Genomic DNA, 72,089 nt, shown 5'->3' on the forward strand with positions numbered 1-72,089 from the left:
GATAATTTTTGTTCATCTATTACTATTCTTCTCACTTCTGCAAGTGACCTTAACACACTCACGTGGACCTACGCCCATTTGGAGAAAGACTCTCATGCCACAGAACACATTATGAATCATCCTCTCTATTGGGAAAATTTTACATTTAAAAACAAACAAACAAGTCAAAACAAGCAAAAAGAAATCAATTTAAAAAAAAATCCTTTGAACTGTTCAGACTGCAGGAAAGTTTATTTGCAGCCACATTTATTTCTTTGTGTTGAGGTAGCTCTGTGTGCAGCTGCAGAGCAGGGTGCAGACTGAGCTCTGGGAGCGGGAGCCCAAGACAGGAGGCTGTTACCTGGTACTGACCCTTCACCTCACAAAGGGCACAGGGACTGGTGGCACCAGCCAGGTGACTGGACACTTAAACACAGCTAGAGCTGAGGACTCAGCTGGAAGAGCAAGACATTTGCACACACAAACTGTGACGGTGTAAAAACCCAGGGGTTCCTTTGATGGGGATCCTGCCCAGGAGGTACCAGCTAGAGCTGTTTCTATGTAACTGCACTGTGAATAAACTGTTTTATAGAACTGGACATCTGGGACTCTGCTATGCAAAAACTGGGATCAAACTGGTAGGAAATCTGGTCTGACTGTGTGAGAGTGGTGCTTGTATGAAGTCAAATCGGGCACTGTTGGGCCACAGGAGCCACCCGCTGAGAATGGGTCTTATTCCCAGCAGTACAAGTCTGGTGGTGGGAATGTGATTGACAGAGTGGCTCCTGAATGGGCAAAGAGGAAAGTTTCCTTAACATTTGTTTTTATAAACCAAGAAATCCAAATGAGTTAAATTTGAATCATTTCTGTGTAGGTTGAAAACTACTTGTGCTGAGCTAGTGTTAAAAAAAAATTAAAAATATACAAACGGCTATTAATCAATATTCATTAAAAAATAATAAAAGAAAATATAAAAGCACTACAGTGTGAGTCCTTCAAGTTATAGAGTAACATGAGTAGGTGACCAAGGAAATGGAATAGATGAATGTGGATGTTCATCGTCATGATAAACCCAAGAATGGAATAAGCAATTTCGAGATAAATTTCTTTTATTAAGAACCATAAGGGGAGAATTACTAATTATTTAGAAAAATAAATAAATAAATACTGGGAAAAATGGCCAGAAACTGTACATATTCACCATTGAAGTGAATTGTAGGTATTGTGGATGGGTTTTCAAACACATTTAATGTATCCAAAACAGCGCTCTCATGAAAACTAGCAAGAAGCTTAATAGGAAAATATGTTAAAATTATGGAATTGAGCCAAAATTCGTCTTTTTTTTAGTCTTTACAAGTCTTTTATCTCTATTGTGCAGAGAAGGTTTATTTTAACTCGGAACAGAGACATATCTAAAGAGATTCCTGTTACTCAACAGGAATGTGTAAACTGAGCTGTTCACATCCTAAACTCCAGCTAGGAATAAAATAAGCTACCAATTTTCCTGAGGAGAAAAAGTGAAGCTTTCAGAGCAACCAGGTAAAGATGTGTTCAAAATCAGCAGGAGGAAAAAAATAATTTTCATGCCAAACATAGGCAGATAAGCAAATAGCAAATTCTAGAGAGAAGAAAGGAAAAAAAAAAAAAGGCATTCTACTGGCAGAAAGTACCAGATCTACAAAAACAGATAATAATAAAGAAGATTAACAAGCATGATAGAAATTATTAAAAATACTGTCATTGTATTTTCCAACACCTGTTGAATAAGCAAGATGAGTTTTAAAACAAAGCCAAGCACCCGACACAAATGTTTTGTCAGCTTCCTCCTAGGCATTTGGAAGCTAGCCAACCCAGGAAAATAAAATATTCAAGACACAAATGTTTCCATTGCCTACCCTGAATCAAATAGCAAAACCACATGACTAATTGAGCAAGATGTCAATAGTTGTCTGACCAGATAATACACTGGCAAGAGAATGCTGGTTTGTTTTTCATAGATGACAGAAAGGAGACTGCAGGACATTTTCATACATCTCATTAAATCCTTTTGACATAGCACCCTCAATACACCTGCTGCAGTTTTACTCAATCAATTAAATTATTAGGATATGGACACAACTGCTATCATCAGCTGGTGTATTGCAGAGCTGGAAACAAGAGGCTGCTTGGACTGGAATTGCTCGGACAATAGGAAATGACAAGAAAGCTTACTGAATATAGAAGCCTTAAATTATAAATACACGCAAGTAAGCTAGTTAAGTCCAAGTTCATTACATAATGCTGAAATATAGTGCCACTCCCATCCCCAAATCACTCCATAACAGTCTCCTTATTTGCAGTAATGCAATGCTCCTGATTGGGGAAAGTTTGCTCACATTATACTTGCTCAATATTATACTTGCAAATATGAATAAAGAATTCAGTTCACAGACACCATTTTGTTAAGCTGTTGCAGTAGAAACAGGGGTTATAGCTTGGTTAATGCAAGGAGAGAAATCTAAATTAGATTTGACAGATCTTGCATTGTAAGTTCCTTCTTAGCTGCCATTTTTTTGAGTTTTTTTCTCTTTCTAAGTGTACATAGAGGGATGTAGAGCATACATGCTTGGAAGAAAAAAATCTGCATTTAGAAGCCATGCAAGAGACGGCCAGAAGGCAAGATTTTTGATAGAATGTGGAAATGGAAATATGCCTGAATAGAATTTCCACATGGGTCACTGCACTTATAACTTACCAGGTACAAGAAAACGGTACCATCTTTTTCTGCTGGTCATACATGTTTACACAAATGTTCTAAAAAGCAGATGTCAATTGGCATTTCTCTGCTGCCTATCCAGTCCCATAGGACACATTTCTCTGTTTTCCAGGCTCATTGCAGACCACAGAGGGAAAGTTAAGTCCCTAAGAAAATTATTTTCAGAACATATTGAAATGAGCAATGGTATGAATAAATTCCTTAAAATTGTCACAGAGAGTCTTACATCTTTCTTATGTTCTTATGTTCTTGTGACTCTGGAAGAGACTGCAACAGGAGTAAGTAACCTCATTAGTGCAAGTTCCACAGTGTCAGGAAGGATGCCCATTGATGGTAGCAGCAGGTCATAACTGGATATTTGACTTTTATGGTATACTATATGACAGTTTTGATTCCAAAAGGCAGTTAGCTTGGACACGTGCATCTCTGCTACCTTACTGCTTGAATAGACCACGGCATAGTCTGTTACTGAGCCCTCTGGATAATTTGAATGAGTAATGAACTACAGTTAGTGTATGCCTTTGAGATGGGAAAGACTCAAATGTGTCAGCAGGTGAGGTGAACTATTGAATAAAAATGCAGGGTGGGTAAAGAAACACTGTCATAAGGGCACATTCAAATCAGTAAATGGAGCGGAGGTATGAACTGAGGTTTAGACCCCCTGAAGACCAAAACAGTTCCTTCAAATAATACCTCATCAGTGCTTGCTGATCTTGTTTATGTATATACTTGTCTTGCTCGAGGAAAAATCTTATAAAAGAAAAAAAATGGAGGAAGAAGTCAGACAGTCATGTCTCCATGTGTTCAGCTCTTTTACAAAAGATAAAATTCTCAAGAAAAACAAACATTTAGGAGCTCCCACTGAGAACAATTTACACTTATGAATCTGAACATTTACAGAGGCTGTTGGATGCTTAACTCACTGGAAAATCCAGTCCATGAAGAATCTGTCTTTCTTTGAAAAAAAAAAAACAAAACCAAAGGTTGCTGTTTAACGTAGTGCAAGTCTGAGAAATTGGCATATCCAATCTTCATTGCCTAAATGCTCCATTTGATTTGATTTTTCAAGTATCTTCATTAAAAAATATGAAATTGAGTTTTTTAAATTTCATTGTTGTGATATGCTGAGTTTAATTACTTTATGTTTTGATTAAAATAAATTTATTAAAATTTATTTCACATCAGGCATGTGTCACTATTTTTATGCTTGTAAGAAATAAGTATAAATATACTTCTATAAACAAGTGTTGCAAGGATGGGTAAGATCTGAAGATTTCTGCATCTATTTCTTTCTAGTTTAAACTTTACCAAGCAGAATTTGAAAATATTTTATTATTGTGAGCTGAATCAATTTTCCAATGGTAATCTGATTTTAAAAAATAGTGAATCACAGAACTGGTGGTTTTGTCCAAAGGACATTTTTCAGTATGTACATCACGGCAATATATAAAGAAGTTTGTTTATGATCCATATGATATTTAAGTTTTATAAATAGGGTCATAGAATCCTAAATGTGTAGATTTAAAATTTGGTTTACAAAATATCATTAGAAGTTTTAACTAACTAAAAAAGGTATTCAACAATAAACTGCTAATAAGTGTCTAAAGAAATCTCAAAATCACTCAAGCATGTACTTCCATTTAAAAATCTATGTTCATGTTAAGCATTTTTTCAACCCTTACCTAGCATTAGGTTGTATTTTAAATTCCTATTCTGGGTGCAGAAGATTTTACAGTGCCTGACAACTGCATGGGAAGAAATGCCACAACTGGTATGTCATGTTCTCTGCTCTTTTCTATGCACTCACCAGATTGGGGTGCATGGCTGTACCAGGTGAATTTGTGATTCCCTGAATCACAGAATGGGTCAGCTTGAAAGACATCACAGTGGGTCATCTGACCCAACTTCACTGCTGAAGCAGGGTTATCCCAGAGCATATTGTACAGGATCATATCCAGATGGTTCTTGACTATCTCCAGTAGAGAAGACTTCACAGTCTCTCTGGGCAACCTGTTCCAGTGCACAGTCACTCACAGTAAAGTTCTTCCTCATGTCCAGGAGGAACTTCCTGTGCACTAGTTTCTCCTTGTTTCTTCTTCTCCTATTGCTCAGCATCACCGAGAAGAGCCTGGCTCCATCCTCTTGGCACCCTCTCTTCGTATACGTGTATACCTTGATAAAGTCCCCTCTCAGTTGTCTCTTCTCGAGTCTGAACAGGCCCAACTCTCTCAGCCTTTCCTTGTAAGAGAGGTACTCCAGTTCCCTAATCATGTTTGTTGCCCTCCACTGGACCCATTTCAGGAGCTCCAAGTCTCTCTTGTACTGAGGAGCCCAGAACTGGACAGAGAACCCCTGATGTGGCCCCACTACAGCTGAGTAAAGGGGTAGGATTACCTCCCTCGACCTGCTGGTAACGCTCTTACTAATGGACTCCAGGATACCATTGGCCTTCTTGGCCACAAGGGCACGCTGCTGGCTCAGGGACAGATTGTTGTCCACCAATATCCTGTCCTAGTCCAGCTGCATGGCAATCTTGTAAAATATAGGAGGACTATGTTAAAATACTGGACCTAGATTCATTATCTTCTCTAAGGGGAGTCCAAAATGCTGAAACACATTGGGAAACACTACAGAAAACTTCAAGTAAACAAGTAGATTCCAATTCCAGTTTTTAGAACCACACATTCAAACATCAGTTTCATATTCCTTTATTAGTGTATGTTAGGATTCACTTATTCTTCTACATAGTAAGGGAGAACATATATATTTAAGAGTTTCATCTGGTAGAGATAATTTAAATATTCAGTTTGTTACTTGATAAAGTATCCATGATTAAATAAAACCCCCTGCATTCTAAAAAAACTGCAGACTTTTATATGATGTAAAACATCTCTGACTCTGAACACATTTTTATGAATCATTTCAGGGTTGAAATTACAGCTTATTTGCCCTGTGTCAAGCTCTTGCTTCTGCTAGTGTGGATACTGAAAATAATCTATTTGTTTATGGTTAAAGATGTTAATAAGTACACTTACTGTACTTATATAAAATGCTACTGTTGGTGTCCATGTCTAAAAAAGGTCAGAGTTCAGCTCCTACTGGACAGCAGCCCTCATTAGTAAACTTGTATCTATAACTCAGTTCAATTGGCTGATGTTTCCTGCTCATATTTTTTCTCTGCCATCCAGCTCTTCTTTAGTGTTATTTCAGCATTACAAGTAATTTAGTACTGTGCAATTTTTCATTTTGGGATGCTTTTTCAAGTAAAATCATAACTTAGAACCTGCTTACACGTTGTTTAAGACTCACAATGTTTTAACTCATAGTTAAAAATTTGGGACATTCCTACATAAAAGTTCAGACAATGTACTTAAGAAAGTATTTGACTAACTAGGATTTAATTTTACTTCCTTTTTATAGAAAGTGACATTAACATGTAATTTTAAATTTCCCAGGGTGAACAAAAAGACTACATTCAATACACAGCCTTTGCTGTACTCACTATCAAGTGGAGATACTGCAGAGATGTGGAGGTATAAAGATGGTTGATGAAGATCAACCATGTCACAGGAACCATAATCTTCTGACATAATACAAAACACCAAAATATATGTGTATTTAATCCCTGCTTCAAGAAAGTCACTGCAGAATCTGATCTACACTATCTTCTATCAAAAGCCTTTGAAGAGATGCATATGGAATATAAGTACTGCATTCTACCTATTCTACCTATTCAGGTAATTTTAGTCAAAACTGTTAAATCTTGCTATAAATCCCATTTAAAGAATCAAAAAATAAAAAAATCGGGATTCTCATAGATTCCTGGATTATTGTGGGGTTTTTAACTAAAAAATGAAAAATTGATTTCTCATCTCTAACGTTAAAACATTCGTATAAGATAAAGGAATTTTGAGTTAGAATCTCAAGCGATAATCACTTCACTTGAGAAATTAATTAAATCCATTTAAACCTATGAAGCTAAGTAGATTAAATGTTCTAGAAATTTGGGGTTCAATTCCTCAAAAATCTTGGGTTTCTCTCTCTTTGTTTTTCTTTTTTTTTCTTTCAGTTAAATGGACTTGCATATTCCTGTACCTCTTACCATAGGTAAGAGTATCTGCAAAGGATTAAGCAAAGGGATAAGTTTAAATCTTCTAAAACCAAACATTTATTAAGACTTTTCAGAATTAGTGAGAACTCTTGAGTGCTTCAATAGATTGAAGCAACTGGATTTCTCAGAACTAGATATCTACATGTGTTATTTAACAGCAAAATGATAAATATTTGTGAGAGATTTTTCTGTCAGTTTGAATTCCTAAAGAGCACGTTTTCAGTAATTCACACGGAAACACAATATTTTCTGTCAACATATACAACTACATAGTTTTCATCACGTGGACCTCTACCCTCTGGCTAAAAATCCCCCCCTCTCCAACATGCACCTCCTCCTGCTCCTTCTTCTCCTTCCCACTCTTCACAAGACAACAGTAACCTCTCTCCTGACACACTCCATTTATCTCCTGGTTTGTATTCACACTGATGATGGCATCTGACCACTCCTCTGCGTCTCTGAAGTCCATTCTTGATTTCAGCTGTTTCCCCCGCACTTTGGAAAACAGCTACTGTTGTCTAAGAGAGCCTCAGTCAACCATGACCACATCTTCAGCTGCTGATTTCTAAGGATCCCTAAATCCCTTCCTCTGACAGAAAACACTGTACCACTGAGTCAGAGAAATTGAACAGGTTGGCTTATTTAGAATTTTCACCATGTAGCTCTTCAGATAAAATAAGAATAAAACCCCCTTTGATAACATGAAATAAGAAGAACTCTACTGGAGAAATGTGATAATACTATATGGGTACAAAGTGTGTACACTTGACTTTTTAGCTAATATAAAAAAGTACTTGTAATTGTTCCATCAGTGAATATGTGAGATAGATTATTTTGGTGGCTTTCCATTATTTTGTAAGGTGACAGTAGTTCAATTTCACATGCATTTAAAAAATTAGGATTTAACAAGCCAGCTTTCTTACTTCAAAACAAGCTATAGAATTACTACTGCTTTTAAACTACACTCCACATAAACATTTTAAATTTTAGTGGCAGCAATATAGGCATCTCAATCACTATACATTTCACACATCACTAAATGGACATATTATCATAGTACAATGAAACAGGTTCATTACAATTTCTTTATTCTACTTTTCACTGCAGTTTTGTGAAGCTAATTGATTATTGCAAAGTTTCAACAAGATATTTTTCCTGTACTTCATATTTTTATGCACATAAAAATACTACCACTTTGAATCTAATTAACCTATAAAATCTGTGAATGATAAAGGAAATATTACCTTTTTGTTCTAAAGAAAAGATTATCAGATAGATTTCCTTTAATAAAAAGCAGCTTTTATATGATTGTAAATTATAGCCATAATTAAATATCAGGAATATAGAGATTTCACAGAATACAAGAGATTACTGAAAGGGCTACCTTTAAAATCGACATTTCCTACATTGTACCTTATAGAAAAATATCATAGTATGATGCATCGGTGAAGATTTGGTTGCTTGTAGTAGTGCTATGATATTGAATAATACCCTACTACTGTTATTTATTTCTAGACAAGAAGAAGCTGCAAATAATATTGCAAATAAATTTGTTGTCTTTTACATTTTTACTTCCAGTTCTTGCATCTATTTTTCTGGATTTTTTACCTAGTTATGATAAAGGTTGTGGGTTTGAAAAAATACTGGAAATAAAAAATGCCATGACGCCGACATGGCAAGCACGGCATAAATATGTCATGGATAAATATTGCAATGGATATATTTCTGAAAAACTTGATTTTTTATAGAATCATAAGATCATAGAATCAGGGAATCAGAGAATCATAGCATAGTTTGGGTTGGAAGGGACCTTTAAAGGTCTAGTCCAACCCCTTGCCACGGGCAGGGACATCTTTAAATAGATCAGGATTTTTAGAGCTCCAACTAACCTAACCGTGAATGTTTCTACCACCTCTCTGGGCAACTTGTGTCAGTGTTTTACCACCCTTATTGTAAAAAACTTCTTCCTTATATCTATTCTAAATCAACCTTTTTTACTTTAAAAACATTACTTGTTGTCCTGTAGCCTGCTAAGGAGTTTGTTCCCATCTTTCTTAGAGGTCCCCTTTAAGTATTGGAAGGTCACAGTAACGTTCCCCAGTGCTTTCTCTTCTTACGGTGTTTTCTCTTTTTCCAGCTGAACAACCCAAATTCTCTCAGCTGTTCCTTGCAGGAGAGAAGTTCCATCCCTCTTATCAGTTTTGCAGTGCTACGCTGGACCAGGTCCAAGAGGTCCATGTCTTTCTTTCACTGAGAATCCCAGAGCTGGATGCAGTAGTCCAGATGGGGTTTCACCAGAGAGAAGTAGAGCAGGAGAATCCCCTCCCTTGACCTACTGGCCATGCTTCCTTTCATGCAGCCCAAGATGAGAGTACACATTATTGGCTTATGTCCAGTTTTTAATTTACCAGTCCCCTCCAAGTCCTTCTTGGTAGGTCTGCTGTCAATCCCTTCATCCCCTAGCCTGTATTGATACCAAATGTTTCCCCCATCCAGGGGCAGGACTTTGCACTTGGCCTTCTTGAACCTTATAATGTTCCCATGGATCCACTTTTCAAGCTTGTCTGAGTCGCCCTGGATGGTATCCCATCCTTCAGGTGTGTCAACCGCACTACAGTTTTGTGGAGTCTGCAAAAATTGCTGAGGGTGCACTTGATCCCACTGTCTATGCCACTAGTGAAGATATTAAACAGTACTGGCCTCAGCCCCTGTGCTGAGCACCCCATGTTCCCCCCGGGGGCAAAGTAAAAGGAAAAGAAACCTGTTGGTCTTGATGATGGCCGCAGTAACTAGGACACACCTTAGAAAGAGTTGACAACGGTAATACCGGGGTTTTGCCAATTGGTGTGAAGTTTACCACTTGGATGCCAAAAACAAATATCAAAGACAATTAATTTAGTTCTGCATTTGAAATGCTCAGAAATTAATGTCAAATTGATTTAGGATGCTAGTACCTCCAGCCATGACAAAAATGTATTTATCAAGGTCCAGTTTTCTAAAAAATACGTAATTTCCAATTGCACTCATAAGTAGCTCTTGTTCTAAATGTAAATTGCAGAAAACAGCATGGAAAGTCAGAACTCCTCAGATCTTGTATTTGATCCTCATACTGATCTCAGTAAAGAATAGGTCCCGTTATACCCTTTGCAAATCTTGCACCACACTGAAATGTTTTAAAACCTGAGTTAAACGGAAATACACTCATGAACTCTGTAGACCCTCAGAAGAGCACTATGAATCATCCCCATGAACATTTCAATAAAGAAAATACCTGATGATTTTCAAAGATAGCTGATATACCCTTGGTTTAAATCAGACATGTGGAAAGAAAAGGATATGAGAACTTATCTTTGAGAATACCTTTCTGTTTTAAAAGTGCTTATTTATTCCAAGTGGAAAGTCAGCCTCTTTCCTAGCTTTCCATTTAGTTACCAACAATTTAAGGCACCAAAAACATTTTATCAGTTGATTGTTAGAGCCTAATCACTAGCAGCTGTAATACTAGTGATCACAATTCATTAATTTCTGAGTTCACTCAGTGAATTGTGATTCTTAATCATAGACTGGTTCTGCAAATAGCAGGAATTCTGGACTTTATGCTGTCTAAATATGACAGGCGTGATTTGGTGCCTGGACCAATGCAGTTTATGTCCGATTATTTTAGTGAAATTGTTTGTGACCATGAGAGATGTAAAAAAAGAGGTTAATACTCTCCAAAGAGGAAGTCTCCACATTTTCAAAGGTGTGGATTCTGGACAGTGAGATGACACTTTTCAGAGAAGAATTATGAATTAAGAAGTAACATTATAAAATGCTGCCATCTGTCATTTAGATGAACATTTTTCCTCACAGTTCCTAGTGAAGGGTGAATCTGGAAAACAGGACAAGAGAAAGCAGACTTAAGTTGCACCAGGGAAGATGAAGACTGATTATCAGAAAAAAGTTATTTGTTGAAATAGTGGCCAGGCATTGCAACAGTGGCTGTCCTGGAGTTGTTAAAAAAATGTGTAGATATGGCATTTGAGTACAAGATTTAGTAGTGAACATGACAGTGCTGGGTTAACAGCTGGACTTCATTATGTCAGAGTCTCAATGAGTCTATGATTCGAAAAAAGATTTCTACATCACACATCCCAGTAAAGACCAATTCTTGTGCCAAGCTCATGAGCTCACTGACAGCCTACATGAGAGTACAGTATTACTAAAATGGAAAGAGGAAGACACATACAAAGTGTTTAGCTGTATGGAGCCAGAAAACAATAACAAAATACCAAAAATTATTCCGCTATTTATTAAGAAGCATGCTTTAGGAGACAAATTTCACATGCATGAGCTGAATGGTGATTACCACTCCCAGTAATCACAATGAGCCACTGTGTGAAACTACTGGCATTATCACAGAATCATAGAGCAGTTGAGATTGGAATTAACCTCTGAAGGTCATTTGGTCTAACACCTCTGCTCAAATAGGGCCACTCAGAGCCAGTTGCGCAGGCCCATGTCAAGATGACTTTTGAACATTTCCAAGGTAAGAGACTTTATAACCTCTCTGAGCAACCTATGTCAGTGCTCAGTCACCCTCACTGTGTTTGTTTGTGCCAATTGCCTCTTATCCTGTCAGTGGGCACCGCTGAAAACAGTCTGGCTTTACAGCCTCCCTTTAGGTATTTATATACGTTAATAAGATCTCACTTAAGCCATCTCTTCTCCAGGCTAATCAGTTCTAGTTCTCTCAGCCTTCCTTCACGGTAAAGGTACTCCTGTCCAACATATTTCTGGCCCTTCACTGGCCTGTGTTCAGTAGCTCTCTACCTCTTTTGTTCTGGGCAGCGCAGAACTCATCACATTTCTCCAAGTATGGCCTAAACAGGGGATCCCCTTCCTTAATCTGCTCTCAGTACTTTCCCTAATGCATCTCAAGACGTCATTAGCCTTCTTTTTGTCAAAGTCACATTATTGATTCATATTCAACTTGGTGTCCACCAGGACCCTGAGGGCCTGTTCTGCTAAGCTGCTTTCCAGATCAGTGGCCCCCAGAAGGTCCTCTGAGTTTCAAGATTCCATCCTTAGTGCTGAACTTTCTACTTCTCTTCGTTAAGTGTCTTGAAGTTCCTGGTAGCACATCTCTCCAGCTCATTGAAGTCCCTCTAGATATCAGCATGACCCTATCAGTCACTCCTCTCAGTTTTGTATCATCAGCAAACTTACTCAGAGTACAGTGTGCCCCATCATGGAGATTATTAGTGAAGCTGTTAAATAATAGTAGACTTAGTATTGACCTCTGAGTTACTGACCTCCAACTAAACTTTGTTCCACTTAGTAGAACTCTTCAGGCCCAACCATTCAGTAAGTTTTCATCTCACCTCACTGACTGTCCAGCCCATACATTGCCAGCTCATCTATGAGGGTCTTATGTGTCAAAGGCCTTACTAAAGCACAGGTAGGCAATATCCCCTACTCTCTTTCCTTGTCTACCAGACCAGTCATTTAATCCTAGTTGTTTATCAGGTTCGTCAAGCACGACTTCCCCTTAAATCCATGCTGACTACTCTTGGTCATCATCTTGTTTTTCACCTGCCTAAAAATTTTTCTCATGTTTAGTTGTTCCATCACCTTCCCACAGACTGAGGTGAAATTGATTGGTGTGTTATTCCCTGAGTCCTCCTTCTTGCACTTTTTGAAGGCACCAGTGACATTTGCATTCCTCCAGTCTTCAGGCACTTCCTCTTTGTGCCGTGGTTGCCATGACCGATTAAAGATTATCAAGAGTGGCCTCTCAATTCTGGACAACTCCCTCAGTGTTCATGGGTGCATCCCACCATGACTCGTGGAATTATATATATCCATTTTACTTAACTATTTCCAGACCTGAACTGGGTCCACCAAGGGTGCATCTTCCTCCAGGCTTTCCTCCAGAGAGGAAAGATTGACAAAAATAAGACATTCAGTACCTCAGACATTTTCATGTCATGTGTAACCAAGTCCCCTCTATCACTGAGTGATGGGCCCATATTTTTGCCAGTCTTTGCCTTTGACCTTGTAGAAGCCATTGTTGTTATCTTTGGCATACGTGGCCAGATAAAATTTTATTTAGACACTAGCTTTCCTGACTTCATCCCTGGCTTCTTGGACAGTGCTCCTGCCAGTTCACCCAACTTTGCACCCATCCCTGGATTCTTTCTTTTTGCGTCTGGGTTTGTCTGGGAACTCTTTGTTCATCCATTGTATCCTCCTGGTATTTTTGCCTAACTTCATGTTCATGGGTACAGAAGTCTCTTGACTTCCTTCTTGAGGGAACTGATCCTTGAATACTAACTAGCTTTCTTGGACCACTCTTCTCTCCATGGCCTTATCCCATGAGATTTTCTGAAGTTCAGAGATGTGAACTTGCTTTTCACCTTTCCCACTGCCCTAAGAATCCTGAATTCTACCATCTCATGGTCACTGCAGCAAAGGCATTCTTTGATCTTCACATCCCCAGTGAGTCCATTGCTATTGGCGATCATGAGGTGCAACAGACCACCCCTTCTCATGTGTCATTCAGAGGATGTTATTCTCAAATTTCCTGGGTTGCTTGTCTCCTACTGTGTTGTCCCTCCAGCAGATACAAGACTGTTTAAAGGCCCCCATGAGTACCAGAGACTGTAAACTTGAGCCTGCTCTTATATGTCCACAGAGGACCTCATTCATCTGTTCTTCTTGGCCATGTATCCTATAGAAGACACTCACTATAATGCCACCCCTACCTGTCCTGTCTTTAATCCTAACCCATAAACTCTCATTTGGCTCCTCATCCATCCCAGAGCTCCATACACTCCAGCTGCTCTCTCACATAAAGTGCATCTCCCCTTCCCCATCTTCCCATTCTGTCCTTCCTAAATAGACTCTACTTCTCCATTGCAACACTCCATTCATTATCCTCAATCCATTTCAAGACTGACACTGAAAGAGATATCACAAACAGCCCAAAGCTGTTTCCAGCCATGACTAGTTTGTCTTCAATGTCAGCAACTGACAAAACACCACTGAAACCAGAGCAGAGTTCCATGCATACTACTGGAACGATGCATGAACAGTTGCAGTGCCGGAAGAAGTCTGCACCAGAAGATTTTATAAAATCAGTCTTCGGTGGTCTGAAAAAAAAAACAAAACAAAACAAACCATAAACCCCTAAACAAATAAAGAACAACGACAACAAAATTAGAAGTTCGGTGTGGTCTAATTGAAGGCAGCCTAAGCTAAGCCTAAAGATAAGAAAAGAATAAATAACCCTGCAATAAACCCTGTAAATAACCTTATAAATTACTCTGCTTATTTACACAGAGCAGAGTGAATCCTTAGGAAGACTAATTTACCTAGGACATGGGAAAATGTGGATCTGTGAAGACAGCTGCTCATTTCAGTGCTATACCACTGATACTGGTATTCTTCCTGGCAGAATTACAGATGGGACATATGGAGAATGGACAGCCCTGACGGCATCCTAGTCCTGGACTGTCATCTCGGTATGATAACTGTTCTAGGCCTGTTTGTACCGTATATGGCTAACAAGTCACTATTTTTGCGTGTGTTTACACAAGAGAACTGTGTGCAATGAAACTAGTTCAAAAGAAAACATTAAAGTGTCTTCTTTCTTTCACCTTCAGTTCAGGCATTTTCATTTCAGTGAAACCAACAATTGTCTTGGGCAATATGTCATTATATAGTCTGGGAATTGTCCTGATCAAATAGAAGAATAACAAGGTGAAATGTGTAGAAAAATGTTATAAGAGAACACTTATGTGTGTCAACGGTTTCTAGACTCCATTAACAACAGAGACTGGTTGAAAGACTTTCTTGTCAAAGTCCCTCATTGTACAAGTACCAAATCAAAAGTTTTGTATGTCAGGATACTCTTAACATCTTTCACGTACCTAAATGATCTGTCAAGACACCTACTGCTCTGGAGACATGACCAAGAGCTAAGGAAATGGTGCTTTAATCTGCAGCTTCTGGGGTGAGAATGCTGTATGTCCCCTGAAAATCAGCTTTCAGGGAACTGGCATGAGTAGGAAGGTGGTTGGACTAGATGATCACCAGAGTTCCCTTCCAGCCCTAACTATTCTGCAGTTCTGACTCTGTGAGGTGAATGAGGGGTTCAGTGCTGGCAGCTGCTGTGGCACTGCAAATACGTCTGCCTGGTGCTGGCTACTTGGAAGGGTCCCACTGTCTGCATCTTCTCCAAATGTGTCCATGTCTATTCTCTGACAAACTTCAAGTTGAATAGCTGGAGGTCTGGAGAGTCTCAGGTTTGGGACAGGGTATTGGGCTGATTGATGTCTAAGAACTAAATTTTGAAATGACCACTCAAAGTTTCTCCTTTCCAGAAGAAGTTTTACAGAGGTTTGTGAAAATGTACATGCATGTTGAGTGTCTGAAACTAGATTTTGAAGTAAGTTCACTGTTAAATGCTTAATTTATTCAGCTAAGGATATTTATTAAATAAATTTAAAACATACAATAATAATTTTAATTTAAAGAACTCTAAAAATAATTATTTTACCTTTCAAAAAATTTACAATATATGCATCTTTTTGTGAGTTTGATTTTGCTTTTTGAAAAAGATAAGGACATGCATATATGCTGAACCTTGACATTCTTTGTGTATTTACAGAATCTTAGCATTAGATTGTATGTATTTTAGGTGGTTTGGGTGTTTGTGGCAGGGGTTTTGGTAGTAAGTATACATATGAGGCTGCAGGGATGACTTTGTGAGAAGAAGCTACCCTCACGTCAGAGCCAGTTCCAGCTGACTCTGGAACCAACTTGTGGTAAAAGCTGCTCCAATCAGCAGTGTTGGTAATGCCTCTGTAACAACATTATTAACTGTATGAAAAAAACTGTGCAGCAGCAGCTGCAAGAGAGTGGAGTGTGAGTAAGGGAGAGCAACAGTTCTGCAGTCACCAAGGTCAGTGAAGAAGGAGGGGGAGCCACGAACCAGAGCTGAGATTCCCCTGGAGCTTGTCAGGAAGACCATGGCAAGGCAGCTGTGCCCCTGAAGGCCATGTAGGTTCATGGTGAAGCAGAAATCCACCTGCAGTCTGTACAGGATTCCACAGCAGAGCAGATGTGTATGACTTGAAGGAAGCTGCAGCCTGTGGAGAACTCAAGCTGGAGCATGATCTTGACAGGAAGTACATCCCATGGAGAGGAACCCATGTAGAAACAAGTTTTCTGGCAGGACCTGTGGTCCCATAAAGGACTCACACTAAAGCAGTCCAATCTTCAATGACCCATGCTGGAGCAGTTCTTGAGGAATTGGAGCCTGTGAGAAGGACATATTGGAGAAATTCATGAAAAACTTGTTTCCCATAGGTGGAGCCCCAAACTGCAGCAGAGGAAGAGAAGCAGAGAGGATGTGCTATAAGCTGACAACAACCCCACCACTCTGCATTCTCCTGTGCCACTTGGGGTGGCACAGCGTTTTCAGACTGTACTTATTTCTCATTATTCTACCCTGTTTCATTTTCAAAAAGCTCATTACCCCAAGTCGAGTCTGTTTCATTTATGATAGCAATTGTTGAATTTTGTCTCTGTCTCATCTTGAACCACAAACTTTTCATTGTATTTTCTTCCCCTATCTTATTGAGGAGGGGAAGAGATAGAGCAACTTTGTGGGTACCTGGCAAATAGTCAGGGTCAACCTACCCCACTGCTATTGCTGGGGCTGGAAGAGACCTCTGGAAATCCCCAGTCCAACACTCTGGTCATGGAGATTGCATCATTCTCTGGAGTGATGTGTCAGATTCTGTGTATCTCCAAGAATTAAGACTCTCCACACTCTTTGGATGAACTGTTCCAGAACTTGTCCACTGGGAGGAAAAAAAACAAACTTTTTTTTCTGTGTAGCTACAATTTCCTGTGTTTCAGCTTGTGTCCATTGCTTTTTGTGCTATCACTGGCTACCTATGAGAAGTGGGTCCCTCTTCAGTCCCTCCTATCAAATATTTATACACATAGATAAGTACCTGAGTCTTCTCTACTCCACCTTGAGCACTTCCAGCTCTCTCATCCTCTGGTCATGCTTCAAGCCCTTAATAGCATATATGGCACTTTGCTGAAGACCTTCATTACGTCCCTGTCTCTTTTGGAATGGGAAGCTCGGTGATGGACATATCACACAGATGTGTCTTAGCACTGAGTGGAGAGGACAGGAACACCTGCCTTAACCTGCTGTCAATATTTTTCCGAATGGAGCTCAGGAGGTTATTTACCTTCTCTGCCATAGAATACACTGTTAGCTTATGGTCAGTTTGCTTCCCATGGTCTGCATTTGGGGCCCCTGTTTCTCTCTTATAAGATTAATTTTTAAGCTGTATTTGCTAAGTACCCACAAATATCTGACAGCAAGTTCTCTCAGGTTAGAAAGCCAGAAAAGACCCTTATATTATTTCTTCACGTAATAGATTAAGCACTGAAAAAAAAATTCTATAATTGAACATGGCTAAATGCATGAAGTGTACTCTCTTTCCCTTGCAGAACAGAACAAGAAGCCATTCACAATTACCACCCATAAGGAACCAATTTTATGGTAAGAAGTATTTAAAAAAAAAAAAAAAAGAAAAAAAGAAAAAATAGTATCAGAAAAATAACTTTCCGCACGAATGAATGATTAAAGCTTGACAGAGGTCAAACTGTTTGCAACCTGCCAGAACAAATTTAACAGTCCCACTCTTTTCTTCGTGACTTAATGGAAATTGACAGATACAGATGTGTCTGGGGTTTGATTCTCATGTCATTTACACCAGAATATTCAGTAGTGGCTCTGCTTTAACCAAGGATTTTAGAGTGTGACAATCTGAACACAGTCAAGATGCTACTCTTTCTCAGGAAAGTAAAAAGGAGCAAAAAGAGATTTTTTTCTTCCTGTACTTTCTGAGGGAAAAAGGAGACAGTCTGTCAAGGAACATGAATCAGCTTAGAGGGCTACAGAAACTGAAGGGATTGCTCCTTTTGGCCAGACATCTGTCTTTTAAGGATTCATCACTTACTGAGAATGCGATGTGGCTGAGTGAGTTTAGGAAGAAGAGTTAATATATGGCAAAACTGCCTAGGTAAGGCTATAGTTCATATAATATTCTGCTACTTTCCCTTCACCCAGACAGAAACCTGAAGAAATAAAATGTTCAATATATTTCAGATCACCTCTTCAGAACATCATACAAAGGATCACTGTGATGGAATAGAAGCAGAGGCCAAATTTGAGGGCAATTTTTGCTCCTGGAGTTGGTGAAAGTATGCGAGAGACATACAAGCACTCTGTTGTTATCTTTTGTATCACTTTCTCATCACAAATACCATCCCACAGGATCTTTCTTTCAGGATGTTAATTGCCCCAAGAACATACCTTTAGCTAATGAGCTTTCATTTCCGGTCTAAATATTTTAAGCACAGGCCACCTGATTTGGAAATGAAAAATATCCTTCCTATCTTTCCATATGCATCCAAAATGTTTTAGCTGCTTCCTTAACCATGTGCAAACTGAAATTAAGCAAAATCTGAACCCCAGTCTTGGTCCGCACAGTACTTCCGCTTCTGCAGCACTTTAGCTGTGCAGTGATTTCCCACTATTTGCAGTAACCACTGTCATGATTTGAGAGCCTCAAAATTCAATTCCCTAGTCTAAGCCCCCTCCCACATCTCAACCTAATGCAAGATGGTTTTCCAGACAACCACACGAGACTCAAAGTGAGGGAAAGGGAATATATTACAATTACTGTAAAAATAAATACTACAATACATTATATACAATCTTAGCTATCTCTACCATGACATAAGTATTTACAATGGATCAAATCTCTTCTCCCCTCTAAAAGTCCAGGAGGGAAGAAGATCTTTTTCCACTTTCAGAGCAGTAGTCTCTAAGGTAGCAGGCTTTCTTCCTCTCATGCATGCAGCAGCTGTGGCTGGATCTCTGCCAGTACTCACGAGGGGGTATCCAAGTCCCCTCGGCCACTCGTTTCCAAGCGAGGGTCTTCTTCCGTAGGCTGAGGACAAGGGTCACTTCACTACATCATGTCACGAAGCTCAGGGGTCTTCGTGACAGTCCTTATCTTCAGGGGATTCAAGTTCCCTACAGAGCTCTGTGCTCTGTCTCAAGCAGCAGGGGGGCCAAGGTCACCCTCCGCATTCTTCTCGGAGCTTTTCAGCTCCTCTCTGTAAGTGCTGTAGCACTTTAAGACTCTTTCAAGTAAGAGTCCATCATCTTCCTCCTTTCTCGGAGGTCTCAGAGGGGTATGGGGATTTATTTCAGTTCTTACCCCAGCTTCCTCTCTCTCTCTGCTGCTGCAGGTTCTCATTCTCTTTTTCTCTCTCCTTCCAGGAGTTCTCTCTGTGTGCTGCCTGCCTGTTGTTGCTGCTTGGTCTTATCTCTCCTGGCTCTCTGCCACCACTCTGTCCACTGCTGTTCTGCCACTGCTTTTCAGTATCTTTTGCTGTGGCTCACAGTGGAGAAACATCCCCCGGCTCAGCTACGGACACTTAGTCCAGTCTAACACTGTTCCAAGTCTCTGCAGCCCCCAGCCGGGGCTGGGGGGCCAGAGCCCCCCCAGGGGGGGCTCCTGCTCTCACTCCTCGTGGCTCTCATAACATGGCTACCTCTTCTACCGCCAACTACAACTACTTTCTCTTCCGTTCTGCTTGTGATATGTTTATATTTTGCAGAAGTGCTCATTGAGTAAAACCTCAAAACTTCAAGGGTCACCACCCCCTGGGGTTTTACCATTTTATAACTGCAGGGGGAAAACTGTTTCCCCCCACCACACCACTCAATAACTTACTGATGTAAATAGACGATAAATTCTTTATTGTCATGTTAAAGGAGTATATGATTGCATAAGTATGATATTTCTAGGTGTCACTGTTGCAGTGGTGCTGCGTGTAAGGTCAATTTTCTCTTTTTGTAAATATGACAAGAACAGACACAGCAGTTCAAAAAAGATTTTAATATGACAGTTCTTTTGTCTTTTTTTGCAGGAAGAAACGGTAAATTTGTTTATTACATACTGTTGAAAATTTTTATTTTATTGATAAGCATAATGTAAAACAAGCTGCGTGAAATTACAGACCAGAATCTGTAGATTGAACACAAAATATTTAAATTCAATGGTATGAACTGAAGAGGGAAGCTAGAGATTTTCAAAGTCTGTCTGCAAAGTGTCACCTTTATATCCATGACCAAATAACATAGGCAGAGAGAAAAACATTAAAGGAATTGTATAAGTGTTGAATGCTGAACCTCATGACTACCTGTTGCATAATGGTGTAGCCTGAAAGGAGGGTCAATATAGAAAGAGAACTGAATTAGAGAAAAAACAATACAACTATTAGATATGGATTTTTTTTTTCTAGAGGATGACTACTTTTGGAAACAAGAAAGTGCCATTATTACATTAAAAACTTTCAAATTTCTCACACTTGTTCTTATTTACCTCTTGCAGTTCTTTAAATTCTTTTTTGATTTTCTAACATGCAGCTGTAAGTGGATGGACAGTTGCATCAGGGTTGTTCTTGTTTTCTCAAAGTATTCTTCATTCTATAGTTCTGTTTAATAACAGAAAATTCTGCCAAGTTAATGGTGGATGACTTGTGCACATCATTCTCTGATCTCTCTTTCCAACACTGTGCTAAGGATGCTAAGAAATCTTTTTTTCTTTATGTTGCATACTTTAAAGTATATTTAGACTTTTGGTATCTTATACAAATTGTGTCACTCCAACTGGAATATTTAGTTTTTCTTCTATGCCTCTGAAGTTCTTCTGAATCTCTTTTACCCAGTGCTCTGTATTAATGATTTCTTCACCCACCTTATTTTGCTTCACTCCTGTTACTTCTCATTAAGCACATCAAACTGAACCTTTAATCTTGAGGCCAAAAGGCTATCTTTTATACTGCATTTTTCATTTTCATTTGACCTGACTTGAAGCTACTTCATAAGAGCCTTCAAATATTTCACCTACTCATATCTCAACACCTCTCTTCAATGACTTCCTCACAGTACTGTAAGGCACTTCACCTGCTCCTTCTAATTACTTTTCTTTAAACTTTCTTCCATTCTTCTTCTTTTATCTCTTTTGACTAAATGCCTAAAGAAAATCAACCTGAATATCCACTTTGCTTACACAGATGCAGCACCTTTAGTACCATAATATCTGACCACCTTCTGACAGCTACTGCTCATTAAAGAGAAGATTAATCTGTAGGATGCTGATGAGAAAATAAAAGGACAGAATTCAGAATTCACCATTTTTCCCATATCCCAGATCTCAGGTCATTTAGCATTTGGATGTGACGTACTGTGTTGTTCTTTTTGCAGATTACTGGCACTAGAACAAATTAATTTTATTTATTGTCCCTGACTCAGAATTCTCGATATTTTTCTTTTAAGAACGCTTAAGAGAAGAATTGAGGATAAGGTTGTAAAGATCTCATTTAAAATATCAAGTGTTGTTACTGAATCCTAAACTATGAATGCAAAGAATAAGTAAAGTATTTAATGGGACTTTAAAGAATAAAATTTTAAGCTGTGTCACAATTTTGTCCAATGCCTACCATACATGGGACTGAAAGAGCAATTTTGAGTCCTAGTTTTAGGACATTGGTCTTTGGAAAGCATTTCGACACCTAAATTTTATAATTTTGGGGTTGTATTTTTCTGAGATTGTTCATTAATATGGTGATGCAAGACTTTTCCACAACAATTTGTTTTTTCGTTTGGTTTGCACTGCAGACAGTAACTACTGTGGTTTCATCTTTAAAATGTTTTCTTGGAGGGGGCGGAGGGGCTGTCGCAGGTAGAACAGAAACCTTAGACAAGGTTTGTCAGGGAAACTCTCATGTTGAGTCAAGAGGTCCAGAAAGGGCCCACATGACTTCAAACCTCCTTCTCAAGGAGGAGTCTAAGCGCAGCCGGATCCAATCCTAGTCCCAGACTTGGCCAATGGTTTATGTTTAAAGGATTATACAGGTGTAATTGATCTTTTACAAAACTTTGTCCCACAGGATTTCACTCAGCCTCAAGAAGTAATTCTGAGGGTTATTCCCATTTAAGGGAGGGATCTCCAAGAAGGTCTGTGTTAGAAATCCCCATCATCAAATAGTTGGTCCAGGCTTTTATGGTATAAAGTGATTGATTATAAATCATGTGCTTCTAATCTTGTCGTGTCAGCTCAGCAGCTTTAGGTGACTTATCACTAACATCACTTGTTTCCTCCACAGGTCTGACACAACTCACCAGTTTCTGCCAGGAAATATTCTTACTTAGAATGCTTAACTTTGGGATTGATGAGTCGATCTGGTTTCAGCATTCTTCAAGACCAAAAGCGGTGTGACCCCACTTCTTCATTCGTCACTGATAACTTTTGCAAATAGGGTAAAGGTCACGCTAGTTTACCCCCACTCTAGGCAGAGCATCCTACTACAGGGTGAGTATTGTTCCATAGAATTTGCATTGTGCTCTCAAACATAAAGCTTGGTGTGGAGAACGGTAAAGTAGAGAGGAAGCAGCAACTACTGGACTTAACTGAATCAAATTTAAAGAGACTATGGTAACTTATTACTATTCTACTAATGGTTAGCTTAATGGCCTTGAGGGAGATACTGATTTTCATGCTTTCCTTTCTACTGAAAAGTGTCAGAAAAAGAAGCTGACAATATGAGACAGAAAGAAGGTATAACAAGGTGGAAAATATAGAAACTGTACAGCAAGTATAGAAAATAATATTAAAAGAGACTACAATAAATAAAGCACCAAAAAGTTGATTCCAAACACATACCTAGAAAATATGTCAGTGCTTCAGAGCTGTGAGATTTCTACTTTGCAATTTCCTCTGTTATCTGGCAAACATAAGGGTGGAATAGGGAAGAGATGAGGGGGCTTTCTACTGCACTAAACTTGGGATGGTTTCCCCAGAAAAAATAGTTTTTTGGCTAGCTGCACAGAACAGACACAGAGATATCATATCCTCAAATTTTACAGGTAATTATCCAGACAACTTAAAGATTTTATCATCATTCAGATCAGCACCTACTAAGATCTAGAAGATAAATTGAATTTCAGTAATTAACATTGTATGGAGAAATAACAAAAAGCACGTACAAAAGACAAAACCTGGACTGTATAAACTAAGAAAATGACATTTTAAGCACATAAAATGTACCTAACATTGTATTAAGTAGTCAGAAGAGTTGGTATCAGAAGGCAATAGTGATGCCATAGAAATAGTACCGTGACACATGATTGCAGTGAGACAGCAGTCTCTTCACAAATCATCTTCATGTGCTGTAGAAACAGACTATTTCTCCTTTACTTTTCAAAAATTCTTTCAATTAAAACACTGTTGTTTTGTGGGTTTTTTTCCCAAAAATAAACACATTCACAGAAATGGTCATCTTCTGTAAACTTGTTCAAAGTTTGTCTGAAAAATACTTAAAGACTGATTTTAAATCTATTTTAAAGTCCTGGCTCAGAGCTAAATTTTAATTTGGTTCAGTTATTTAAAAGAAATTTTTATCAGATCTCTTGTCCTAGTTCCTTATATGCAAACTATTTATAATTAAAGTAAAAATAAGATTAATCAATGCACGCGATTTATTCTGGTTTTAGATCTAAGTTTTTAGATTCTGTTAGTAACAAAGGTGTCTTTTTGTCTTATGTAATAGTTGATTTCTAATACACAAAGTAACAAAAAAATTATTAAATGGATGTAAGCTCTCTTCTTCACGATCAGGAATCCTAGTAATTTGTTTAAATTATGCTAAAAATAACTAAAGGTTAATAATGGGGTGAATTCTTAATTGCAATTCTTTCTTGCCTCTTGACATAGACAATATTCATTGTTATACTTTAATTTGCTACATCAAGTTAAATTCTTTGTGTTTGGTCTAGAACAGTCTTTATGTTTGCTTAACATAAAGCCACATCTATCTAGAGATATTTGGCTTACATTAAGAGAAGCTATTATATAATTCACCCTGTACTCCTTTAGTAACTATTTAGGTGCCTGTCAACACGAACACTCTGTACTGAACTGGCAAGTAGGTAAAATAAACCATGAGTCAGAGTCTTTTCTTGCTTACCATGATGCAAATTGGGTGTATATTTGTTGAAATCAGTGAAATTACATTTCTGTAAAAATAAACATCTAAAAGAGGAGAATTACCCTGATATTATTCCAGTAGTATCAAAGTAATTTTTACACACAGAACTAATTATGTATTAGAAGTAGAGCTCTTCCATGATTTCAGCAGCATGACTTTTCTTTTCAAAGGCATGTCTTAAACATATCTGTTTGAGACAAATCCTATGCCTTAGTCATTATATATCTGTACAGTGCATGGTATGACAGAACTCTGTTCTCACCTAGACCTTTCAATAGTACATTAATAGGCTTGCCAACAATAGGTTCAAAGCAATCTATCAAGAATAGAAGAAAAAACACTTTATGACCTTTCAGGAGAGCTTTACCACTACGGAACTCTCAAAACATCTTGTCAATAGACACCTGAAAAAGTTTTCAACTAGTCAGAAATGTTTTGAAAACTTTGCAAAAAATTAAACCAGTATGTTTCTGGACCTAACTCCAGGGAACAAAATTAACTGCAGCTATTTTTATATGTGTTTTCACAGTTCCATTAGAGGATATTAAGCAATAGGAACAGTTCCATGTTTTAACTAAGAAACTGTTTATGCCAATATTATTTTTCAGGTTGGATCAGGGAAAAAAAGAGTTTAGCAAACAGTAAAATTATACTGTCTTGCCCTGAAGCAATTGAATTTGATTAATATTCTCAGCATTATTAATGAAAACAAATGCCTACAGGATCCCAGTAACCTAAGGAAGAGTGGCATATGAAGGATTTTGTCCATCCATAGACAGGTGTCAGACCTAATGCCATCAGAGAAAAAGAGTTGGATTCAATTATTATGCTTGATCTAGATTTGGTGGCAAATCATTAACACTCAGGACTACATATCTCTTAGCATATGACAAAATTGTGGCAATGCTTGATTTGTTTGCTCAAAGTTTACTGTGTGGTTACCAGGATGCATTTACTCTGTTAAAGAGGTTGGCCAGGAAGCACAAACATCTGCTTGACTTGCCCTGGTTGAACACAAGAAATATCTAGTATTTTGGGATGGAGAGAAATCCCTTTCCTCTCACCAACTGAACATAAACAGAAACAACAGCTCTGGAGAGAGACAGCACTCAGATGTCTCACAGAAATGTAGGACATTCTTGAAGTCAGAACTGTGCTGCTTGACAAGCACAAGGTATGAGAGAAAAAAAAGGAAGTTTCCCAGGAACAGAGGGGACTGAGTAAGTGTCAAGCAGGAAACCACCAAAAGAAGCCAAACTGCATCACAGAAGCAGATGGGAGGACAAGCCCTGCAAGAGGAGAACAGAGAGGGAACATGAAACTTCTTAAGCCCCCTGTTCAGATTGTTTCAAGGCAGCAGTTAAGAGTTTTTTATCTTTCAAAGTTATTCTATTTTTATTTAGTATTAAATGATTCAAATAAAGCGGAAATTTAGAAACAGAGGTTTTTTCTGATTAATTTGCTTCAAAAAGGGGAAAAAAAGGAGGATCAGATCCAACTTGAGGATCACAGGGGTCCTATCACAATGTAGATCAGCAAGGATTTTATAAAGAAATAAATGTTATACAGTATTAAACTTAACAGCTGGTTGCAACACAGGAGAGATGTCCTCAGATCTCTGCATCGCTACAGACTTCTTTTATACCTAAGGATAAATCACAAAGTTTCTTTGTGCTTTGGGTCTACACTTCTAAAAGAACATGAAATAGTAGTTTTCCCCTTGTAGAAGTTTGCCTTTGTAAGAGTTCATGGATATGCCAGCAGCAGCGACCACATTTATACCATAAAATGGGCAGGGGAAGAGAGATGTAGGTGAAGCTGAAAAGACTGTGAGGCTCTGGAGCACCAATCAGGAAAATGTAGTGACTAAGAGGTCATAGACTTTTGTAAGTTATCCTGTCTGTGTAATGATGATTAAGTATTGTCAAAGAGTTCAGGGTCAAAATTTATAGAAGTGCAACTTTGCATAGGAAACAGGTTGACTTTACAAATCACTGGGAGAAGCTATTTTAATCAGAAATGGTGTGAACAGCACAAATATGACTATTCTCCTCAGTGCTATCACATCCCACTTGTTAGTACAAACTCTGCCAAAATAAGATGTGTTGTAATGGATAGAAAAGTAACAAGTCCATCTTAAGTTTTTTTAAGAAATAAAGTTCCCGACTGTCCCCTGGCAACGTCTTTGTTCCAAGTACTTAGCTGACAATATTTCCCTCAGTGTTCATTGCCTTTTGTCCATAGTCAAGTCTTATTATTATACACTACTTGTATTACTTCCAGTCATAGACAAGGACCTCATAAAACTAAGCATTACACAAGCATTACCAAAAAGATGATCTCTTCTTGAAGAGGTTCTATTCTAAACATCAAACCTGAAACAAGGGATCTGCCTAAATAGTCAGTTTGCAGACGATTTTAGCTCACTCTGAGAGGATTCTGCTTAAAAGCTGCAGGCAAGGTGAAAGCGAGTCAGTAGGAAAAAAAAGGAGAAGAAAACAGTATGAGTATCCTCTGGGAATTGTTCAAATTATTCCAGCTCTGCCATTTTGGGAGTCATTTAAAAAGATAATTTTAAAGTGCATAGTTAGGAGAAGGTGAATTTTGCAAGTGTTGGAAAATCTTTTATGTGCTTACAATGCACCTTTTATTATGGATATGAAAAATGTTATTAAAGAAGCCTGTCAGGTATAAAGAGATTTAAGAGTAGTTTAAAAAAGACACAGAGACTCACTCACGTCAACACTGAACAAAGAACCATGGAGTGCTCAGCCCCACAGAGAGACGTGGAACAGAGAGACTGATGGAATCTGCAGCCAGCTTGCTCTAACTGATCCTTCAAGAAAACAGGAGGTAATACTGAATATCTCTGCTAGGACTGAGGGAAATACCAAGAGTAAGGAAAGAAATATGCATATGGTCTTTTGCTTTAGGTATTCGTGTCTCTGTTAGTTATTTATATTTTGGCAAAAGAATATATGTGTCTCTGCAGGTCATCACTACACATAACCTCCAAAAGGAAAATCATAGGCAAACAGTCCTTCTGGACAATCACATTAAACACCCAGATTCTGACTGGGATCACAGCTAATCATTCAGCCTCCCTCTTGGACTTTTAATGAAGGGAAATGGGATGACTTGAAGGGTATTTTAAGGGAGCAGCCTATCATGTGTTCTGTTTGGTAAAACATACCTCAAAGAAATGCTGACAAGAGACTGCACAGCAATTCTTACAGGAAGCTGTGATGTATTAGCAGTAAAATTTCATCAACTAACACAGACTCCCTGTCTGAGGTTTGGGAGCCTTTTGAAATCAAAAAAAGATATCACAGGGTCTAAAGTAGAAAATCTATAAGTTCTGCCTTCTGTAACTCAAGTATTAATCACCTGTATCAAACATCCTCATTACTATTCAGCACTACTATTTTAAAGAAACTCTTATAGTTTAGTTTATCAGTCTGTCTACCAGTCCTTCAAATACACCACCCTGCCCCTCACACAGTAAAAACAAAATAAAAATAATTAAAAAAAAAATCCTGCTGCTTGACATAAACTGATGATAGAGTCACTAGAAGATTTTGATACAGTTCCATACTGTGACAGTGATATCATCTGCCACTTGGATTTCTCCTCCATGGATCTTTACTACAAAACACAATTTAGACTGTCTTTCTGTAAAGGTAGGAGAATAACTGAACATAAACTTAAAAAATAAAATCCAACTTGATGTTCCCAGATGGTTGTTTCATCCATATGGACTTGGATGAAACACTGGTTATTCTAGTTATTGCCAAATCTTTTAATAATTACATTTTTTTTCATTTGAAAAGCAGGGAAAATGTTAAAAAAACTTTGAAGAGTTGAGATAAAAATTGAGAATATACTAAATAACTGTTACAAAGTACCTCAACACCACACAAGAACACATAGGGAGGAGAGAATTGACACCAGTCAGAAAAAGGTCTTTCATATTTATTTTTCCTGCATGTTGTAAAAACAAAAAATTACCGAAAATAGTGTTCATAGAGCAACATGTTTTAAATAAATCCTACGAATTCTTAAACAGGATTTGATCTAAGAAAGATGAGCACTGCTCCAGAAAACTTAATCTTAGAATTACACCCAAACCTCTGTGAAAGAAAACATCACCCTGTAATTCATGTGGTGTATCAGAAGGACACAGTAAGACTGAATGCAATACCCATAAAATATGGTTGCTAAAAAAATGACTTAAAGACTACAAATCTAGAATTATCCAAAGAGATATTTTTTCCCTTACAATTTGCTCATGGGTTAGTTGTTCACTGAAAGAGAGTTTAATTTGTCAATTATTTACTTAAGTTCCTCAGGTGGCCATTGCTCTTTTTGTAATCAGTGTAATGCTATCTTAGTCAGATATAAATAAGAGATTATTATTCTAAAATTTTCCCAGTGGAAAAATAAATGGCAAGCTATTTTATTTGAAGGACACAGTTTAGAATGACGTTATTTTCTGGGAAATTATATTATACTGTACAATAAAAAATCAATAAAATTATTTGAAAATATAGAATACTTAAAACTATATGTTTCAAACAAACCTTCTGCACTCATCTGAGGACTCTTATCTAAATATACCTGTAGATAGCACAAAGCATCTGAAATTCAAATACTCATAGGTAGCAGCCTTTCTTATTCTGATTTCCAGAAGATAGAGAAATAAAATTGTATTATGCTGTCTAAATAAACATATCTTAACATAATTATAAAACCATACATTATTTGTCCAAGAAGTAATTAATTGTGTTTGATCTGAATCTGGTAATAGGCAATTGCTCTGTTTGTTTTTTATTGTATTATCTAAAGTGTAAACAGAGAATCTGCATTAGTATTCTGTTTATGAGCAGGTTTTGAAGTGAATTATCTCCATTACCTGTCTTTGGAATAAAATACGTAGTGAGATACTAGATGGCAAACTGAATTCCATCCATATTAAGGGAAATCAGAAGATGTGCTGCGTCCACCAATGAAAATTCAGAACATGAAAGCAATCTAGAACCCATCAGAAGTAAACTCATGAAGACACAAACACTATAGGTGTCAAATTCTCAGCAGGAACTAAGAATGTGGTACATTTTAAAACTCTCTTAACAAATCCATTACTAAATCTTGGTGTTCTCTCCCCATTTATCTCTTGTAGAAAACAGATGTGAGGAAGCATGACTATTTTCAATCATTTTTCTTAAGGTAGTGTTGGACAGTGCTGCACTACATCTGGAAGTAATGGTTGAATAATTCTATTTCTGTATCAGTTTCACCTTTCAATGTGCTAATCAAGCTAACATGATTTCCATGCTGTGGTTACTCAACACTTTCTCCTGCATTCCACACACAAAACTATGTTGACATTGCAAAGTGATTGGCCAAACAGTATTTGAGTGTGTTCCATCACTCTGTCTTTCAACACACAGCTTCAAAATAAGTGAAGAAAGGGCTGCAGGTTTCAAGTCAATATCCATGTAATTTAAGTGAAAGGTTACATAAATTTTAATAAGTATTTATAGCACTTAAGGATCTCTGCCTAATACTTTTTTACTTCCTCTTTCTCTATTTGTTTTCAGGTGTTATTTGTTAATTATGAAACATTTTTCTCTTTTAATAGACCACTTAAATATTTTCCATAAAATGGTTATTATGAACAGATATGCTGTGAGTCAATGATACTGTGCCTAATCAATAGTACTGTATCATAGGCCTCTAGTTTCTAATGCACAAGGAAATTCAGTTACCGTCGCTATAATTATAACAATTTTACATCTATTAATTTTGTCTGTAGCATTCATTTCCATAATCTACATTTTGAAACAAAAACATCATCTCCATTTTGTTTCTGGAAGGAGCAGAATTATTATGAAACTTCTAAATGTGAATTTTTTCCTTTTTTATTGGATCTCTCCAAACACTTTCTTCCTTATTAAAATTCAAACAGCTGTGAAATGGCCAGACAGCAAAAAGACAAAAGCAAATGTGAAGCAACCTTCATCCATGCTGAAAAAATAGTATATTATAAAGAGGTTTTCCAGCCGATGTTACACAAAGAAAATTAAGAAATACCTAAGGCTAAAATTTCCTTTAAAAATGTTTCCTAAATTTCTGAAAGTTTCATTTAGCTGAGTAATTAAATATGCTTGTAGGCATTTCAGTGAAGCAGTCTTACAAGTGCACTATCATTTGGAAAGAAGGTGTACATGATTTTCTGGAGAAATGTGTTTGCTATGATCTATGTCTCCCACTGAACATTTGAACAGTATCAAATAGTGATACTTTATTGAATTAAATGAGAATACTAAGCTTTAGTTAAAGGTCTTTTAAAACCTCTAAAAACTTTAAAAATGCACGATAACAGCTCCATATCAAATGAAACATCAAAATACACGTTGCAAGGAAAGTAAGTGTTTAGGATTTCAAATTGTCATGTAGAGGTGTATTTTCTAGGACTAGTAAAAATAAATTACCAGGCTGCAAACCTAATCGTCAATGACAAAAATCAATGTTCCCACTGAAATAATCCTGTATCACCCAACTGCAATAGCTGACATACATTATAATCAAATTATATAATCACAGTTTATTTTTTCTTTAAATAAAAGTTTAAAATATTTGAAAGTGTGCATTTTTTCAAAGTATACAATTTCATCTATATGGTATACGAGTTCCAAAAATTCTGTAAACACAAGACCTTCAACCAAGAAGACACAGTTCAGATAAAAAAATCCTTTCTTGTGTGCATTGGTTCACACACATAAACACAAGAAGAGAAATAATTTCTAGAATAAACAATGAAACTTATTCTTCCTTCCTACATTTGAGGTTAAACAATATTGACTACCTACATCATTCAACTAAAATCATGAGAGGAACTTCCAAGCACTTTTGCAAGCATGCAATCTTCTACTGCATCAGAGAAATTGTACCATGAACATCCTACAATCTTGTAAAAGTATAACACAGGTTAAATCCTGGATAATGGTCAAAACATTGATTTCTTTACAAACAACTTAGTATCTTGCCATATGAAATAGAAAGCACCTGACAAGTTTTAATAAAGGCTTTCTTTCACTCTAACCATGTTTTGGCTTTAAGGGGAAAAAAAAGTAAATACATTTAAATATAAAATGTTAAGAGCTGCAATTATCTGATTATTTTATAAAACAGTAGTTCCTTATAGGGAATTATTAAATCAGAATTTCTGTGTACACAAGGCAGGTCACAACAAGCTGGAATAAGAACAAATTAAATTTTTTTGAGTGATAAATTTAGAGTTTTGGGGTTTTTCTCCTCGACAACAACAAAATTAAAACTAAAATAGCATAAATTTCTATTCCTGGGCTAGATATTGTGTGCTTTACAGGAAAAAACCAGCAAATATAATTTGTCTATCAACTGAGTTAATCAACTCATTCAAGCAAGATTTCTCTCCAGGAAAATCATTTTAAATCCATTAATTTCAACTAAGGAAGGTAAAACTGACAAATTTTATTTAGCTGTCTAGGTCCATGACTTTGCCAAAATCATTAGTATTCCAGGTTTAGCGCTCAAAAATGTTGTGCAATCTCCTTCCCCAATCCAACATTTGTATACACTATTATGCCACTATTTTGGTAGCCATGACATTTTAAATAATTTGTAATAAAATGTTATAATACTATTTATTCTTCAGTAGCAGCTGCTCAGTTTCAAGCATGCAAGACTGCACATGATATACTTTATTTCTCTTCAGCTGCAGCCCTACGTGAGAAGAAAAAAACTGCTACTATTGCTGCTATTGCTACCACCACAGAAAATAACAAAATATGTTAGCACAGTTTAAGAGGATTGTGCAGAAGGCAGCTCCAAGTCATCTTTGTTTCTCTCCACTCCAAAATTTTTGGGAGTAGACAGTGTTTAGGGTCATTAGCCTTTTGAAGTGATGTACTTAATACGAATCAAATTGACTCTGCTCCCCTGAAATGGTTTATTCAGTAAACATTAAGATCTCTCTCTTTCGTTTTCCAGGGGAAATTAGTCTCTGGCATAGCAGCCTTTGAATATCATCTCAGACATGATTTTTAAATTAATGGCTTAAAGAGGAGGCACTTACTGGCCTGTGATATGCACTAAATCAGATTTGTCTAGAAAGGTTCTTTTGGAATTTCTAATTACAAGTTCGGAAGAACTGAGTAAGACTGGACTAGACTAGAAAAGTTAAGTTGTCTTATTCAACTGCTTGACTACTTCAGTCTGACCAAAAGTTAGAGTGAAGTATTAAAGGCATTGTCCAACTGTCTCTCAAACATTGACAGGCATCAATCATCTCTTCAGAATCCTGCTCCAGTGTTTGACAACTCTTAGTAAAGAAATGTTCCCTGTCAGGTCTAAACCTCCCCTGCTGCATCTGTGAATGCTCCTCATGCGTCCTATCAGGATACCAGGGAGGAGAGATCAGCATCTCCCTCTCCACTTCTCCTCCTCAGGAAGCTTCATAGAGCAAAGTGTTCACTTCCTTAGGCCTCTGTTCTCCAAACTAGACAGACCCAGTGGACGCTGTCAAGGGAAGCTATGCCCTCTGGGACTGACCAATGACTCAATTGCATGTAAACTCCTAATTGCCAGATCCTATAGACTCAAGTTTCATTTAAGGAAAGTTTCATTTTGTTTCTTATCTGAGGGGGTTTTTTGACGGTTTTATGAGGGTTTTTTGAGGGTGGAAGAGGAAGTTAGTTTTTTGGTTTGGTTTTTTGGGCTTGATTTTACTAGGAAGCACAGACTCATTATGTCATTAATTTCGCACAAATTCTATGATTACTGAACTAATGAAGATTTCTACTTCCTCAAAATATTAGCACTGGGAAGGTCTAAACTTCAATGTCTAGTGACCTCAGGATTTTGAAACATCTGCTTGGGTCCAGGAAATTTGACAGGACAGCTAGAGCATGGTGGGATCTGCTAGTGCTGAAGTCTGGGCGAATGCCCATTGCCACATTACCTACGAAGTTCTGAAGATTTACCCATATTGGTTTCCCCTTCACTGTGAGTTATTTGCTCCCCTCACAGATCTGCTGGCAGAGCTGTTTCAAAGCTGACCTTGAAGGAGGCTGTGGAAATCTCTGCTGGTAGACTTAATATTATCTTAAACATCAAGTTATTTAAACATTTACCATGGAGTTCATGACCTCTAAGTGCACAAGGGGACAAAAATAATTGGGCAGTAACTTAAAACTGAAGATGTTACAAACTTTCCAAGTCCCAAGCAGAGCACCCTAGTGAAAATGCAATAGGCATTTGAGAACTTTGAAAATCTGACCCAGATTTGGCTTTAGACAATATCCTTATTGCTAGTGAAATTATTTAAACCATAGATCTACAGGTTGGAACGATACTAAGAGATTACATATGTCAAAAAAACCCAAGTGGGAGTTAAAATATGCTGAGCGCTATCACATAAGGCAACAAAAATCCTGGTTGTGATGCTTTTGAACTTTTTGGATTTTTAGCTTTTTGCAGATTTTAGAAGTAATTGTGTAGTAAATGTAGATTTTAATGTAGCTGTGTAGTTTGTCACACTTTAGTTTACACTCACTAAGTCCTATTTCCTCATTTCATATTGAATTTTCTAAATTCTTTAAGCTTGTTTAGACCTCCTTTCAAGCTAGAGTTGTAGAAAACACCTCTGTTTAAGAACATTTGCACGCAGGCCTAAACAACAAGATACCATCATAGTCAAAGCAACCTTCAAGCCCAGAACCTTGGAGAAACTCCAAAGACAGTATTTGCCGTGAAGAAGAGGAAGATGAGAAAGGATGAGGGTCTTGGGACCACCCCCCACCCCCCCATCCCACCCCCTCCCCAACTGAATTCCAAAGAGGCTGGGGGGGAGGAACCTAGGTGTGGATAGTTCTGGGACTGGATGGACAATACTGTACAATTGTAGAACTGCTGCCAGGGGTGTGGTGCCTTTCTCTGTACTCCCGTGGCCTGAAGGCTGTCATTAAAGAACTGATCTGTTATCTAATCTCTACCAAATTTGCCTGGAGTATTGTTGGCTCCCAGTCTTACGGCAACAAATGTGAAAGATACAAGTAATTCAAAAGGGGGGAAATATTCTGCCTAACAACTCATCATGTTTTCCTTTTCTTAGTCTTTCTCAAAGTAATTTATTAAAGACATAATTCTAGGGCTCAGATTTTTTTGTCTGATCCAGTAGGGTACTTCTTACACATTGTAATAAATCTATCTAGTCCAAAGACAGATGTATCTGCAGTGAGAATGTCTGTGTTTTAATGTACAGCATCTCTATGATCCCTAATTACTAAGGACATTCTATTTATCTCATGGTACTGATCATCTTGTTGTCATCTTGATTTTTTAAATTTCACACACTCCTTTTCCAGAGATTCTTACTGATTTTATTACTGTAACGCCTTATGTTTTGTATTCACTAATGCTAAAATTTGCCTTCATTCCTATTAAAATAAACTTAAATAAGCCATATTTCTGAAATAAATAATAAATTCCTAAAAGGCAAAACAAAACAAAACAGAAAAAAAATCCAAAAATAAAATAACACCACAATTTTTTTATCCCATGTATGAATAGGGCCTGATCAATACTGTTTTCTGGTGAGAATAACTTACAGTAACATTTTGTGTGATCAGTAAAGCAAACATGCAAATACTCATGTTACTATTCATGGTTTTTTCATCTTTTTGTCTTCTTCTTATGTTGTGGATCAAATATTGCAAGTGAAAAATTAAAAGCCTTACATATTTTCAGTCTTGAAACTTATTTGACCAACTAGTTGAATAAAACATGTTTTTAAATTATTTATAGTCTGATATGTTGCTTTAAATTTAGTCTACCTTTCATAAGGAATTTTTCTAGGACAATATCTTTAAAATATATTCTAAAATAATAAAATATATTATTAAAGAGAAAAAGATAAACACTTCAAGATAAGGTTTTCTACAAGAGATGTCTGAAAATTTTCAAAAGAATAGTACAATATAGAAGAATTAAATATGGTAAGGTATTAATTTCTTGATGTAGTTCAGCCATTTTTGAGGAGAGGTTGCAAAAAAAAAAAAAGCAAATCACTTTCCTGTCATTGCAACCAATTTTAGAGAAAAGAAAGGTAAAATATTAGGGCATGTTGTAAATAAATCCACTGACTTCAACAGTTTCCATCACTATTATCTCTTAAAATATGACATTTATTACTGCTTTTCAGTATAGAACTGCTTCTGCTGTACCCTGCCAGCAGAACTGTTGGCCTCCTCAGTTCTTGACCCTGGACAACTGAAACAACTTAGAAGTAACCCCTTTGAAGATGTCCTAGTTAGGAGAGAAAGAAGCAAGTACTGCTAGAAACCACACTCTCTCCTATCTTGGTGACTATATTCATTATAAAAATCTATAGGAAGTAGAATTAGCCCTAACAAAATGCTATGGTCTTAAGAGAATTTTGAAATCTCTCAGAACAGCTAATTGCATGGAGCTGAGATACTGTTATCACTTACTGCATACAAGGGTCAATATGAAATGATGATCAGTCTTGAGGTAAAGTTGGTTACTGGGTTTATGATGCAGAATACATCTTTCAAAAGGAACTGGCATTTGTGCCACATCTGCATATGCTGTGCTGATACTCTTCTGTTTGATCAGATTCCTGTTAGATCTTGATATGGCAAACTTTCTCCTAATTTCTGGTAGTTTCAGCTCCCATTCTCAGTTTACATCATCCAATATAAATAGAACAAAAGGAATTATTTTTGTCTGCTATTTTAAGTTTGATACCCTGTATTTAGTGTATTTCATTTTTTTAAAAAAATCTGTAAACAGACATTAGTTTTCTGAATACAGGTCTTATACTGCATATACTTATAAATAATAATAATATATAAAAATCCAAAAATTTTATATATGTTTGTATACATGCACACACATATAAGCATATTTACGCCCATATATATACATACACAGACATTGTTTTCACATGAACACACAAGCACTGCATTTCTGAGTAAATACTGAAGACTTGCTTTATCTATTTGGGGGTATTTTGTTTGTTTGGTTTTGTGGGGGGGTTGTAGAATTATAGGTAAAATATGTCTCCAGAAATGAGAGTGCTGATAAAAAGAGAGCAGAGGAGTGAGTAAGGTAACTCACCCAAATGTGAGGCTACTCAGGGCAGATATAGAATAGCAGGCCAGGTGAAGGACCTCAGTCTTTCAATGTCTGTTTCAGGTTATTCTGCTCCAGTGCCACAGAGTCAGATAATGAGAATATCACACAATGAGGGAAACCGCATTTTGAACATGTTTTTTATCTACATAATAGGAAAATGGATATTTTGAAGAAAACCATAATTAAGACCACTTTATAAAATATATCAAAGAGATGGTAGGAAGGATACATACTGCGTACATCTCAAGTGAGTTTGAAAAATTATGATCATTTTAACAGTATGAAGATCCCTGTGAATGCAGCTTTTAATATATTTTACCTGCTGCTTATACTTTTCTAGTTCATTCCAAAAGAATAGCAGTCAGTTGCAAAAGCAGTTCAAAACACCAAGTGAGCTGTAGCTAAATTGGCAATGAAGAATGACTTTGAGTCACTTCCACAAATGTCTGAAACTTCCTTTTAAAATTTAGCCACAAATAGAAGGAGGGAACCAACATAAGGCTTCTGACACAAAACAGATGAACCACAGAGATAAGTTTGCCACATAGGCTTTGATCACAATGCTTCATACAAAGCACAGAAAAGTTTCTAAAAGTTCACGATCTCAGAACTCTGGCAAATATACAGACCAACTGGAAAAAAAAAAAAGTTGCCTAAAAGTGGTCTGAAAAGAACTAAAACTGAGTGGGAGAATCCAGGTCACAAGCTTCCATCCTGGCATTCATCCTTCACCAATACATTGGGAAACACCCAGCATACCAGCACTTGCATAGACCCTGTCATGGCTCAAAAGCCAGTAAAACAGAGCCCATGCTTACTCAGCTGCATAATCTCAGTAGACTTCAAGAAGACTTTGCTTGTTGAAGTCCTGTTCCCAAGATCTTTTTCTGATGCAGATAAAACTTTTACACAAGGAGTCTTTGGGGATGCTTCTGAGGATCCAGTTTACAGCCTATCTTGTTTTGAGGGTAAATAGCTCATAAGTGTAATCATAGGCAAATGTACCTAAAGGTACATTTAGGAGAGCTTTCAAGAGAGACTCAATGCCACAGCAGAGATTCTGCTGCAGTCTGTGTAGGACCATGGTGCAGCAGATATTCACCCTGCAGTCTGAGCAGGACTCCATGCTAGAGCAAGCCTTGAAGGAAGCTGCAGCCCAAGCTTGGAGAGCCCAAGCTGAAGTAAGCTTCTGCCAGGAGCTGCAGATCATGGAGAAGCCCACACAGAAGCAGGTTTTCTGGCAGAAACTCTGGTCCATGGGGGACCCACGCTAGGTCAGTCCTTTCCTGAAGGACTGCATACTTGTCCTGGAAAACTGCAATACAAGATCCATGTTGGAGAAGTTTATGAAGGACTGTATTCTGTGGGAGAGATCCAACACTGGAGCAAGGGAAAAGTGTGAGAAGGAAAAAGCAGTTGAGATGAAGTGTTTCACTGCTTATGATTGGAAGGACACAGAAGAGTCGTGCTGAAGCCAAGTTTGGAAAGAAAGGAGGGGTTAGATAAAGGTGGTTTTGCTTTGATTTTAGTTTTCACAATCTTATTCTACTGTTAATTGGCAATGCATTAACTTATTTTTCCCCAAGTCAAGTTTGTTTTGCCTGTGACAGTAATGGGTAGGTGACTTCTTGTCTTTACCTTGACCCATGATCTTTTCCATATTATTTTCACCCTTTGTCCTGCTGAAGAGGGGGACTTAGAGAATGACTTGATGGGCACCTGGTGGCCAACCAAGGTCGATCCACCATAGGCTAAAATGAATTATGCTGTATTGCTCTAAAAAAGTGACACTCAATAGCCCAACAATTGTCTCTATACCAATGTACATAGCATGATGTCCTGATTTTGGCTGGAATAGAGTTTAGTTCTTCTCAGTAGCTGGTGCAGTGTTGTGTTTCAGATTCAGTATGGGAATAACGTTGATAACACACCGATTTTTTGTTTGTTGCTAAGCAGTGTTCACCCTAAGTCAAGGACTTTTTCAGTGTCTCATGCTCTACCAATAAGGAAGTGCACAAAATGCTGGGAGGAAGCATGGTAGGTGACTCAAACTGTCCAAAGAGACATTCCACACTATAGAACATCATGCCCAGTATCTAAACTGGAGGAGTTACCTGGAAGGGGGGCCAATCAGAGTGCAATAAAGGGGTTTGGCATCAGCCAGCAGTAGTGAGCAAGTGTATTGTGCATCATTTGTTTTTCTTGGGTTTTATCTTTTTTTTTCTATTATTATTATTATTAATTTTGTTTCAATTAATAAACTGTTCTTATCTCAACAAACAAATTTTACTTTTGATCCTGCTCCCTGTTCTTCTCAGGTGGGAGAGTCAGTGAGTGATTGCATGGTGCTTTAGTTGCCAGCTGGACTTAAACCACGACACATGGATAACGAAAATGGCCATATACTGTTCAGAGGGGAAAGGCAAGGAAAGAAGGGTGGAGTGGTTACCCTCTTAGTGAAAAATGGATTGACTATACAAACCTGTCTTTGAAAAGCAACAAGGAATGGGTTGAGAACTTATGGGTAGAAATTTGAGGGTAAACAAATAAAGGACATCTTGCAGTTGGTGTTTACTGCAGGCTGCTGAATCAAAGGTAGTATGTTGATGTAGCATTCTTACTTCAGGAAGAAACACTCTCACAGGCTCCGATCCAGTTGGGGTGCTTTACTCACCCTGACATCTGCTGGAAAAGGAGCACAGCAAGATATATGCTATCCTGGAGACTCTTGAAGCATATTGAGGATAATTTTCTAATCCAGTAATACGCAGCCCAAACAGAAAAGAAGTGTTGCTAGAACTAAATCTAACTCCTTTTGGTCGAAGCTATTACCCTTGTCCCATTACTACATGTCCTTGTAAAAAAGTCCTCAACAACTTTCATGTAGGCCCCCTTCAGGCACTGGAATTGTTGGGGTTGTTCAGCCTGGAGAAGAGAAGGCTTAAGGAAGACCTTGTAGCAATCTTTCAATACTTGAAGAGGCCTTATAAGAAAGATGAAGAGAGACTTTTCACAAAGGCCTTTGTGACATGACAAGGGGCAACAGTTTTAAACTGAAAGAGTGTAGATTTAGATTGGGTATAAGACATTTTTTACCACGATAGTGGTGAGACACAAAACCAGACTACCCAGAGAAGCTGTGTATGCCCCATCACTGGCGATGTTCAAGGTCTGGTTGGATGGGGCTTTGAGCAATCTGGTCTAGTGGAAGCTGTCCCTGCCCATGGCAAAGCTGTTGGACTAGGTGACCTTTAAAGATCACTTCCAACCCGAACTGCTCTATGTTTCTGTGATTTTAAGATCAGTATCTTGCACTGGCTAGCCTGAGCCAACATACTCTCTGTTATTTCATGGGGAATCAAAATACATTGAAACATTTTTGCAGCATTAGAAATTGTGTGATAACACCTTCAGATGTGGTATTTGCATGATCAAGGGAGAAGCAACTACACAGGTGCATCTAATTCTGCAGCTGAATTTCACAGTAAGGTTAGGCAAGCCTGAGTACTATCAGTAGCTATTAATCACTCAGAAACACTGTGAAGACAAATAGAGGAATTTAGACCAAAATATAAATTAAGATAAACCACTTTAGATTAAACAAAGATACTACCAGTATGTTACATCAATAATTCTTAATTGAATTCTCTACAGCTATTTGTTCTTTGATCTGAGCACAGAGATAAAGTCATTGTGATTTTTAATTGAATTGTGTTATTGTTATGCTAACCTCACATACAAGACATCAGCACATTTGAAGGCATATAATTTTAATGTACAAGGATGACTCCCTGAGAACTTCTTCTGTTACGTTACATAATATAAGGAACTAGGCTGTTCAAATTGGAATTGCAGGAGAGAATTAATTATTAAATATTTCATCCATGAAAACTATGCAACTGTCAGGCCCTCAGTCTGAAGATTCAAATGATAAGCATTCTTAAGGATGGAATCTAGACTTTTACAGCAAATTTTGGTGGGGATAAGTAGCCAAAAGTAATGTACAAAATTTGATGCTCCTATCAGCGTATTTTTGTTATTTTCTGTACAAATATAGAAAATTTAGTTTTCTGTTATTTATTTCAGTTAGTCTTGCCCAAGACTGAACACATTTTACTTGCATCAAATCAAAACAATTCAAAAATCTTATTTTTAATTAATTGATTTGTCTGTGAGAAGACTATCTATTAATTCTCATCAAAGATGACAATAGCCTTTTCACACTTAACACAACATTGTAGTTTCCATGACGCTTTTGAATTCAGAGTCTCAGGTAAAGGATAACCCTTTTCTTCTCAAAACTTGTCAACAACTTTACAGCTATTTGTACATGCCTCCTTTATGATACCTCATTGTTAAGATGAATTCTGTCACTTATATTTTCACTGAGATGTTCAGAGGTCTTTACAATGTGTCTTTGCACCAGAGGTATACCCCCTCTAAGGTAAAGAAATATACGAATGCTGAAAAAATACTGGTCCAGAAACAGCCCAAAGATCTGCTCCATTGCTTTGAAAATTTAGACTTAAAAAGGGCCTAAACTTTGAGCATTGATGTTTCCTGGTAAGACTGATTTAGAACATTTTGCTTTATCTGCTTTCTAAATACATACTAAGTTTACGCACTGTCCTTCTTTATGAATATGGTTTTTCATATTGTATTATGTTTTTATTCCATCATTTTTGCATTTTAGTTTAGCATGCTTGTATTATCTTAAGTTCAAGCTTGTTTGATCTTGGTTTCATACCAAAACAGTCAAAAACCATTCCTAGCAGTTTTTGAAGACATGCAACTTTTGTAAAGAATTTATCAATTTTTTATAGCAATAAATACCAGCGTGATTGGAATTTTCATAGCAATAAATATCAGCAAATGCTTTATGTACTTAAGCACTTCCTGATATATCCTGTCAGTTCTACAATAGTTCCCACAGTTTCCTTTAATCAATTTTAGCTAATCTTTGATTTCAGTTGAACTTCTAGGCTTAGGTAACTATTCCCTATTGGAATAGACTGATGGCACAAGTCTGAACCTCAGTTCCTCCTGAATTCTGTTTTGTTCCTTACTATGTGCCACAAAATTACTAGAAAAATAAGATCAAGAAAAATGTGACATAAATAGCTCCCTGGAATTAAACGGATCTTAATACTAAGAGATTTGCTTAGGCATAGTTTCCTGTTTCTGCTGTCTCCTTTTCTTTCTTAGTGTTCAGTTTGAGATCTCATTCTTCTCTTCCTTGTGACTATTATTTCCCATTACCAGTGCTGGTTATAAATCAAAAACTCATGGACAAACCACAGGTACCTTGAAGTTAGGAAGCAGGAGATAGACAGAGAGATAGATTACATAAAAAAAACCTGCTAACTACTTAATTAAAAAAGAAAGATGTCTTTTTCTTTGAGGATTTTGTAGTCAGCTGCTTAATAATTCAAATAAATGAAACTTCTTCCAAGACAGATATAATCTGAATGGGGTTGCAAAACTGGATATAGTATTCTACAGGTGATCTAATGGGTGTCAAGGAAAATAAGCAGCTTCCTCGACCTCCTTACTGGCTATGTTTCTGATCAGATCTCCAGAACCTTTCCAACAGAGTTTTTTATCAGTCAGTCACTGTTTAGGCAATGCAAAGGGCTGGTCTTTGTACCATTAAAATGGGTTAGTCCACATCTGACACACATTTACATTTATCCTTGTTTAGTTTAATTAGATTCATTTTAGTCCATTCCTCCGAGTTGTCCATGGTCATTTGAAAGGTAGGTTTTTTCTAATGTGTATCAACCACGCCCCAGTTTGGTGTCACCCACAAGCTTTCTGAAGACACTACAACAGATGAACAAATTGCATGGCATAGGTTCAAGACAGCTTTCTGAGAAATTCCCTATAATGGCCTCTAGGGAGAGTATAACAGCAACCACAGCCCTCTGTCCTCAAAAAAACCCAGTCTTTTCACCCATTTAGTACTCCAACTATCCAAGCCATAGTGTTCCTGACAGAATGATAGAATCAAAGAATCATGGAATTACAGAATGGCTGGGTTGAAGGGACCTCAAAGATCACCTAGTTCCAACCCCCATGCTGTGGGCAAGAACAGCTTTCTCTAGACCAGATTACGCAAAGCCCCATACAACCTGGCCTTGAACACTTTCAGATACGGAGCATCCATAACTTCTCTGGGCAACTTGTTCCAGTGCCTTATAACCCTCTTAGTAACATATTTTTTTCTAATACCTAATCTAAACCTACTCTCAGTGTAAAGACCTTCCCCCTTTTTCTGTTACTGCACGTCCTTGTAAATAGTCCCTCTCTATCTTTCTCGTAGGCTCCCTTCAGGTACCGGAAGGTACTGCCTTTCCCAACTCATCTTCACAACCTCTCAGTAATGACCAAAATCAGTCTAGCAGGGACCTCAGACAGCTTACTCAGCAAGAAGATCAACTTTTGTTTTTCTCGTGGTTTAACAGCAGATGGCAACTAAGCCTCACAGAGGCTCTCATTCACTGCCCTGTAGTGGGATAGGGGAGAGAACTGAAAAAATAAACAGGAGAAAACTCATGGGTTGAGATAAAGACATTTTAATACATAAAGCAAAAGGCACATAGGCAAGCAAAGAAAAGTAATTAATTCATTCACCACTTCCCATGGGTAGGTAGGTGTTCAGCTGTCCCCAGGTGTTTCAGTTTGAGACAATTTGGAGGAGCAGAGACCTCGGATGGAAGTCTCCTTCCTCCAGTTCAATATCCCTGGTTCTCTCCAATAGAGAGAGAGAGAGAGAGCGTATAAGTGAAAAAATAACTAAACAAGCTCCCACCCACCAAACCAAAAGGAGATGGTGGCCGGCCTCCCCCACCTGTTAAAACCTGGCAGGAATGGTTTGGAGGGTCAGTGCTCAAGTGAGGCTGCAGTGTTGGCACAGGCAGCAATGAGACCTGGTCACTGCAACTCTGATGGTGGTTGTAGTCCTGATCTGCTGAGGTGGCGGTGGAGGCCTGGGTGGTACAAGTCCCATGGAGTGAGAGAAGGAGGCCCTTGACCTATCAAGTAAAGTTCGAGTGTGATCTTTTATTGGGCTCAAGGTAGGTGAGAACACCTCTGGTGCTTCCCCTGGGGCAGGGAGTTCTTCACAGGATGATTAATACTGGATTTCAAGAATCTTTGACACCTTCTAAGCACAGGTGGATCCATCATGGCCATCAGCAGACATCTTCAGGCCATGTGAGTGAATTGTCCTGATGTCCCCCCAGGGGGAGTTATCACAGATAAGTCATCTGTGTAAGGACAAAGAAACAATACCTAGTTCACAGCCTGAGGCAGCAGGTGTGCATGCCCTCTAAGTCATCAGCCTTCCACTCTTTTCACACTGGTGGATACATTCTTCTCCTAGGAGAGTACCCGCTTAAGTCCCTCCCCACAGTCTAAATAAAGGAGTAGGCATATTTGGAGAAAAGAGAAAAGAAAAGGAAAAGAAAGACCAAGAGTCTTTGTGTAACCCAGGACACAGGGCTCCATCATGCGTAGTGGTGACTTGGGATGACAAACACCATCACTTCAAATGTCCCCCTCTTTCTTCTCCCTCTAGTTTATATGTTGAGCATAATGCCCTAGGATATGAAATATCTCTTCGGTCAGTTGGGGTCAACTGTCCTCTACCAGCTGCTTGTGTACCTCCAACCTACCTTGTGTAAGCACTACTCAGCTGTAACAAAAACTATCAACACTGTCTTCAGCACAAATCCAAAACAGAGCCCCAAAGCTGCTACCATGAAGAAAAGTAAGTCAATCTCAGCCAAAATCAGCATAATTTTCTTATAGAATTGCTAATTTAGAGTAAAATCATTTTGAGATTAGTATGACCTCATATATCAAAACATGTTAGCATAGGGCTATAGGGCTAAGCACTTAATTAATGCAAATTATTGTAGAGAATTAAAATCCAGGGGAAAAAAAATTATATATAAAAACCACGACCACCACCCTCCCTCAACTAATTATTCTTTTACCTTCCATACACACATATCCTTGTTCGAGGTGTAGAGGAGAAAGATTCTGAGCAGAACTGTTCTGGTTTTTATCATAATTCAGTAAAATCAGGTTTCACAAAGTTCAAAGAGAAATTGGTTTCTATGCATAGATTTGCAAAACTATAGATGCAGTTTTCATTTAATATTCTTATCTAGCCATATTCTTTTAAATCAGGTACAATGACATTTCTAACCTCAGATAAACCTCTCCTGGCAGCTCACTCAAAACAATTAACATTAGCACTGGGAACATAATATCAGTGATTTGATTTCCATTTTATTCTCCTTAAAATTAATACAATCTCATATAAGAAATATATCATGTTAATATTTAAATAAATCTAAAGCTTTTGCACAAACAAATATTATTTATTTCCTTGAGTGTCATTAACCCTACAGATTCCCATTGGTAACCTTGGAATTCATGATTTAGAACATTTCTTTTTTTTTTTTAATTTAGTTGCTCCAGCAATTTTGTCTTTCATTTTAAAATATGCTATATCTCCAAACACATCACAGCCTACACTGATAACAGTTTATAAATAAACATTGTTACTCATTTGCATTTTGCAGCTCCTGTAAAAGATGCATTAGCCTTCATTATTCTGTTCATGAACCTAATGATAATTTCTACATTGTCTTTTTTAATTGCTTTCCAAGTTCATGGTACTTCTTCTACATAATAATCTTACATTTACGCTGAATTCTTTATCCTGAAAGATACCAAAGCCCTTCAAAAACTGTGAGCTGAATTCTGTCCTCAGTTTTATCCAAAAACCCACCAGCTGCAAAGAAGTGGAAAATCTCTGAGGAGATAATTTGATATCTTGAATCAAAAAAAATTGATAATTTCAACAGAAAGTAAAGAACTAGTTCAAACTGGTAAGAAGTGGCTTCTTGTAATTTAATTTGTTTTTCTTCTGGGATTTCTCATTTTTTTCATAAATAGGTTTCCCTAATCAGCTGGCAGTTTGCATTAAGTTCAAAGACAGTCCTTATTAAAAGGTGATTTATCTTCCAATTTCATGCCAGTTTTCACTGAATTGCTATAGCTTTGTGCTTATGTCATATTTTGGGGGCTTTTTTCCCCATCCCTAGTTTTTCTTAAGCTGTTAAGCAGGTCCAAAAATGTCGAAGTTTCAGGTAATTTCCAATCTACCATGTACAAGGGGGATCCATCATATTAGTCATCATATTACAGGTTTTTGTCTGATCTGAATGTTCTGGTAGCTTTCAGTAAAAATATTCTTGTGCTCTCTAACAATAATTTAACATCTAGCATGTATGCTCTAAGTTTCAATTTCCAAACCCCAGTATTTTCATGATATTCAGCCTAAAATATTTGCATGAAAATGAAGCTACTATTACCATCCAAATTACAGATTCTGAACAATGTTTTTTAATAGTCAAGTGAATCAAGTAAAACAAAATAAAAATACTTAAAGAAGTTGTCAGTTTTTGGATAGTATGGAGTCTGGTGAGGAAAACAAATCAGATGTGCATTATCTGGGGATTTTTCAGGATATAGATTTCTTACGGATTTTTTTTCTGTTGTTTTAATTTATAAGACTGTTTTATGAAGGGCTCCTTCAAAATCTATATTTCTTCCTCCATCGTAGAAACAAATTAGCACTCCTTGTATACGTATTTCTCTCTGCACAAGGATGACACTCCAGATTAGGTAAGTGTTGAAGATGGTCTAATGGAGCCATGTTTAGAAAAGTGGTGGTCAAAAATGAATGTCAAATCATATTTTGTAAAGCAATCTGCTTTTTCAGCAAATATTTTTCATCAAATTTTTGTACTGATTCCAGACTACTGCTTTTCCACGCTTGCAGATCTACCATGCAATATAAGTTTCAAAAAATCTTTATAAAGTAGACATGTTTAGAAAGATGTTACTATGATTTTTTTGCATTTTCTTAGTTTTCTTCAGCAAGAATTTTTACAAATTTTCTGAACATTTTTAAAAAATGCACTTTACAACACATACTGAGAACTTGTTTGGTCTGATAACAAAAGATTATGGGCATCAGAAGACAGTGTCACTACAACTTGAATAATGGTAAGGAACAATTTTTTTACCCACAGAAGATCTATATAACTGGGGCAGTGGGGAAGCATATTTTGTCTTAATGTGAAAGTTCTAAGAGAATCAGCTTTTTAATGTCTTACATTGTTAACGGTAATCTTTCTTTATACTCTTCTTTTGATGTGTGAGATTTCTTAATCTCACTGGCCTCCTAAAGCATTTAGAACAAACCCCTTGCTTGTTTTCACAAAGCTAATCATGTCCATGAAACAGGGATAAAAAGAAAAATCACCAGACCAAAATACTCATTCAAGTTTTGTTACAAAACTGACTGGATAGGTTATTAACAAGCATGTTCATAAGTGAATACAAACATGAACATAGCTTCTAGATATTCCCAAGGTGGCTCAGTATGTCCCATCTCCAGATCTGAGTATCTTCTCCCAGATATGTTTATTTTCATTCTAGAAGTCCATTCACTTGAATTTTTTTTTTTTTCTTAGTAAGAGAAACACATAAATCCCAACAACTTTCATGGTATAGATTGTTACTCATGTTTTTTCTTAGATCATTGAATGACAAATTTCCCATTCCCAAAAATCTTTAATAAGTATGAGTTATGAATGTGTACTGGGCAAGTAGGAGTAGGGTGGGTTTTCAATCAAAAAACCAATATTTGTGTTACTAACTAATGCCTCACTCATCTCTGGATATTTGTTTTTTAATTTTTACAGGAAGGATTTCATACAAGAATGATTCTTATACCTTTTTGCATGAGAAATAATTCTGTACCTGAATTTGCAGCTGTTGTTCATCTGGGTGATCTCATTTCTGATGCTCAGGAGAGACTTGCCATAGATCGTCAGCTATGTAAAATCTTGAGAGGCCACACATGCCAAAAAGAGAAAATGTAATTGCAATTCATATGAGACTGTGAAGTGTTAGTATAAAAGGTCATAGCACATTGTCATTTATTCCTCAGTAGCTGAAGTCTGGAAGGAGAATCCTCTGTAGAAATGTATAGATGGTTATACCCCAGAACAGTAAGAGAAGAATAAGAGAGGTCACAGTCACTAGAGGAAGGATCTCAGAGGTGCAGAAAGGAAGAATCTGGAGGAACTCAATTATTATTCATCATCACTGGAGAGGTCTTCAAAAACCTCTGAGGCAAACAAAAGAAAAGTCACCTCAGACACAGATGTCCAAAACATCGACTAATTTTTATTGTGCAATAGGATCCAAAATAATTTCTCTTTTAGGACAGTCCCCATGCCTATTTGTGCTAGGGCAAATGGGCAATTGAGTTGCACATGAAACAGAGGGAAACTTCCACTTATTTCACCCACCTTTTATGATGATAAACCCTTTTATATATCTCCCTTTGTTTCCATTCACCTTGTCAGCAGCTTCTTCCACTTTGTTCCTGCAGATACTGAAAGCAAACCGGTTAGAAAACCATTAAGTTGTTTGTTTTTAACTCTGGGGAGTTGTTATTTCCCCCAGAGGTAAACGCACAACTCTTAAGGGGTCTGTAGTGTCATGAGAGTGTCAGATTTCAGACACAATTTAGCCTGCTTTTCAAGGTAAAAAATCCCTTGCAGATTATGTTTCAGCCACCTAAATTAGATACAGTTAAAACAGACTGGGACTACATATATGCTTTTACCTTTTGTAATGGAAATTAATTAGGTTGTTTTTAATGTGTCAGAGGATGTGTAAAATACCCTGCCAAAAAAAAAAAAAAAGTGAAAGTATGGAGAGGGTAGAAAAAGACATTAGATTAAGCATAAACTCTAAATTTTATCCTATTTTTTAAATTGCATATTGTCAGCAACTGGATTCTAATATATTTTAGAGTATCTGCTTTCTGGGCAATTTGTCTTAAATCTGCATATGTGCATTAGAAGGAGTTACAGGAAGGAGACAATCCTAGAGAGGAGAAAGCAATAAAACTGCTTGCCTCACTGCAATATTTAAAAGATGGAACAGGTCATTTCTCCACTACAAGGCCACTGCTTATAGCCCTGTTGTAAGCAGAACTTCTATTTGCTGTCTTCTTACCTTAGCTTTGGAATGACAAGATAAGTGAGGAATTGGAAACTATAGATGTGTCATTCCCCCTTCCATTTCACAGTGCCTCCTTTGAAGGTACTATGAAGGTTTTCTCCACACTTTTCAAATTACCTTTGACTAGGGTTCTGTCACCATGTTCCTAACTTTTGTAAAGGTGTCAGCTGTAAGAGTCAGGCCTTTCAAAACTTACACGAAAATCTAGACTTCTCTGTTTGGCTGACAAGTTTGTTTTCACATTCATAAGGGCTACAACCTTTTTTTTTCCAAATCAAAACCAAAACCTGTAATACTTATACTTTCACACCAACTTTTAAGTACTAGGTTTTTCATTATAGTTCTTTCCTAACCCTGTTCTGAATCTGACAATGGTAATATTAATTATCAAGAAGATCAAATTTTTAAAGACATACTTATTCCTTGGTGCCTCAATTACCTCAAGTGCAAAAAGGCTGATATTAGGTTCCCCCAAAGCCATCTCTTCTCCAGCCTGCAGGACACACTCAGGCTCCTACTCATTATCTGCCACATCCTACAAGCCTGCTACAGAAGAGCTTCTTGTCAAGCAGTCTCCAGCCTATATTGTTATTAAGGGGATTTATTCTTTCCCAGGTGTATGAGTTTGCATTTATCTTTGTTGAATATAACTAATTTCCGGTCAATCCATTCCTTCAACTTTGCCAGGTCTCCCTGGACAGCAGCCTTTGCCCCTAAGCATATCAACTGGTTCCCTCCTCGTCTGCTGTCTACTGAATACAATATGTGCAAGCACTCCATAAAGTCCTCCAGGTTAACAATCAAGATGCTAAGCAGGGCTGGTCCCTTTGTTACACTGTTTTCTACCAGCAACCAGGTAGAGTACAACTCACTGTCCACCACCTGTTGAGTCTAAATGCCCACTGAGTTTTGTACCCACCTGGTTTTAATCCAATACAGACTGTATCATACTAGCTTGCATACTGTGGAAGACTGCCAGAAGCCTTGCTAAAGCTGAAGTAAATGGCACCCTTTTTTTTCCTGCTGATCAAAAGTCTGGTTATTTATCCGCATAAGGAAATCCACTGGGTCAAGTATGTTTTACCCTTGGTAAATCAAGGTAAACTCATCTGACACCTTTTCTGTCACAGGCACAGAAATAAGCTTCAATATGATCCACTCTATGATTTTCCCTGGTATTGAAGCTGATTGACTAGTTTGTACTTCCCCATATAGTTATTTTGGTACTTTTGGTTAGGAATGTAATACTGGTTTCCCTCCAGTCATCTCAGACATCGTCCAATTTTCAGTTTTTGAAAGAGGTTAAAGAGCAGCCCTATGGGAATTATTCAATTTATTATTACTAATTAGTGACAGCTTCTTGCTCCTTATCTATGCAGATGACTGGCTGGGGAGTTCCTTGACCACTGAACAAACTAATGGCTTAACTGTCCATGCAATAATAGACCTGATCGCTGGATTTCCCTCACTTGTAAGAAAAGCTTGATTTTCATGGTAGTATTGACTTATAAATCAATCCTATAACTCACACCACACCGTAGTCACTCAAATACTATGGAAATATATCTATGCTTACTGAAAAATGTAATTATGTAACTACCATTGTGATGTATTTGATGAAAAATGTGATTTTTATGTGGTCAGCCATGGCACAAATGAAGATTTGCTTTTCTTATTTTTTCACATCCAAACATATTGACAGGCAAATCCTGCAATGTCTTCAGGGTAACAAACAAGGAAACTGTTTCTAAATGCTATTTTACAAAGTCCATCATATTACCAAACAACAAATTTTCTTAATCATTATAAATACACTTACCATCATTCTTAATTCTGTGTTTGTAATCATGAAATTTAAAGTTTCAATTTAGTGATTTGAATTGTTTGAATGCAAACTGAAGTTTTAGATACCTCAAGCATCTGTATATTGAAATGATTAGTTATAATTTTTTTTTTAGTTTATAATTTGAAAATGTAATTATGCATCTTTCTCTATCTTGTTCTCTCAAAAATTTTATAAACCACAATTACTTCTAGACACATACAGGTGTGACAAGTGTAGTAACTCTAATACTAGACTCCAAACCATTATCTTTGTGCAGAATACTCCGTGACAAACAAAGACAAACATATACCCATAGGAAGCTGAAGAAAGAAAAATTCATATACCTTAAGTCACCTGTTCTGTATTGTTGTCAGTAAGGCAAGCAAAATATTAGGCTGCTTAATGATTATAAATATGTGTTACTAGTTCTATACACATAAATATACAATACACTAACTGCGATTATGTATTGCATAAGCCAAAAACAATTGAAAAATCTTCTTTGTAATGCAATTAGCTTAACATTTAGTACTTCTGATATGTTAAGAGGTCTAGTTACATTTTATTTAGAATTATATATTTGTAAGGGACAAGGCTCAAGTGGCTATTCTGTGAGCTCAGACAATGCCTCAAGGGAGAGTTCCAGAGGTAAGACAAAAGAAATCACAGCAGAGGAAGGCAGGGAGAGTGGGTAGGAAGTGGGGGTCACGGGGCTGCTGTCAACTTCCCTTGATTGACTGGTGTCACAATCACTCCTGAAACTGGAATGAGAGAAGGCTCCAGAAGTCAAGTACCGGGGTCAATAAACTTGGGGCGTGTGCAAGCCACATGGCTCCACCCAACAACCCTCTTCCAGGACACCCTCTCTCCCTCGTCTTTACCCTCCTCCACCCACAATGCCCTCTCTCATCTTCCCTCTGCCCCGGCTCTGTAATACAAGGACTACATCACCTTCTCATGAAACCACAAAAATGAAGTGGATATAGTTGTGAGAGAATCAAAGTTTACAGAATACTTGTTCCGGTAAAGTTGGTGTTTATGTAAGGACTTTAAGTGTTGTGTCACCTCAGTCCACACTGAATGGACCTGTGAATCTTAATCACTCTCCCCTTCTCCAGGGTGGGATGTGTCGTATTAATTGGTGTCACAAACAGGATCCCTTCAGTGTTGGAAGGTGCTAAGTGATACGGATGCTCCACCTGGTGAGTGTGTGGGGACAGCTGAGAAGTGACCTCTCAGCAATGAGCTGGGAGAGTTTAAAGCAGTGGCAAGCCAGGTCTGACCTGCAAATGCCAGTGCTTGAGTCTTCTGCTGTTATTGAAAAGCTGAAAGAATATAAGGTGTGCCTTTTCCCATGAGGAATGGCATGAGGCCATACTAGCCAGCACAGTCCAAAATCTGGAGCAGATAGAATTACACTACTTAAGGAACAAAAGGCACAATCAGAGAACGGAAAAGCCCCAGTGTGTGCTGCACTGGGAGCAGTACTAAGGGTGGTGTAGAAGGAGAGGTACCTAACCTGGATGTCACTAACTACAATAGCATATACAAACATCCCTATTTTTGCCAATTTAATTAGAGATATTTAATTGCTATCATATCTAATGATGGCAACAAAAACAACAAAAAGCGATCTTGCTCTTACATATTCTTGTTAGTCCATATTTTTCTGAACCACGCTGAAGGCACTTGATTTCTTAATACCTTCTGACAGTGAGTAATTGACTCTTATAAACCTTTTAGTGATCAGTATTATCAGCATTTATATAAACTTTTTATTTCATATTTTTCACAATTACTTGGATACTATGTATTGTACTGCTGTCCTGCAATAGCTAGACTGTAAAAGAACTAATTACTTGTATAGAGCAGATATTAGTTCTTTACAAAGTGATGGACTCTAACCTCACTGCAAAATTCCAAGTAACTGTTTTGTGAAGAAGAGTGATACCAGCAGTGACACACGAGTGAGCTGCACATTTTTTACAGCATTGTTTATGTTATTATTCCAAACAACATCTGAGCTGTCACAAATTACCTACTTGTTCAAGGTTTTGGGTGTTTTCATTTCATCTCAAGCACCAGTATTGTCTTCAAGACAGCAAAGAAGGAATGAACTTGTGCTTTAGGCACTGGTTCATAGCTAAACACTTCTCAAACTATAAGATGTTTGGGATTGGGAAGAGCTCTTAAAATTTATAGGAAGAGTCTATAAGAAAATCTTCAGTTTATGGCATAAGACCTGCACTAATTTGGAAAACAAATTAGTAGTAGTAGGTCAATCAAGGTCAGAATACAGACACATGTAAACTAACAGATATCAGGTAATGATTGCATGCACAAAATCATTTACAAAAAGTCCTTACTCGCTGATTTGATTTTTCAATTTCCCATCCTCTGATGCTCATCCATGTCTCCAGAAACTACCACTTTAAACACAAAGTAGCCTTCTTTTTTTCAGTACTGTAGTCACCTGCAAATTTGGCTATTTATAATGGTTTTCATTTTGACTAATGTTTCTCATTTTGCTTTAATGCATATGTATTCAGCCCACATTCTAAAATAACAGTGCTTATATCTTCTGTGTAAAGTTTTTATCCGTTTCATCACGTCTTTGTTAGTTTATACGTTATTTACTTATGAACCATAGGCTTCCTTGTTCTAATTTATTAACTGTTGAAAGAATTATGCTAGTGCTAGGTCTGCAAGATTAGGTCCTATGTTTTAATAAATCTCCCTTATAAATTATCCCTCCTTGCAGTTCTTACAGTAGCACTGCAGGTTCTGTGATTTTCTTTATAAATGAAGGCCAACTCCTTGCTCCATTAAAACCACTGGCAAAATTCCTGTTGAATATAGTACGAATATATTTAAACTCTTATGTCTCAGTTGTCAAATAATAGCTAGCACCTACAGTGATAAACACTTCCTCTTTATTTTTTTAACCTTGACAAAATAGGCAGGTTAATGTCAAAGTAAAACCTAGTGGTAGTTTAGTTTGATGACACCACCACATCACTTTGCTTTGTAACTGGCTGCAGATTTCTGTGTTTTGGTTTTGGTGGGTTTTTTTGTTTGTTTGTTTGTTTGTTTTTAATTTTGCTCTTGCCACACATCAGGTATTCCGGAGTTCTGAAATTAACTTATGGAAGATGAATGTTGCACTTCTTTGAAACTCTGCAGTGTTATGCCATTAAAAACCATGGTACCAGGAATTGTTTTACCCTTTGAGAAAAAGAGTTCCTTCTGTGGCAGTGCCTAACACATAATGGTCTGGTCCTGCAAAGTCCCAACTATTGTAAGATTTTCAGCATGTTCACCACCAAGTGAAACCAACCAAATATTTGTTAAATTTAAATCAGATTAAGGAAATCTGCTCTGCACAAGTATTTGGTGTCAAGTCCAAAGAATTTAGAGGTACTGTCCTCCACACAAAATCTTGTTCTATGTCCAAATTTCATAATATAAGCATTCAATAAGCAAAACAGTGATGAACATCTGCTAAGGTGATGAGTGCTGAGGTGGAGAGCAGTGGATATGTTTATCTTGACTTTATCAAGGCTTTCAACACTGGTTTCCATAACATCCTCATAAACAAGCTGATGAAGTATCTGCTAGATAAATGGTAACTGAGGAGGATTTAAAACTGAACTGCCAGGTAAAAAGGGTAGTGATCAGAGGCACAAAGTCCAGCTTGAGGCCAGTCACTAGTGGCGTACCCCAGAGGCTATTGAATCCAAAATGACCTGGGCTATGGACAGAATGAATCCTTAGCAAGTTTGCATATACAACAAACCTGGGAGGAATGACTGATACTCCATGCCTGTGCTGCTATTAAGAGGGCTCTGGACAGACTGGTGAAATGGGTTGGGAAAAACCTCATGAAGTCCAGCAGAAAAAAATGCAAAGTTCTCCCTCTGAAAGGAGATAACTCAATGTACTAGCATGTCCTGGAAGCTGAGTGGTTGGAGAGCAGCTTTGCAAAAAAGGACATGTGGGTCCTGGTAGAGGTCAAACTGACCCTGAGCCACTTATGTGCTCCTTTCAGGCTGGGCTTCCCAGTGCAGGACATAATGGAGTGACTCCAGTAAAGGGCCACAAAGGTGGTTTATAGATTGGAGTGTCTGTTGTATGAGGAGAGGCTGAGAGATCTGGGAGTGTATAGCCAGAAGGCAACTCAGGAGGAACTTGTTCACATCTGTAAGTGCCTGCCTGGGGGAACAGGTGAATAGATGAGATGGAGTCAGTCTCTTCTCAGTGATACCCAGTAACAGGACAAGGGGTAATGGGCGAAACTGAAATACAAGAAATTATCTTTTGAGCCACTCTGGGCATGGGTAACTTTTTCTACTGCAGAAGCAGAATTAGGCCAAGAATGTACAGAGTGACGCACAGGCTAAAGGCAGCTAGTCCCAATAGAACTGTTTAAGAATTATATAATATCCTTTATTCAAAGGCAAAGTCAAATTCCATAAATCTGCAGTTTTTCTTCCTATAACACAAACCAAGGAATGTTACTTAGTTTATATTTACATAGTGGCAAAAATGTGCCTCATGTAGAAACACATTTTTTCCACTTTTCACTATTTTCTGGGGAAAACTCAACTGTTCTGAATTGATGATCTCAGTTTATCCTGTTTGCATCTCTGCCCCTGCCCCTCCTGTAACACTCAAAGCTATCCTCACTGCTTGTGAAAAGTCTCTACTGTAGCTGATGAAAGACTCTCAAATGGTGACATGTGACTAAGGAGAAATGCTATCAGGCAGGACTTCTTTTTTTTTTTTTTTTTTTTTTGAATATGTACAGGAGGACTTAACTCTTGTGGTCTCTCTGGAACATAAGGTTTGATATGATCTCAGTGGTAGGGTACATACCTGAAGCGCCAGATAAAATTCTGGGAATTTGCTATGCTTTGTGCCTATAATAAATAGACCTTACAGATCTCAAGATTACAGCTAAAAAAAGATTTAAAATTTCACACCTAGAAGATATACATCATGAACATGAATTGCAAGATCAAAAGTCTTGCTCAGTAATGGAAACGTTTAAAATCAATCAATCAACCACACACCCCTCTGAAATTAGTTAGTATATTAAGTATTACATTACACTATGTTTCAAAACAGCTTTTTTAATACCATACTTACGATAATTTTATTTGCTCTACAAACACAGACTGTAATTGGATTTTTTTTTACAGGGTAACAGAATAATATAACAGCATCAGGCCTCTAACAAAACAAACTTTACAACAGTGTTCAGTTTAAAACTTTGCATATTTGGGCACTCTTAACAAAATAACACCCCATAGGAACCTATTGTCAGAGATTTCTCTGATTCTAGGCATTTTCCCTGTCATTAGGGTGTCTTAGGTTTTGCCATTTTTCTATTAATAGCTTCTGCTGACAGTTAGTGTCCAGAGCAATAACGTTTCAAGCAGCTAGCAACAATGGTAGCAGTATGGAGTATGTTACATTTGATTCTCTTAGGCATGACCCAGGAGATTTATACTACAGAAAAAGTTTCAATACAGTGGAGAAGGAAGTTGACAAAAAATCATAAATTTCTGCATAGCAATTTTAAAAGAAAGTACCAAGACTTGAATCTAAATTTTCAATTTCATTGTATTTGAGACTTTATTGAGGGCTTATCTGATACAGTTTTTACTAGAAAGAGTGACTTATCAAATATAATTATTTCCAAGCTTTGAAAAACATAATAAACAAACAAAACCCCAAATTACTTACCAGACATTATGGTAGACTGCAAATGTTACTAAAAATTTCAGCCTTGAACAAAGATAAAAGAAACCCTTGCATTTTTATCACTGTCAAACCCAGATACTTTTTCCTGAAATCTTGCGCTGGCAAATAACAGTTTTGACCAGTAATTTTATCTCCAGTATATAATGTTCATAATTTAAAAACAGGGTTTTTCAAAAATAAACTTTCTTAAAGCCCCTTCAAAATTTCAGGCATATGATTGGAGTATCTCCAGTGCTGAGATGTGTGAAACATGGCTGTGTGAAAACTGCTCAATTCTTCCCCTCTTTCCACCTTCCCCAGACCCTCCCTTGAAGGATTCTTCCTTGAAAGAAGGGGTTTTGCACTGACTGAAGCAGTACACCTCTCACTATACCCATGAAAATTTACTGGGCTAGTTTAAAAAAAAAAATCAACTTAGGATTTACATTTTCCTACACCTAAACATTTCACATTGCTACGAAGCTTTGGGAAATAAATGAATTAATGTTCATTGAAAAGTTAGGAAGTAATTTTAGTATTTTGGTAATACTTGAACAAGGTAAAATTGTCTCTGACCTCCACTTGGCTACATCATCTAAGCAGATTGGATGATAGGGTTTACTAAAAAATCCTGGTTTTGTCTTTGTGAAGCACCATTTCTGCAAGTTCTCCATTCCTGATTTTGTTCAGAAAAGTGAAACGTCAGACACAAATTATGTATATACGACTCACATAAGGGCATATATAACAGTGTAATAAAGTGTCTTCTTTTATCAGGTAGATTTTATTTATTTATTTACTTACTTACGTACATACTTTGCTGTGTGATGGTAGAGTGGCTAAGGAACCAGAACAACATTTTAGCAGCCCAGCACTGTCAAATCATGAAATGTGAACTGCAGTCAAACTGTTAAGGCAATCAATGCCCTAAATCCTTCCCCTAAAGTGTTGAAAATCTAAAAAGAAAAACAAGAGTGTCAGCATGATCTAAAGTTAATTTTTCAGCTGCATAGTCCAGAAGTAAATGCTTTGAAACCAAAATAAACTAGAAATCTCTGTTTAAGTGGAAACACATCTGAGACAACACAAACTAACACCAGCAGCTCATAGGTGAAACTCACAGCCAGTCAGACACATTGACAGTTGTTCAGACAAGAACACTAGGTGTAGTGTACCTGGTAGCAAGACTACTGAAAAAGTACCCAGAGCCCCATTTGGCTTCTCTTTAAAAACTACAAGAGAACAGATCAAAAATTTTCATACACAAATGTTATGCTTTGCAATTTCTGTCTGTTTATGTAGGGCAATGTTAATCATTTTGCTTACAAATTCTACTTTTGCTTTTGTAGCCTGCTTTCTATTTTATTCTATTTATATTTATTGGGGCTTAAAGTAATCAACAAAACAAGTTAAAACAATTTAAAACAGCAACCATAGGAGCAACAGAAACAGAAAGTTTCTAGTTCATTTGTCTATCAAAATAAGCAACAGCCTATGAAACAAATCAACAAACTCCTATGAGATAAGCCTACATGACTTTGCCCAATACAGATCCAGTTTTATTCTGTGGGTTTGACTGGTGTAATCCTTAAGAGAATCTTATACTTCTTGGTACAGGGAAAAATGACAAACACTGTCTTTCTGAGGTGTGTTTATAAAAAGTGATATAAAACTGCATGCATCACATTATCTTCAGGAAATAGTTGCACCACTGTATTAAGTTTTACAGACATATATTTAGAATGGGATTACTTACTTAAAATATTCTTCAACTCTCAGTCTTCTGCACCACATCTTTGACATACATCAGCCATTGTAGGTCTGCTCTAAACACCTTTCTATTGAAAAGAATACTGAGACCACAAAAAACATGACAAACACTTCTTAATAAGCTTGGAAGACTGAAGTGTCATTTAGTATGTGAAGAATACAGATTTTTTAACTAGTAAGGCTATAATTCTCTATGACCTAATAAGAATATAAAGTCACTGTTTATCTATTCAGCCAAAATGTAGTGAAATCAAAACCTAAGTAACATTTAGATATTTCATTCATAAAAGCATTTGCCCTTAAAGGCCTTAAATACTTGTAAATAGGTGCATGATCTTAGAGTTATTTCTCTGGCATCTCTTCCTTTTCTTGCAGTATTTTCTGATTATGCCTTTTCTGGAAATCATGCCCTATACACGAACAATACAGTTGTCTGCCAATTGTTTTAATTTTCTATGTATATTTCTGCTGATGAAATCCAGTCCTTGGAGTCCTCAAGTATATATTCTTGGTAGTACAACTTGAGCAATGAATACTGCAAATTTCCAAAAAGCATTAAGCAGCTAAGCTCAAGATTTCACATAAATCATAAAGTATGCCGTTGTACTGCAGTAATCCACAGTTAAAATAGAATAACAGAATACAGTTCTTTTTAAAAAAAGCAACAAACCTGCATCATTGCCACTGGTATAATGGGCTATTCTATTTAGCTTTTGAAAAGCTCTGCCTACCTAGTTGTTATGCGCGTCACAAACGTCAATGACCACAGCCTTACAAAACTCAGTCAATCAGAGAACTATTACCATTAGCTTACAGCTGAGGAACTGAATCATGACAATCGTTAAAGGCTGTCTGCATTTATTTATAAGGAGTGCAACGTGAGAGGTGTGGGTTTGTAGGTGAAAAGAGCTGGTGAGGAATGTCTGACACTAAGTGAATTCCTGGAACCATTTCTAGGGGAAGAAAATGCCCTTGAGTGATGCTAGCATGATATTTAAATTTCAAAACTCATTGAATTCTCTGGCCTTTGAAGCGAGCCTGGTAAATTGTATTCCTGAGGAGATGTTTCTAGATTTTCATTTAATACACTTCTTGCTCAAGTTTCCTATTAGTGCAACCTTTATCACAGAGTCTTTGCTCTGTTCCTGCTCCATGTTGAACTATTCTTGCACACTGGTCAGGTAATGGATAGTGAACTCCTCATGGGAATGATGCTAGTAAAGAGAAGACCAGCAATGAATAAATCTAAGGTGGCCTACATGTCTCAGAGAACCAGGGACTGAAGCCAACTACAAGTTGAACTGCTTTATGTGCACTCTTGAAGTGCCTGCCCAACTCCATTTGATCGAAAAATTTTTATCAAATTAATCAGAGTATTCATTTTTTGCACAAACACACACTTTTTTAAGAACTTGGTTAAGAACAAACATTTGACAATGCAAACCACAGGATAACAATTGCTTTTTCAAAGATACATGTCTGATCTTAACAAAAGCTGTACCACAAACATACCCAAAGTGTGCCACAAGGCTGTTGCAGTACAAGAAATTTAAATTTCATCACATCTTCTGAGTTTCATTCTAGAGATTTCTCAGTGAAAGTATTTTTCTAAATGGTTACTTAGATTCTTTGTAAGTGAGAACATATGCCAGGTCCAGATGCTCCTTTATTCCATAACCTGGCCATGTAGCACGTTCAGATATTCTGGTGCTGTGCAACAGCTTTGTATGCTACCTGTCATCCTGGAATTCTGTTCAAACTATTAATATTTTTTCAGGGACCAAATGCATCCACAGACAAAATAAATACAATAAACTCAAATTTAAAGGAAGTTTTACAGTGACTTATGATGACAGATTACATCTAATAAAATTCTCAAAATTGTTCTTTTACTTTTTGGAATATGCAGACAGAAGTAGACAAATAAAGGAAGGGTATTATTAGAGTTTGGATTGTTATGTATCGATAGTTGGACTATGGTAGGATGAAGCAGACAAAGGTTGAAAGAGGAAGAATAAAAGCATGATGTAAAGCGATTGCCTAGGACAGTAACACTGCTTAAAAAATCCTCATGTATTCCTGAAACAAATGTGTCCAGAACTTGCTTCTAGAGCTCCATTACTTAAGTTGTCATTTCATGCTTTTTAGACAAAGCATCACACTTTTGGCAGATGCATTTCAGATGTTTTGATTCCATTCCTCTTGCCTTCATGCAGCTCCTGCATTTTATAGTTCCTCAGAGTGAGACTCAGCACAGCTCATAACTGAGGTGAGTAGAGGCAAAATGAACAGTCAAACAATCACGATAATTAGCAAACCATAGTAAATCATCCAGCGTGGCATTTCTGAAAGAGTAAAGGATCTGCACCTAGGAGGCATTAGTGCAGGGGAAAGTTAGGTGTCCATCAACTTCCATCCAGATATCACCAGTCCAATTAATCACCACTTAGGAACTATTAGGCTTGACAGCATGATCCCTGTCAATCACAGTTGGTACAATGCGGTGCTGAAAATGGAGCAGTCGCTAAGGACAGCCTTATTTCCATGGCCCTATTTCTAGCTAACCTGTTTTGGCAGAATGTTTGTGTGCATCAACAGACTGAAATGTCAGAGAGCTGAAGATGATGTGGGTGAACGTGAAAAACCAGAGAAGACTGCAGAGAAAAAGGAAGAAGCCAGAAGAAAAAATGAGCAAGAAACAAATACAAGGAGCAGCAGAAGATTAAAGATATGAATCAATGTTGTAAATAATATTCTTAAAACAAGACACAGGAAGTTTTGCAGTAGGAATATAGTTCAATTTGGTTACTGTCACAGGCAGGATAAGCATGAATGAAAATTGATCATTCAGGTTATTAAATTCTTTATGTAACAAGTGCCCTCTAGTCACTTGTTATATCACTCAGTACTCTTCTAACTTGAGCCGATATAACACAAAAGGATGGAAAGAGGCAACAGAAGTCCAAGGTCTGAAGAATTCTCTACCCTGTGATAACACACGCACTCCACTGAAGCTGTCCATTAACAATATCCACAGAGCTCATAACCCTTAAATACATATTCATATCTCTGAATGACTAACTAAAGCTCTAAATAATATTAATATATAGACATTTTGCATGTTTACTACATGTTCCTGTTATACATCATTACTACCTATTTTCACTTTCATTTCATAAATAATGAGTTTAATTCTGCTTTTGTGATTTCTTTTAATTAAGGGTTTTCTCGTTTATTTGTCTTCCTCTCCTGGAGTGGAGGGCTCATTGTGGGTATATCTACGCTTAATTCTTATGCACCTATACCTAGAACAACAAAGTAGAGCATGTGCAACAGGTATTACCAGTGGAAAACTCTTCCGGGTGCAGATAAAATAGATATCTGCACAAATGTGGTGTTTTGATTTGTCTAAAAGAGTATAGAAATAGGTCCCTCCTCTCCCTAAACCAAATATATTGTCAACAACTTTGTTATTTTAGGAGAGTGAAACATGCTAGAATGGCATGTTTACAGGAAGCAAATTAACTCAGATCTCTTTATATTTTCTTGCTTATTCTGCATTTTTGCTGTTTCTCTTCTTTTTCTTTACCCTCTAATGATACTTTAACACACTCAGAAAAGGATATGGCAGGTTTTTCAGTGGCTCCGTTGGTAGAACCTGGTTAGCCAGTCCATGCAAAGAGATGTCAGTGGGTAATTCCTTTGTGATAGAGACAGACCACAAGGATCTTGTAGAAGTTAAGCTCTGATGAGCTTTATAATGTCATGATAATTGTAAATGACAACCAACAGTTATAACGTTATCTGGAATCTGGTGAAGCTAGTAATGTTACCTATAACTCGTTTTATACCAGTAACTGCTGTAACTACTTTTAGTAACTTCCTTTAGCTGGCAGATACAGTTTCTGAAAAGTGACACACTAAACTAGATGCCCCGTGTAATACAGAGTGGAGTCCATTATTTTTCAGGTTCATGTCAAGTGGCAGCACAATCACAGAACCACTGAACCACTTAAAAAGTTTGGTTTGGGAGGGAACTTTAGAGGTCATCTACTCCCACCCCTCCCCACAATCTTTCAACCAGATCAGGTAGCTCAGAGCCCTGTCCAACTTGAGCACGACTGTTTTCAGAGATGGGGTATCTACTACCTCTCTGGGCAACACGTATCAGTGTTTCACCTCTTATCATAAAAAATTCCTTCTTCATACCTAGTCTGAATCTATCCTCTTGTAGTTAGTTAAAAACCGTGACCTCTTCTCCCATGGCTACAGAAGCTCTCCTGCTAAGGAATTTGACCCCCTTTTTCTCCTAATCTGCTTTTTACGTATCAAAAACCTTCTCTTCTTCAGGTAAAACACCAACTCCCATCAGCCTTTCCTCACAGGAGATGTGTTCCAGCCCTCTGATCATTTCTGCTGCCCTTCTCGGGACTCGCTCCAACAGGTTCATTTCTCTCCCATTCTGAGAACTCCAAACCTGGCCGCAGTACTCCAGAGGGAGTCTCGTGGGAGAAGAGTAGAGGGGAAGCTCTCGCTTAGGAGCTAGGGGAGTTAACATAAAATCTTTCATTTGGTAGCTTGGTAGCCATCTGGCTATTTTGACGCCACGACCTCTTTTTCGCCCCACGTTAGCAGGCAGGGAAAGTTTCTGGAGTGCTCTGCTGCGTAACGCGCCCGCCAGCACAAAATTTCCCAAGCAGCTGCGGAGCGCTGCGGTTCCCTGCGCGCACTCACAGCCAGCGTGTATGTGCAGTCCACTCTCACTTACGCGGCTGCCGGGCCCCGGCCTTCCCTCGGGAGCGGGGGCAGCGCCCTGAGGGCGGCCCGGGCGGGCGGAGCCGCCCCCGCGGCCGCGGAAGGTGCCGCGTGACGCGCGCGGGGCCCGCCCAGGGCGATTCCCGGGGCGGCAGCGCCACCTGGCGGCGGCGGGCGGTGCGGGCGGGGCCACCCTCGCCGCTGCCCCGCGGGGTCGGAGCGGTGCGAGCGGGACCGCCGGGCACCATCGCCGGCCGCCCGCACGGAGGGACCGCCGCCCGGGGGGGAAGAAGGAACACCCGCGCTCCCTCCGGGTGTTTTTTTATTTACCTTTTTTTTTTTCTTTTTGTTTCACGATAACATTACATCATCCCCTTTCTCCAGCCTGGAAATAGAACGTAAGGACTCGCCCCGCTGATTAAAATTTCTTGTTTCTCTGCTCTGTGTTCTGCTTTTATGTAAGCAGCACGCTCGGACACTGAAATATGTCAAATGGGAGAGAGGTTCCTACCTGAAAGACACAATTGCCTTCTTTTGCTATATTCAGTGAACAAAATGCATACTGTTGGAACACCACCAAAAAAAACAGAACAAGCCACAGTTTGAGAGCTCCCTTTGTTCTTTTCAATCCTAAAGGAAAGCTTTTGATAGGGGAGGAAAAAAAACCCAGAAGGAACCTACTATCACAGGTGTCAATGCACCTTAAGAAAAGAACTGTCTTATTTTAGTCCTCGAAGCCAAAAGTGCTGCTGTCTGAATCAAAATTGTTTCAGTGGTAGAATGTCTTTAACAAGATTTTCACTATCATTACCCCTGCAGTACAGTCAGACAGGAACCATGGTAGGTACTACAGGAGAGAGGCAATGGGTAAAGCAGGCGCATCTCTGTGGATCCTTTGCAGTACTAATTTTTATGAGGTACACATATTCCTGGGCATATAAACAAATTAGTAAATGCTCCAATTCCTTTAAGGATTCAGTGAAAGTTATTATGGATCAGAGAAATTAAAGGAGAAAGTAGATCTAGTTCCTTGTCCTTAGAAATAATGACGTTACAGCTATTTTGATACATGCATTTCTGACGACATGATAGCATGTCATCAGGTCAACTCATCATGCCTAATTTATTCTGAAGTTTAACTCAGATTCTAACTCTACCCACTTTGAGAATGAAATAGCAGGGGGCAAGAGGTGATTTCATTTATGCCTAAAGCATTAGCTATTCTGCAAATAAGTCAATACTTTACAAATTCGATAATAGAGTGGACATTTAATGACTGTTATAGTTTTAACACTATACAATATCTCTGTTTTCCCATACAACTTGACCTCTAGTTGGTAACTTACAATCTATAAAATAAATCAATGCATGAGGCACTATAGCAGAAGTGCTAATTTTACTGTAATACTGTGAGCTTCTAAAAATATACTGTATCCTTGCTCTAATAAGATAACTCGAAGACACGGCTTCTACATACACAATTTACTGATTCCTAATAGCATGATCTTATCACTGTGTGTTATCTGAGTAACTGGAAATTCGATTTTATCCTGCAGGAAGACAAAAATAAATAAATATATAAATATATGAACATATAAATGAGGATAATAATATCTTTCATTGATTGAAATTTCTGGGAAATTTTGAAAGGAAAATCATAATGATTCATGTGAATTCAGCTTGATTTGAATTTTGAAAAATTGAGAATATATCAGGCCTTTATCAGGGCAACTAATTATGTGGCATTTAGGCTCTGGGGTTAAGTCAAATTAAGAAACCACTAGATTTTTGTTCAAAAAAATCTCTTCTTATGGCACATCCTGGAAGCTTTAATTTTAGCGTCACATTCCTTCTCTTTTCCCAGTTTGAGCTTAGCTTTCCATCTGGTTTCTCATGAGGTTACCAGTAGCAAGCTGTAGCAGAAGAGAGAGCTTAAAACAGTGTATCTACTAAAAAAAAAAATTTATCAACAGTTTTACCAACAGGTGTATCAACAGTTAAGTGTCCTTTGTTAAAAAAGTAGTCTTCTCCATCCAACGTCCAAGCTTGGTTTGTCCATCTTCTCTTTACCACTCTGTTCCTTACCAGCAGCATTTATACACTCATAGCTGATCTGAGAAATATGCACAGAAAATAACCTGCTTGCTTTGAAAATAATCAGGCAAAATAATCCATGTGGATAATCCATATGGGAGCAGTAAAGGATGCTGCTTATTCTAGTGAGTCTGATTTAGCTTTCAGGGTGATGTATGGCCTGTTGTAGTTGGCTTTTCAAATTATATGCCGAGCTCCTGTTTGTATTTTCTAGGCCTGGTTGGCAGTCTCTTATTAGATCCTTTATGTCCATGCAACATGCACAAGAATTCTCTCTTCAAGAGCTGTCAACCCAGTGGCTTTATCTGATGCAACCTGGACATTTGTAATGATTGTCCAAAAAGATACTCCAGTGATGCAAGATCACCTGGCTTTCCTGAGTGAAAGCCAAACTATTTACTATTGGTAGATCTATTAAAAAGCATTTCTCTTCCTGTAGCTTAGCAGATTAGTTATTTATGCAATGAATGCACTATAGGAACCTGTTGCATGTATATAATAAATTTTTCAAGTAATGCACAAGAATTAAATTATCTAAAAATGTGAAATAGTAGTAAATAACTGAAATAATGTCTCTTTTTAATGAATAAATAAATTGTTCCTCATATATATATTTCTGCTTTAAAATTTATGTTGTTACTTCTCACAATCAATGAGTCCTGAGGATTCCCACTGATTATTGCCGAAATATGGCCAAAGTGCATTTAGTTTGTCAAGTACTTAGCATAATATTGTCTTGTACTGGTCAGTAAAGTTTCATAGGGCATATGCAAAAGCAGACAGTTGTTCAAACTCAGTTCAGCAAAAGCCTCTCAAAAACAAAATAGATACTTTTAATTCCTTTTTTTCATAGACAGCTGCTGTTAATTTAATTGTTATATAAGAGATTAGCAATGACATATGAGTACTTCATGAGATTATGGTTTATGTTAAAAGTAGTACTCAGAATTATGCAGAGACCCTTTTTTTCTGATGTGTCAACCATACTCTACTTCATACGCTAATGGACAGCAGTATATAAAGGAAAAAAACCTTTTTTTTTTCTCAGTCCGTTCCTCTGCAAATTCCTTAGACAACCAGAATCTAGTGTGAACCAGCAAAACAAGCCTAGTTAAAACATGCAGAACCACAGTGGATTGGTTTTTTTGTGTGTTTTGGGTTTTTTTGTTTTGTTTTTTTTTTTAAGACAGACTACAAGATATAATAGAACACTGTAAAAGTTGAAACAGATTCAGTAGTGTCAGCAGCTCTGCAGCTTTCTCCCATACGGAATAACTAATAATATATTTTGTTATTTTGGAAGCAAACAGGTTGTTTTCTCTTCATGTTGCTCAGATTGGCAGTGAACGTACAAATAGTACTATTATGGAGCTTAGTGGGAAGGAGAAGAAAAAAGAAGACAGATATAATTACGGAATTCTGAACATCCTCTTATTATATTTAGCCCAGTGGGAACTCAGTTTTTTAAATTGCTTTGCTGTTTTTCAGAATTGGACATACTTTTGCCAGATCTTTCATGAGTCTCAGATCTTCATGTAAATCTTCAACTTTCTAGAGTCACAGGGCCACCTCTGAAGAAACCCAAGTACTTGAAGGAAAATCATATTTTGTAAATACAAAAAGCTCAACAAATTTTTGTGCGCCCTGAGCCCTCTCAAGCAATTGAGTTCTCTATCCCTATGAGCTACTGAAAAATTAATATAATTTTCTTCAAGATAATCCAGCTTTTCTTGTCTCCCCCTGATTATGTTTGTCTTTCCCTGTATTGAAGTTCCTCATAGATATGAATGAATGGGAAATTTCTATATAGTTTTTCTTTCCACGTAAGATTGCAAAGAGCCACTTAGGTCACTGACTTGAGATTGTGACAACTGATAACTAGAGAACAGATGCACAGGAGGATCTGTATATACACCTATCTACTGAGGTCATAGAAGTCTGTTAAAAAATCAACTTTTAACACTGAGGTGCAAATCTCTTCAGCACTACCTCTCTTGTGAGAAGTTAGTAGAGAAGTTGGAGAGTAGTCAAAATAGGAAAGGAGGACCCAAACTCCATCAGCATTCATTTTTCTTCCAGTGTTTGAGAAAGCTGGTGGTCCCACAATCATACAGTACCAAATGCAACTTCAATCTTCCTCATTAAAAAAAAACCAACACACCAGCTACTGAAAGTGTGAGCTGTAATGGTTTTAGCATGTCCGTGGTACCATTTATTGCATCTTTTCCCAGTGGAATTATCATTATAGTTCCATTTTCTTTTATGTCACTACTTTTTATCCACCTGGTGTCCTGATATCCACCATGGCAAGAGTTATATAATTTTTGCACTATTTTTTTTAAATTTGATTTTATATGCTGCAGAAGGCAGTCTAGTTTTCACATTTTATCTGTGAGACTCCTTCCGCTATCAACACTTTAGTCTGGTTTTTTTTTCTCTTTCGTTCTGCTGCTTTTAGTTTGTTGGAAATAAATGTGAATGGTAGTTCCCAAAGTTTTGATACTAGTGATCTTATGTGTCTTTACTGAATAGTAGTCATTCTTGGAAGTGAAAAGTACTCCATCCAACAAAAACTACACTGACCTGTGCTCTGTGTGGTGGATAAATAATTGAGAAAAACAGTGACTTAAACACAGACCCTCTTTTAGTTTATGCAAGTTGTTTTTGAGCACTCAAATCTCCTTCAAGATGTGTGCGGGTAAAAGGAACAGTGATGTAGCTTTATGTGCTGTGTACACCAGGTCATGTAAGGAGTTGAAAACAGGAACCTTACTTTGTCTTTTATAGGATGCCATGCAGTGAACATCCTTAACTTGGAAACTCTCTCCTGTGAGTTTTCGTGGTGCTTTGTAGCTCTAAATTTAGCCTAAGCAGGACACTCGCAAAATTCTACTCTCGGAACTGAAGGTAATTAAAATATTAACTTAATGTTTTTAGTGCTTATCATTTCCTTTTCATATTTTTTCCTTGTGGTTTGTGTTTGATTTAAAAAAAAAAAAAAAAGGCAAAAAAACACCCTCGGCCAAGTATATTGTAAAATAAATAAAATATGCTTCCATCAGTAAAATTCAAAACTGCTGTATTTACAAAAATTAGAGAAAGAGAAAGAAAGAGAGAAACATCATTTACAATAAAATTTTTCTCATCTAAGATAAAACTATTTACCATTCCAGCAACTTAACTGCAGCCTGGCTGATTTCTAAAAATTCCGTACTAAAGAAGAGAAAGGGAAAAATAAACCCTTGGCTCAGTAAAAAATGCTGCACTGTGGGTTTTGACAGAGTTTAAAAATAAAACTGAGACAAGGTAAATCTGGGAAAGTTTTTTTGCAGTTTAAATTGCACACTGACCCTTTAAACACTGTTCCAAGCACTATAGCCTTAGGCACAGCCACAAGGCATAACCATCCCTGAAGTGTGACTTCATCACAGGTTCTCACCTCCCTGCCCAGACAGTTCTTAAATATCTAGCAACTTTTCTTGCCCCACTTTTGGAATGCCTTCATATATCCCAACATAATGAAAAAATGCTACTGCTAGTGCTTTATACACAATGAAATCCACTGGAGAGGTGAAATTAAAAAACAAAAACAAAACCAAAAAATTTTGTTTACTTTCCACCTAAAATTCAGACAAAGTTTTTAAGATAAGGTCAATTTCTTTACACCTCCCCGTACCTCTGCTTAACATCTACTTAACATTAATTGTAATCAACAACTTCATTTTTATTTTTTAAAGCATTTGTAACTATTCACCTGTCTTTATTATTTGCTGAGTTCTAATTTTGCATTATTCTCTGGACTCCTTAGAGCTTTTATCACTGTTGGGGTCAAGCCTGAATTTTCATTGGTACCATACTCATTTAAATAGGAAACCTTGTTATTATTTTCAATGTAGTAACCATCTGATCTTGTCAAAAGAGGTTATTAGATAAATCCCTTCAAAGTCTCATTATTTGCTGGACAGCGAAAGCTGAATCGCAGTTTTATTCTGCAAGGTTTGTCTGACATCAGAGCTTCGGTCTGCAGACTTCAGCAACTACTGGTTACATTACTGCTTATAACTCATCTAAGTAAGTTTTGGAAGAGTTAATGCTGACACAAGTTACTATTTAATTAAAAAAAGCAGCAGCAGCTTCCCACTGATTGCCTTTCCTTTTCATTTGTCTTTTGAGATGTTTTTCCTGCCATGCCACTCTTGAAGATGATTCATTACCAAAATTGCTATCCAACCCAAAGGAAAGAGAGAAATAGCTTTCTTTTCCCATTATTTATATTTTTACCACTACAGCTCAAACTATGTTCTTTTACATACAAGGCATTTATTAGTTCAGTTGTCACACCCAAAACCAGGTAACTTAATTCTTTGCCAGGTTTTCCCCTTATAAGTTCACTGAAATTCAAGTGTTTCTCAGGCCTGATCAAAATCTACCTACAAATATAAAATATTCTAGTTCAGGTTCTGGAATGTGGCGATTAAAATACTCTAAAAGATCATACTGTCTTGTTAATACATGCCAGTGTATTCCTGGGACTTTTACTTGTTTGGTTTGTTGGGATTTCTTCCTTCATAGAGAGAAAAAGTAAAAGAGAAAGAGAGTATCTTTGATACAATGTATACAGATTTTACGTACAGTTTGAGATACCTTTGTCTGCCCAAGATATTCATACTAACCCAATTCATTGAAAATAAGTAGCTCAAGTCTGTAAAAATTGGTTCATGTCCTACACCAATTTTTAAGTCTGCATGTGTTTTGTTAAACCTCCACCATTGTCTCTCTAGCACATTAGGACACAGATTTTGTGACTGCATGCTGTGATATGTTCAAGAGCAGTCTATAGTACAAGACACTCTGCAGGGCACCTGCCCTTCAGCCATTGGACTGACTTGGAGACAAACCAAGTACATGGAGCCAATACGTGTTTTCAGCACACAGCATTGGGTGGTTTCCAGAAGTAAACACTGCCTATAATTTTGGTCATAGGCAGTGAACTTGCCCTTTTGAGAGCTGTCACCAAAACATATCATAGAAAAAAAACACATGACCTAGCTCGCGATTTAGCAGTCTTACATGGTGCTATCACTCTTTCAGTCTTCCTTCTCCCACCCACCTCACATTCGCAGATTTGTGAAGTAAGAAAATGAAATACCAAATAAGTGAAAGATATAAAGCCGTGTGTGTGTGCATGCGTGTGATAGAGCAAGCACTATTGGAAAAACCAGGGTAAGGAAAGAAATAACTTAAAAGGACATATACCTCCAGATGTTTTAAATACACTACAGTGTTTTCTTTCACTTGTTCCCCTATACTGCTGTTCCATCCGTTCTTAACTTTCTTCTCATTCTAAGTGCTCAGTCTTCAAACCACAGCACTGCCATTGTAATGCTTTTGTAGTTTAACCCTCTGCCAGAAACTAAGCACCACCACAGCCGCTCTCTCACTCTCCCTCCAGCGGGATCAGAGACAGAACTGGATGAATAAACGTGAGAAAAATCATGTGTTGAGATAAAGGCAGTTTAATCAGTAAAGCAAAAGCCACAGATTCAAGTAAAGTGAAATAAGGAATTAATTCTCCGCTTTCTATGGGCAGGCAGGTGTTCAGCTATCTCCAAGAAAGCAAGGCTCCATCATGCGTGACACTGACTTGAGAAGACAAATGCTATAACTTCAAATGTCCCCTCTTCTTCTTCCTTCTCCCAGATTTATACAGTAAGCATGATGTTATACGGTATGGAATATCCCTTTGGTCTGTCGAGGTCAGATGTGTTCCAGATGTGTTCCCTTCCCAACTTCCCATATACCCCTAGCTCACTTGCTGGTGGGAATGTGTGAGAAGAAAAGGCTTTGAGCTGTGTAAGCGCTACTCAGCAGTTACCAAAAACGTCACTGTGTCATCAACATTTTTTCCAGTACAAATCCAAAACATAGCCTCATACCAGCTACTAAGAAGAAAATTAACTCTCTCCCAGCCAAAACTAGCACAAATGCATTAATTGCTGTTCCAATAACTTTTTTCTTTGTGCTAATCATGTTCTAAAAGGCAAATGGAAAATTAGTCCACATTTTCCTACTTTAAAGAGTTATCTTTGCATCTAAGCAGAATATTATGTATTTCATTTAACTTTGGCTAACTTCTAACTGCTACCTGAAACAGAATGTGGGTATTGCTAACTGCCTCAGAACTATAGTCCTGTCAGTACCCTTGAAGTTACACTCCCATAGCACTCACAGGCTAACATGATAGTGATGACACTTCAGAGATGTTTAGCTCTCCCTTTGTACATTTTATCTACCTTTCACCACAGTGTTCAGTATTACCATGCCTTCCCTCATCAAAAGAGAAGTAATATTTTTATATCCCATTTAGAGTGCTTACTGTATAATTATGTGATTCGCCTTAAACACTAGAAAATAAAACAGAATGTAAGCTTGTTTTTAGCATATCAAAGAGCCGCCACACATGAGAAAGTGCTAAACCAAATAGTCTGATGCTGAATTACTCTGATGTATTGCCCCTGTCCTCCCCTGCCTTGGAATGTATCCCACGAGGAATGACCTATCCTTTTACAGTTTCTGCAAAGAACTCAGCAGTTCCTGAAGGTCAGTTATGATTAGGAGAGAGAGAAGGAGGAAAAAACTGCCATTTAGAAGACTCCTAGGAATTAGATTAACTTAGAAGACTTCTAGAAACTGCATGTCTTTGTTTTAGCTTAATTTAGGCTTTGGATTATTGATTAAACTGAAGTGGGCAGCAAAATACTGTATAGACTGTGATTTAGCTCAAGGGTTCAGAAATTGTAAGGTAAAGTCTATAAACCATTATGATCTTAAAAAGAAAGCATCGAGGGGAGGGTAAAGCCCACTGGCTTTTCAAAACGTGAGTGAAATTTTTTCTGTGTATCTGCTTGTCACTTTTCTTTCCCTATTAAATGAAAGCAAGACTTTGAAACAATCTCATTGCTCAAATAAACAGTTGTTTGTTTATTTGCTTGCTTGTTTTCCTGTTAATGCCAAATATTTGAAGAGTTGACTTCACCTAAATCACTTCTACTCTGACTGTGCTCCAGTGAATAAGACTGAATGTCAGCTGTTTTCTGACTTTACTTTCCAATCAGTTCAGCTGTGGCTAATTTTTGCTGGGTACAGGTACAAATACGTTAAACAATCAGGAACATGTTACACAGTGTCACTTACAACTAAAAAAACTGTAGTACAATTTTCTGTGCAGGAGTAAGTTTTTGAATACATACAGTTCTGATAATAGTAACAGGAATAATAATAAAAACAACTGGCATATAAAAATAAAGGCCTCAGAAGGAAGGACTTCTAGTACTGAATAATCACACACATTTAATTTGTGAAAACTGCAAGCTACACTACTTTTCTTAATAAATTCTGGGTTTAATATATTTTTACTGCATTGTGCTCTAGCTCATGAGGCTTTTCTGTTTCATCCCACCAATGTAGTTGGGTAGCAATGTCCAGCTAAAAAGAGGAGTATCTGCCAGAGGATGTGATTCCGTAAAGCTGAAAGCCCAATAGTACAACTGAAGCATATTAACACTAATTTTAGCTGTAATAATGTGCTGTACCTTCAG

Source organism: Chiroxiphia lanceolata, chromosome Z (assembly GCF_009829145.1).
Source record: "Chiroxiphia lanceolata isolate bChiLan1 chromosome Z, bChiLan1.pri, whole genome shotgun sequence".
NCBI classification, from domain to species: Eukaryota; Metazoa; Chordata; class Aves; order Passeriformes; family Pipridae; genus Chiroxiphia; species Chiroxiphia lanceolata.